The following is a 72089-nucleotide window of genomic DNA, read 5'->3' on the forward strand; positions in this document are numbered from 1 at the left end:
TATAGTAGGAGATTATCAGTGCGGATTTCGGCGCAACAGATCGACGAGCGATCAAATGTTTACCATAAGACAGTTGTTAGAGAAAAAGTGGGAATTTTGCGAAACCATACACCAACTATTTATAGATTTTAAAAAAGCGTACGACTCTATTAAGCAAAGCAAAATGTATCAAATTCTAGTACTTCTCGGTGTACCGAAAAAACTCGTGAGATTAATTCAAATATGTCTGAACGGAAGCACGGGAAAGGTCCGAGTAGGCGGTAATGTATCAGAACCCTTCATGATACGCGATGGTTTAAAACAAGGGGATGGACTCTCTACGGTGCTGTTCAACTTAACGTTAGAATATGCCGTTAGAAAAATGCAGGTTAGCCGGATGGGCGCAACGCTTAATGGAATAACGCAGATACTAGGCTACGCAGATGATTTGGATATACTGGGGGATTGTAGGGAAACGGTAGCAAGAAACGCGGAAATCCTCATAAAAGCGGTGGAGTATACAGGGTTAGAAGTGAGTGAATCAAAAACAAAGTACATGATTGTGGATAAGCTAGGGATCTGCAGAGGGGAGGAAGATCTCAGAGTTGGGAATTTTACTTTTGAAAAGGTTAGCGAATTCAGGTATCTGGGTACGACCATAAATGATAGAAACGAGATTAATGTCGAAATAAATAAGAGACTCCATTCGGGTAATGCTTGCTTCTACGCCGTGAGTAATTTACTTAAGTCGAGGCTGTTGTCTAAAAACGTTAAAATAAGAATATACAGGACAATAATACTGCCGGTGGTTCTGTACGGGTGCGAAACGTGGGCCCTCACTAAGCAGGCGGACAACCGTTTTAGGGTATTTGAAAATAAAGTCTTGCGAAAAATATACGGGCCGAAGAAAGATGAGGAAACCGGGGAATGGAGGAGACTACACAATGATGAGCTACACAATCTGTACGCGTCACCAAATATTAACAGAATAATAAAATCGCGCAGATTGGGATGGGCAGGGCACGTAGCGAGAATGGGAGACGACCGTACGGCAGCGCGTGTCATGAAGGGCAGGCCGATGGTAACGCGACCTCTAGGTAGACCTAGACGTAGATGGGAGGACAACGTAAAAGCGGATCTAGTAGAAATAGGACGGGTGGGTGTCGATCGGAGAGGTGCATCTTGGGTGGGGTTGACACAAGATAGGGCAGCGTGGAAGGCTTGCGTAGATGAGGCGATGAACTTTCGAGTTCCAAATGCCATGTAAAAAAAAAAAAAAAAAACAATTCTGAAGCTAATTTTCGATACAAGCCAATAATAAATTCGGCAGCTATAATTGTGTTCGAAGTTCAATCAGAGCGGGGATTACTGACAGAGAAAAAGCATGAAGAGGGCATAGGGTGGGCAAAAGAACAAGTGAACGGGAGTTTTATCTCTCGGCGAAATCGCGAAATTGCAGTGATTACCGATGAACCTTTTATAATTAGTGCAGAGGTAATCGCGCTCGTAACCGGACCGGGAGAATTCATCGGGAGCTTTTTAGTAATTAAATTCGAAGCTGTACGGACTAAATTCATCGAAACTTTAATTTAAATTGTTGTACTCAAAAAATAATTCTGGCCACCCTGACGGTATTTAAGCAAAAATAGCTCTATCTCACCACTCAAACTTTTTGTCTATTCTGTCTCGGGCTAGCGAAGATAGTAGTGCATTGGCACTTTTTCGTTTTTCAAAAATTATCAAAAATTTGCGCTGCAGGTCTACTCATAGCGCTGTGATGCCTAGTGTGTGTACAATGTATATATATATATATATATTTAAATTTGAAATTTGTGCTAGAAGATACTAACCAACTTAATCTGAAACACAAAAGAATCCGTAATAGCTGAGTAGAATAAAGTTGCTCATCAGTCTCGTACGAGACATACGTACTCGCGAACAGAGACGGAAAGCAGTCAATGGCGATCTAATGCGCGAATGTCCGAGACAAGCATATTCGGATCTTCGATTTCGCATTCGTCGACGGACTCTCTCTCTCTCTCTCTCTCTCTCTCTCTCTCTCTCTCTCCCTCTCTTACTCTTTCGACTCGGAAATGACTACCGAGCCACGCGCCGATCGGTTTCTCTCTCCGCGGCAGGCTGGCAGGAACAAGCCGATCATTATGTGCAGTTTCACGTGCGCGGCCTCGGCATCTTTTTCTTCGACTTGTCCGGGTGCGAGTGTATATAAGTATGTATATACAGTGTGCGTTTGCGCTCGCGCGCTCGGCTGATCGACCGGTGTAACCGGCATCGCCGAGTCGATCGAATTGTTACTGCGATCGTTTTGCACCGGGAAACGATCTCCGATTTCAATGCGGGCTATGAGATGAGCTCTCTCTCTCTCTCTCCCTTTCTCTCTCTCTCTCTCTCTCTATTTCTCTCTTCCTCTCCAGTGGGTGTCTGCACTTTTTAAACTGATATTGTTGACGCGGTTGGTTAACCTTTGCTATTTTGCATATCAGAAAAATTATTTTTCATCTTGCAATTAAAAGTTCAACATTTGAGATCCAAGATACTTTATCACACCCTTGCGATTTAATTTATACCGAAAGCCTCCATCCTTTATTCACCAGAAACCAATTCGCCTGAACGTATACACCGACTCCTCTCTGTCAGCGCACCCTCTTGCACCTTCTTCCTCAATCGATTTAGCGATCGTCATCTTCATACGCGAAGGTGCAGCTCTTATGCATAACTGCGAGCAACACCACGGTGAAACGAGCCAACTCTCTCTTCCTCGCCGATAAGCATTAGCCTATCTGGGCGTGCGATCAATCCGTTTAACCACAGCCGCGCACATAATCGAGTGCGCGGGAAGGACGAGCGACAAGTGCTGGAAGGGGGTAATTGCTTCGAGAGAGCCGAGTGAGCAAGAGAGCCAGTGTGCTGTATATCGAGGTACGCTTGCACGCCTTTTTACGGTCACCTGTTTGTCGACGACGACGCCGACGAGCACAAGAGGCATATAAATTAAGGATTATGGGTTTATATGCGTACGCCGTGCGCTCTCAGCCGGGTTATTGATTATTCGTTGCGCTGAAAATTATGCCGCTGCACCCGATGCAAGCCTGCGATGGCCACCATGCTTTTGGCGCGCAGGGAAAAGGGAGGACATACCTCTAGTGAATGACTTTTCAGTAAACGCGAAAGTGCCTGATGTATATGACTTGGTAAATGTATATAAATTTGAAAAGTAATTTTATTGAAAAAAGTTAAAAGTTTCTTAGACTGTCGGTTTGAACTCCCGCATATAGGTAGTCGAAAATTCTTGCATAATATAAAGACGACGCAAACGAAGTACTCGACGTAAACAATCTGAGTGATTTATCCTCGTTCGCTATACGTTTTTCGGGATTCGTCAGTCTATACGCCGTCGGCGCGACTCGTTCCCCTCCGCCCGCTGTGCCGCAATGAAACGATTTTTTGTAACACAAGCACAATTTTCACCTTTTTCTGACCTATTAAGCAAGATTAGAGTAACTTTTTTCAGACATGCAGGCAACAAAAATTCACCACGCGTTTTTCTTTTTTTTGCCCGCGTATGCGGCATATGCGGGTACAAAAGAAGAAAAATGCCCGCTAAAATATTTTAAAGAAAATGGCCAATAGTTCACATAAGATATACGTGCGTGCGTGTAATCGTAGAAATCAGTAGATGCGTTACAGAAAATATGGTGTGCACCAAGGACTAAGCGGACTTTTTGACCTCGTGTATGTGGACTTACTGACTGCGCGTGGTTTCAGTACTCATCTGTGGCTTGAACTGCAAACTCCACACTCGGCCTAAAAAAGCCCACTTTATGCCCTTGGTACACAATATACTATTTTTGTAACTCATGCAAGAGTTTTGCGTTTTTGACTTGAAAAACAAGCTTAAAGTGTCCTTTTTTGCTCGACCTAGAAAAAAGAGCAAAATACACGAATAACGCCCTCTAAAATATTTAAAAGAAAATTGTCAATAGTTCACATCAAATATACGTATACATGTGTGTGTGTGCGCGCGTGTGTGTGTGTACGCGCCTCTACGTGTGCGTGTTTGTATATGTGTGTGCCTTTTCTTTGACACTGGATCTCCACAGGTTTTATCGTTAAACATTATTTAATATTTTTATCGTACTTTCTGTTGGGCCCGTTAACTAGCCTAGTTGGCTTCTCCTCTGAAGTTTCCATCCATCCTCCATCCACCAAGGTCCCTGGTAGAAAATTTAGGTTTAATAAAATAATGCATAAAAGAAAGTTAGGTAAGGTGCTCTAAGTCCTTCCATTCGATAGGCCATGGCAAATAATGCTTAATACCGCGATTATACGATTACCCTTGTGTTTATTCAATTATAAATCAATTTTGAAAATTGATTTCTGAAGAGGGAATATTTCACCGGGTAACCGAAGATGGCGCATGCGACGCACTTCCGTACTGTTGTGACTCGAGGTTAGTGCGTCGACGCTACGTGCAGGTTATGCGATCTTCTTCGGGAAACCGCGTCGTCAATTGAAAAGTATTCACGAGTGTTTCTCTACAATCAAAAAGTACTCGCGAGTATTTCTCGACGATCGAAAGATGCTCCGAGTATTTCTCGGCGATCGAAAGATGCTCTGAGTTCATTTCAATGACCGAAAGATGCGAGAGTTTTTCGACATTTGAAAGATTCTCCGAGGGTCTCGAGGGGCACAACGAGCTTTTGGGTTGACAATTTGCGACTGAGCGCGAATGTTCGTCGGGGCCTGCACAAGCAACATTTTCTGAACTAACCTCGAATCACAACATAGTACCAACGAATATAGACTTGATGTAGAAGAACGGTCACGGGTTAAATTGAAGGGACGAAAACTTGGGGGACAGGTATAGTGTGTTAGGTCTCTCCTGTGCAGTCTTGGGGGGCAGCTATAGTGTAGTATGGGCTCTACGTGTATTTCAAAATGGGACCCCGGCGCTAATACTAACCGTCCTTCTATACCAAGTCTATATTCGTTGATAGTACGGAAATTCGTAGGAGTGCGGAACAGTAGGGAAAAACCCTAATTGAGTACCACTGCAGCTGGTGAACTACCTTAAAGGGGCGCTGTAAACATTCCTAGTTTTGCTTCTTATATAAGGCTCTGATGGATACGTAGGAACATTTATTTAAATTCAAATATCGCGCGCCCGCGCGCCACCTGTGGGCAGGTTAGAATCAATGTGTCTGCCCGACACAGCTGATATAGTCCTGGGATGTGTTTTGCACTGAGTAAACACAGCTGATGTCTTAATACATAAAAAAAGATAATATTTCTTAAAAATATTTTTAAATTAATCTAAGTAGTGTTTGTAGTGCTTTTGGGGTTAAAGCTTATAGCTTATAACTCTAAAAAGAAAAAAAAAGTAAAGTGTTAGTGTAAAAGCAAAGTAGTGAAGTTATTTAAAAAAGTGTGAAGTGTAGTGATTTTAAAAATATGTGTGATAATCGAGATGCCAAGGGAAGGTTTGCGAGTACCCATCCTGACAAGAAGTACTCTCGAGGAAGAGGCAAGAAGAGGCCAAGAAGATTTCTAGGAGCAACATGCGAGGATGAACCTGCCAACAAGACAAGACCTTTAAGTTCAGCAAGAAAGATACAAACTCCAGCAGCGGAAGGAACCTCTGTGGTCAGGAATAGATTGATTGATATCAACATTTTATTTCCTGCTCTCGAGGAACTTTTGATTTGCAAACAATGCCATGGTCAAGTTAAACTTGGCGAATCTGAAGCTCAACTATTAAGATTCAAGATTGAAGTAGTGTGCATTGAGTGTGGTCAGCTGGCAGCTATTAACTCATGCAGAAAAGTTGGCGTCTAGAACCATGCTTGTGACAACAACAGAAAAGCAGTGGTTACTTTTCGTGCTCTTGGACTTGGACACGCTGGTCTATCAACATTTTGTAGGTTGATGGACTGCTTGAAACCCATGGTTCAGTCTGCATATGATACAATCAACGAACAATTTAGTGAATTATGTGAGAAAGTTGCCAAGGACTCTATGAAGACTGCAGTGATAGAAGAAAAAGCCGCTACAGAGATTGGAGCACCCGGATCAAACATTTGGAGATTAGACTGGTAATTTTTTATCCGTTTGGTATGAATGCAGGGATTTTAATAATTGCTGAGAGTCAAGGTCTATGTGTGTGGAACATAGAAAACTTGGTCCCACAGGATTTGGTAAGCACTAATTTAAGTTACACTTTCAACAATAATCATAAACTTTAAAGTTGATTTTCTCTAAATGTTGTTTTTACTGATTTCAGCTCACTGACCGTAGGATTCCAAGTGAATGAATGGTTCTTTTGAGCTCAAACTCAAGGAGGATACTTTGTACACCTGTATTTTTGGTATGAATGCAGGGATTTTAATTTGAATGTTTAGAAATGATTTGGCGATGAAAAAACTGAATTTTTTTTTTGCTTATTCTGGCACCTTTTTGTGTATAAAACATTTCCTAAACATTGAAATCAAAATTCCTGCATTCATACCAAAACTACAAGTGTACAAAGTATCCTCCTTGAGTTTGAGCCCAAAAGAACCATTCGTTCACTTGGAATCCTACGGTCAGTGAAAAAATTCACAAATTTTTGCACCGAGTGCCACAATGGGCCAGCAGGAATTTTTGGCATGATAAAATTAAAGGTATTTATGCTCAATATATATATATATATATATATATATATATATATATATATATATATATATATATATATATCAAATGATTTACTTAAAATTTATGAATTTTTCTCAGAGTTCTTCTTTTCAGGGTTTGAAGGTGTTGTGTCCGCTAAAATCACACACTGAATAAATTATATACGCCATATATTATACGATCTAAGATTAAACACCTTTACTGCGTTACCGGATGGGTGCGCGGTGGTTATGACACTGGTTATTGGCACCGTTCCCGTTTGCAGATAAAACTTCCTCATGAGACCATTGCACCCTGACCTGACACCGCAGTCGTTGCCAACAAAGCCCCTTGCCGCCACACGCTACATCCCTGCAATAATATGTCATTCTTTATTTTTGATCATTTCCAATATTATCATGTAGGTACTCAATAATATATTTTATTCACGGCTCAACTATAATAGCCATTTTATTCCCTGAAAAGCGGGACTAAAGTAGCCTTTTATTCCATCGTGTATTTTTTGTCCCTTATTTGCGGGAATAAAGTATTTTATTCCTACAAATGAGGGAATAAAGTAACACCGTTAAGTCGTGAATAAAATTCTATATGCAATACGGGAATAATCAACGACTTTAGTCCCTTGTTGCATAATATGCTATTATAACATCAAAAGGCGCAGCAGTGCAGTGCTGGCAAGTAAGATTATACGAAGTATACGATACGATTACGGTGCAGGTCGCATCCCTATTATACTTTGATATTATGATATAGGTAGACAGTATCAATGTCGTTTTCTGGAGTTTGATGGAAATTTGTAACATAATTAGTCTATAGTTTAGATTCATAAGTAAAATTTTTAATTTTAAACCTTTCAAAAAGGTTTTTATCTAAAACCAAAAAAAAATTGACTTTTAAAAAAGTAAAAGGTTAGGCGAGTTTGATGTATTCCGCAACGAAATTACAAATAAAAAAGAACTGAGATCAATCAAACAAAGTCAAGTTAATTATATTTAATTATAATAAAACAAAAAAATTGTTCTATTCAATTAAGCGCTTACTTAACTTAGAGTCAAGTTATATGTTGATCCATTAGAAACAACTCTCAAGATACTTACTACGTAACTTGTAATGCCCTTTTTATTGTACTTCTGGTGTCTGTATCACGTTCTAATACATAAAATAAAATTTTATTTTACCAGTAAACAAAATAAAACGGTTTTTTTTACTTGAAAAAAATTTACTTGAATAATAAAATGGGAATTATATGAAATTAAAACATAATCGTTTTATTCTTTGATATAAAAAGTCTTAGCATTTATTTCTTACAATCAATGATTCTAGAGATTTTTACAATGGCGTATTACAATTAAAATGTATGAATTATAAATTATCATAACCAAATTGTTATAATTTGATAATATTTATTTATATCTATAAAGAAACAAATAAAATGTATATATTACAATGCAGATTTTTAATAAGTAAAATAAATATTTAATAGTTAAATTTAAAATCAAAAGAAGTCTTTTCAAACTATTTTCGGCATAGACTCAATACTGACGTATAAAAGTTTTCGTCATTTGTATTACGAGTACGCGTCAATCATATATAACTAAAATCTGGTTCCGTGATTCAGTATCATTGGATACACAGTGTAACTTCTTTTTCACCTTTTCGATGATATCCTTAACTTCCTTTTTATCAGCCTTGTTAACCACTGGAATAATTAAATGATAAATATATTAGAAAAAAAATCAAAATTTCATAATCTGTTATTGATCAAACGAGCCTCTTCAAAAGTAAACTTACTGCAAAAAGGCGTTGCCCTTCCTGTTATAGTAATGTATGTACCGTTGACGCTATATTTTTCAGCGTTTATTCCCATCTCAATACACTTTTCGCTATGGCATTTAGTCCTCAAAATGGAATCAACTTCGTCATAAGACATGTCCCATTCAAGAGCCCAAAATGTACAACTGCTACTCACTTCAGCCATAATCGAGTCGATAAAGTACAGGTACGATCTTCCATGACTACAAATTGTCTCGCTTATTTCTGCAAAAAAAAAAAAAATTAACATGTATCATTATTATAGTTAATGTACGAGTAGATTGTATTATTTCAAAATATAAATTACAAACTTTTGATTGGTAAAGGTAGATACTGCCACAATGATATTTTAGACAAGTTACAGCCTGGTTGTAGTTTTCCACCGTTAGGATAAAAATCGACGTGACCTGCGTAGGTTATAAATATTTTGATTAATCATATTTCTTAAAAATGTAGCAGGAAATAAATTAGTATTGAATAAAATCTACTTACCTACTGGATACGGAAGCCCAAGTCCAAGTTTCGACAAAACTCTGCCGTTGGTGTGAATGACGTCGACGAAGGGTGCGTCATCGTTGTCGAGTTTTAACGATTTGTCCGAGTTCTTGAAGCACGGCTGAGCAGGATCTAATCCCGTGATTCTCTGCACAAGCCACTTGCTCTCGCGCCTCTTGAGTTCCTTGGAAGCATAGCCGCATATGTGAGAGCCTAGACTGTGACCGATGAAGTGGAGCGGCCCGTACTTGCTGCTGTCGATTTCATTTGATTCACTTGAGGCATTAACAAGCTGACTAAAGAACCTGTAGAAATTATTTATGTATAAAACGAGTAAAGCTATAAAAAAACTTTGTAAACTTGTCTGCGTGTATTACACGTATTTTGTAATAGACTTTTTGATGTATGACTAAGAACTGAATTCTGGACTTTCTGTGTGTAGAAAAAACGATACTATTGAAATAATGATTTCAACGAGTTGTACTTACGTTGCAATTTGATCTCCAACAGTTCTCGTATTAACGGCGGCTTTCAGATAGTTCCATGTATTAGCCCCATCACTCCAATCGACGACAAAGAGATTCACGTCATCCTAAACAAATAATCGTACAATGAAATTTATGTTTAAAAATAATGAAATTCTGAACGTACCCATTTTAATAAAGCTTTTGTCATATCAAAAATCCATTTTTCATCTCCATTTGACAAGAAGCCATGGACAATAAGCATAGTTCTCCGCGTGATATCAAAGTCCACTTCGCTCAAATCGAATTTCTCACCATGTTGAAGAGTGACTCGTTTTGGATTACTTCTTGAGATCGCATGGAACTTAACTTTTAGTGCCTTTGTCCCATTGGAATCCGTTTTCAAAAACCAATCTAAAGCTTCAGAAAACTGATCTCCTAAGCCGAGGCAGTCCAACGCCGATTTGCTCGTTCGAAATTTTCTGTGGCGAGTTATATTCGTCGAATTTGATTCATTGAGAGTGTATTGATCTTCTTCACAAATTTCGTCATCATTCAAGTCCATAAATTCTTTATGTTTGCCCGCTTCAATGACTTCCAACGATAAGAAAATATAATAAAAGGTTGCAAGTAGTATAACGAAGTGCGATTTCATTTTAACGTATTTGTTACTGCGATAGAGGAAGTAGATACTTTACAAAGGTGGTGTGATTTAAGTTTAGGAAGGCGTAGACGACCGCTTATATAGTTTAAAATATGTACACACAATTATCTAATATTTGGGTTAAACAGCGGTATCCAGACACTTTTACTAGAAATAATATGAATTAATTATACGTCACTGATAACAAGGTAGAATACTCGTGCCCGTATACTATATGCGAGAGCGTTGTCAATCAGTATGCTTCATTGTAAATTATGTAAATTTTCCAACGATTCGGAATAAGTCCAAATTCGTGGCTTTTGTATTAAAACTTCAACAATCGTAATTACTGATCATGGAATACGATGTTTCTTACGCGAATCTCAGTTATATACTAACCGGTCAATGCGTATACAAGAACTGTTTTACGTCTGATGATTCTAGATATTTCAAGATCAGTCTACTACGTGGACTATATAAGGATATAATAAGATATAACTGTAACGTTATCGCTATTTGTTGCTAACCAACAAATCCACTCTCGTGATGACTTTATTATGTTGGCATTTATAGAAGTTTTATATCAATCGAACTAATTGATCCGCATTGTTCTACGATTTCTAAGTTGCTTTTTCATTCTTTGACATTGCTCAATCTTTGTTTGTCTATTATATTATAATGATGGATATACAAGGACTAACTATCGTACAATCTTTTGTAAAATTAGTTCTTTATTAAGTCATATGAAAGTATAAAATACGTAAGAAAAAGTATAAAAATTAAAACCTAATTTAATTATTTATAGTAATACTGCATTTATTTGTGCACTATTCGAATCAATTAAAGACGTACAATTTACTTAACTTCAAATAAAAATTTCTTTTTAAGCTTCTCCATAAATTTTTTCAATTCCTCCATTGCATGAGTGTCTACACCTAAAAAGAATTCTAATGGATCACTTCGTTGAAAATATGACAACACCAAAATGTATCAACTTACTGCAATAAGGGGCAGAACTCCCTGTTATAGCAAAAAAGGTGCCATTATAACTATATTTCTCTGCATTGATGCCCATTTCAGTACACCGACGACGATCAGCTCGTTTATCTTCGCATTTCGATGATAGTATTTTTTCAACGCCCATGTATGACATGTCCCATTCATGTGCCCAGAAAGTGCAATTTTTTTCTACTGCTGTGATTATAGACTCTGTGAGATACAAATGCGACCGGCCATGACTACATATTGTTTTCTTAATTTCTAACCAAGAATAGAAGGATTATTAATAAAATCAATATTTTTTTATCAGTTTATCAATTATTACATACTTTCGACAGGTAGCGGCAAATATTTCCATATAGAAGATTTTGCCAAAATACATCCAGGCTGAACATTTCCACCGTTTGGATAGAAATCAACGTGACCTAAGTTAACATAATTTGTATTGTAGTATTATTAGGAAAATAATATATACAAAGCGCTTTGCTAATTCATTGTAGATAATGATTTGTATTGAAATGAAAGGAAATAATTAAACAACTTTGCAGTCCGAATGTCAATGTAATTTCGATTTAGGAATTGATCAAATATCACCTGGATCAATATGAATGTGCCAAAAAATGTATCGAGAGTGAATGAGTGTAAGAAGTTATAGGAAAATAATTTTCTTAATATTCTACAACATCGACGTACAAACAATAAGACCACGCCATTAGTTTATGGTATTACTTTACATTGCGCGTCAAGCTATCTCTATGCTGTTAAGAAAAAAGCAATATTTATTTAATGATTTTATAATCAATTCTAATAGCGCGCGTATGATATGCTTCCAAAGTTAGCCATCCAGTGGCATACTCGTAAAAAAACCTGCATTGCATCATATTGTTCAGTATAAAAGTTTATGATTAATATTTCGGCGCAGGAAACTGATTCTGATAGATCCTATTATTTACTATCATACATTCACGTGGAAGTTACACATTAGAGAACATATTGTCCACAGACTTAATGAACTACAAAAGATAATCAATGTTGTTGAAACAGTCTCTATGAATATACTTGTGACGTAGCACGGCACCGATCGAAGTTTCGTCACACAGCACACTTCTACGCGTTGACACTACGTCAACAATAGAACCAACCGCAACTAGGCCACTCATGTGCTTGATTAAGTATATACGAACCTAATGGATAGGGCAATCCGAGACCCAATTTCTTTAAGATTCTGCCATTCGTATGAATAACGTCCACGAACTCAGCGTCTGACAGATCCAGTCGTAACGCCAAGTCCGAATGTCGGAAGCAGGGTTGAGCTGGATCAAGACCTGTGATACGCTGAATAGGCCACTTGCTCTCCCTACGCTTAAGTTCGTAAGATGCATGACCGCAAATGTGGGCTCCCAAACTATGACCGATAAGGTGGAGTGGGCCCCATTCGCTTGGATCAGGACCGTTCCATTGTTCTATCTGATTGATCAGCTGGCCAATAAATCTAAAAATTTGTTTATTTTTGCAAATAAATATTGGGCAAATTTAAAATAACTGGCGGGAGAATGTAATATATTTTACGTTGCTAATTGATTTCCGACTGTTTTTGTATTTATCGCCGCCTTGAAATAATTCCACGTGTTGGCTCCATCACTCCAATCCACAACAAACACGTTAACGTCGCCCTTTAAAATTCAAGAGATTAAGAAACCTTTAAACATGATAATTGTTCGTATGCTTACCCATTTCAATAAGGCCTTCTCCATGTCAAAGATCCACTGTTCATTGCCGTCGGAGAAAAATCCATGCACGATGAAAATCGTTCGACGCGTGATATCAAAATCGGTTTTGTCCAACAGAAATAAATCGCCATGTCGCATGGGTACTCTTTTCGGCTGTTTTCTCGAAGTCGAATAAAACAAAACCTTCAGAGCTTTAGTTCCATTTGCATCTTTTCTTAAATAAGAATTTAGCATAGTCGAAAATCTGCCGCCGATTCCAAAACAATTCAGCACTACGTCCGAGTTATTTACATCCATCCCTCGAGCCTCGTCCATTGGATCAATTTTTCTGAAAAACATGCTGTCGTCGTAATTTTCATCGAACAATAAATCTTCATCTTCGTATTCTTGGTAGACATTGTCGCTATTCTCGTAAATTTCGGTATTCCATTCCTTCAAACACTTCACACTCAAAATCACACAACACATCAGAATAATCACGATTAGCCGTCTCATCTTCTTATTCTGCGCAGAAAGTTAAACCAGCACGTGGAACCACTGAAGCGTGGCATGCAACGAGTTAGGTGTGTGTGTGTGTGTGAAACAAACGTGACTGCCGACTTTTTAAGACTTTCTGGAACAGACAATTACGGTTTATCGATTCACTAATCGACTGAAATGTTTCTAGACTCCTGATACACTCGATGACTATGACTGTCCTCAATTCACAGGTGCAAGAAACTTTTTGATAAGAAATAAAGAAGGTCTTTGATCTCATTTTTTAACGTGATGCACTTTTGATCGGGTGTTTACATTCGACTAAATTACAGGAAAATTCATTTTACAGAGCTGCTATATATCTATGTTAGCATGATCTCAATTGTAAATTATAATTTTAATTTTAATTAATATTCTTAAGCTTCTGCCTACATAATAAAATAAACGAATACTGAATTTCAAAAATATCAAATGTCAACAAAAATATTCAAACCCAGACGTCTGCTCTTCAAAAGTTCAAAAGACTTTTAATTGCTGATAATCAGTTAATATTATGATATTCTTATTTGATACTTGTTTATTATATATATATATATATATATATATATATATATATATATATATATTCATGAAATATGCCTGCGCGTGTGATGACTCGGCGGTTTCTTGTTTCAGACAACTACACTCGTTGTAAATACTCAAGTATATACTTTGAACAATAAAATAATTTCTCATGTCGTCGTGTAAGTGCTTTTTTCTTGCTTTCTGTCCAGTAGAACCACCTCCTGCCAAATTTAGCGTGGCGCACAATGTTATGACATACGATGCACCTGCGCGTTCGCCAATTGCGAAAACGGTTCTGTACTGCTGGGACCATCCGTAGATAAATCAAAAAGATCTCGTTAAAACCGTATCGATAAAAAAGTTATAAGAATAAGTTTATGATTAAACAAGAATTTAAAATGCAGCGAGCATATTATGCTTCGGTTAATTAAGTAATTTTGTTGTTGTTTTTTTTCCTTTTCAATTCTGATAAATTATGTTCATCATGAAAAGTCACGTCATGCATAAAAGCATGCTTTTTTGCAACGGGCATTACTGCCAGATAAGACAAAACTCAGATTAAAAATATCAATCTGCAATATATCAACATTTAGGGAACGAACGTCAAATTATCGCGATGCATGATTATAAGCTAATATATAACTGGCCATAAAATTTATAAAACACGAGTGAGCACAGAAATATATAAGACACGTTATTATGCAGATGAAAAGAATACATTTGTCGAAAGTGAATCGTCAGCGTTGCCTCGCGCTAAATTAATGCGATGGATAAGGATCTCCGTATCCTCTTATTTTACGGCTGAAAGCGAAGGCGAAGGTCTGACGACGGGCACACGCGGATATAAATATAAAGGCCACTCGGCCGATACCGTTCCAGAAGTGCGTTGCACTTTTCAAGTTGGGGTAGAAGTTCTGCTGCCGCTCTGCTGCTATAAGTATTGCTTGAAGCTCGGAGTAAAGCATACATACGGAGGCATCTGCCAATCAAAAATACATAATTATTGAATTCGATGCTGCACCTGCGCGCTGTTGTGGTGTCGTTTCCAAAGGAAAATAGCTGCGCAGCAGAGTTGGTATACGTGACTGCAAAATAGGAAGACTGACGGGTTGCATATATTTACACTGAGAAAAATTTGATGTAGAAATTACTATTTGAGATAGTAATTTTTACTGCATTCCATAATAAATTCGTAACAGACTTTTAAGATATTATATTTTACTATCCAAAGATAGTAATTTTTGATGAAATCGAATTTTTAAAAATTTAATATCAATTTCGCTTAGTTCTATATTTTACACCTCTTAGGTACTTCGCGCTGTTATTACTTTATTATTTATTATTTTTATTGATTATTATTCTGATGTTTGGAAGAAAGAAAAAGATCAAATTTTTTTGCGGCGACGGGAATTGAACCTGGAGCTCCGGCATGAGAGTCAATTGCGCTGACCATTTACCTAAACAGATCTGTTATTACAAAATTTCAGATCTAGCTGATGTATTAATTGACGTACGAACTAAAGTTAATAAAAATTAACGACGATTAATAAATAATAAAGTTACATCAATAGACACAGCAACTCATTATAATAAAATAAACGTAAAATGTCAACTAAAATACTGATTACCGCAGAAAAAAAAATTAAATTCAAACCCTAACGACTGAGAATATTATAATTTTTCCCACATTTGATAGTAGATTTTACCATTTTTTTTTTACGTGGCATTTGGAACTCGAAAGTTCATCGCCTCATCTACGCAAGCCTTCCACGCTGCCCTATCTTGTGTCAACCCCACCCAAGATGCACCTCTCCGATCGACACCCACCCGTCCTATTTCTACTAGATCCGCTTTTACGTTGTCCTCCCATCTACGTCTAGGTCTACCTAGAGGTCGCGTTACCATCGGTCTGCCCTTCATGACACGCGCAGCCGTACGGTCGTCTCCCATTCTCGCTACGTGCCCTGCCCATCCCAATCTGCGCGATTTTATTATTCTGTTAATATTTGGTGACGCGTACAGATTGTGTAACTCATCATTGTGTAGTCTCCTCCATTCCCCGGTTTCCTCATCTTTCTTCGGCCCGTATATTTTTCGCAAGACTTTATTTTCAAATATCCTAAAACGGTTGTCCGCCTGCTTAGTGATAGCCCACGTTTCGCACCTGTACAGAACCACCGGCAGTATTATTGTCCTGTATATTCTTATTTTAACATTTTTAGACAACAGCCTCGACTTAAGTAAATTACTCACGGCGTAGAAGCAAGCATTACCCGAATGGAGTCTCTTATTTATTTCGACATTAATCTCGTTTCTATCATTTATGGTCGTACCCAGATACCTGAATTCGCCAACCTTTTCAAAAGTAAAATTCCCAACTCTGAGATCTTCCTCCCCTCTGCAGATGCCTAGCTTATCCACAATCATGTACTTTGTTTTTGATTCACTCACTTCTAACCCTGTATACTCCACCGCTTTTATTAGGATTTCCGCGTTTCTTGCTACCGTTTCCCTACAATCACCCAGTATATCCAAATCATCTGCGTAGCCTAGTATCTGCGTTGTTCCATTAAGCGTTGCGCCCAGCTGGCTAACCTGCATTTTTCTAACGGCATACTCTAACGTTAAGTTGAACAGCACCGTAGAGAGCCCATCCCCTTGTTTTAAACCATCGCGTATCATGAAGGGTTCTGATACATTACCGCCTACTCGGACCTTTCCCGTACTTCTGTTCAGAAATATTTGAATTAATCTCACGAGTTTTTTCGGTACACCGAGAAGTACTAGAATTTGATACATTTTGCTTCGCTTAATAGAGTCGTACGCTTTTTTAAAATCTATAAATAGTTGGTGTATGGTTTCGCAAAATTCCCACTTTTTCTCTAACAACTGTCTTATGGTAAACATTTGATCGCTCGTCGATCTGTTGCGCCGAAATCCGCACTGATAATCTCCTACTATATCTTCCGCGAATGGAGTGAGTCTAGCTTGTATTACGTTTGACAGAACTTTATAGCACGTTGCTAAAAGAGAGATACCCCTATAGTTATTGCAGTCTGTCTTATCCCCCTTTTTAAAAATCGGTATAATGATAGATTCCTTCCAATTTTCGGGTATTGTTTCATTTTTCCAGATGGCACATACTAGTTTATAGATTTTGAAAGTGAGCTCGACGCCCCCATATTTGAGTAACTCAGCTGGTATAGAGTCATTTCCCGCGGCTTTGTTGTTTTTTAGTTTTTTAATCGCGGCCTCTACTTCTTGGTAGCTCGGTTCCTCCACGTGGGGTTCAGCAATGTGAATTTCGTCCCCTAATTCTTCGCTATTTTCGTGCACGTTTAATAATTTATCGAAATAATTTTTCCACAGCGACAGTAATTCGTTGTCATTTGTTACGAGGTCCCCGTTTTCGTCCTTCATCAATTGCGCTCTACTCCTAAAACCCTTTCTGATGGCGTTAATCCCTCTGTACATTTTGCGGGGGTTATTTTCCTTACTGTTACTTTCTATTCTCCTAATAAGATTCTTTTGATACTCCCGCTTCTTATTTCTGTAGATCGCGCTCGTCAGTTTCCTTACGTTAGAATACTCTTCAACGGTCCTATCGCTTCTATTTTGTAAGCTATCTAATTTAGCCTTTTTGCGCCTTTCAAACCAGAGTTCGCACTCTTCGTCAAACCATGGATTGCTCTTTGGCTTTTTCTTTTTACCCAGTACTTTGTTCGCGGCCTCTTTTACCATTTTTTCGATGTCCCCCCATAAGCTATTCGGTTCGTCATTCCCCTCCGGCGATGTGTTTTCTTCTTCAAGTGCCTGAAACCTGTTATTAATTTCTATACATTTTACCATTTTTTTTGTTTTTTTTTACATGGCATTTGGAACTCGAAAGTTCATCGCCTCATCTACGCAAGCCTTCCACGCTGCCCTATCTTGTGTCACATTTTACCATTTTAGGTAGTAAAAATTAAAAAATTAAGTTTTATGAAAACCGTCACAATTTTTACTATCTGAGATAGTAAAAATTAATATCTCTTATAGTGAATTTTACTATAAAAGATAGTAAAATTACTAGCTTCCGAGTCTGTTACCAAATTATTATCCGAGATAGTAATTTTTACTGTGACATTTTTCTCAGTGTATAGTATGCAGTTTCTTGTTTAACGGTGGGCTTGCAATCTAAATAGTGAAATTTTGCTGCACACGTTTTCGTGTGCAGCAAAATTTCAAATAATGCTTTGGACAAACGAGAAAAGAATTTATTTATTTGATACGAAAAATTCAAAGGTCAATGCCAGATCAGAGAATGAAGATTAAAGCGATGAAAGTGCGAATAAAAAAATCAAGCGGTTAGCCTCGCGTACGAGAATTATGCGAGGGTTGGGCTTTCTTAAATTGATTAAAAATCGAAACATCTGCCGTGACGATCATATACGCAGGCGCGCGCACGCAAGAGCCTAATGTTCCGCCTTTTTTACAACTCGCTTCGCGTCTCTTATTTTTCTCTTTTACAGCTCCAAAAGTGAATAGTGGCGAAAATGGACTTCGAAAGAGGAGCTGGCTATAATCAAGTCTTGTTTGCTCAACGGTTTTTTTCCTGTGATGGTCCGGCTGGATTATGCAACGTTATGCACCTGATTTCCATGGGTTTTGTCAACCGCAGAGGTGACTCGAAAGCAGGCTTTTTGAGCGAAAGAGCCAGTTATTAGCTTTCTAGATTTGCAATATTCGTAGAAATAATATCTTTTAAAAAAATGTACATGAGCGAATCTCGTCAACATAACGCGCTTCGCAATACAGCTGCAATTAAATAGAAAAGAATGACACACATTTAATCGTACGAGCAGCCGTATAATATAGTTTGAGTCCAAGAAAGGAAAGCGTGCTAACGACTTTTTAATTTAATAGGCTATCTCCGCGATTTTTTCTGTACAGAATGTTCCATGCTTTATTCAACAGTCTCGGATGACTTGCAACTGCAAACAGGCGTAGCTATTTCCCTTGTGAGGCTAAGAAGTTGATAATTATTCGTGAACGCGTTCAGCCAATTTGTAATAGCCGTAGGTTTTTCCATCGGTAAAACAGAAAACTTATATATATGTAGTATATTTTAACGGTATATCATTATCTTTGAAAGTCTCGTCGAATGGTAAAATACGCGAAGAAACCACTGTCTTCGCCAATTCTTATATAAAAATACGATTCTAATTTAGATAATTTCCAACTTTGACGTAGGAAGTAATAAAACTAGCATTTTTCGAAGAAAGAAATAAGCGCTTATAAACGAGTTGTAAAATCATAAATGACAGGCGCTCTCAGAATATAGCATGTTACTTTGAATACTTTCTTTTACCGCGCCAATGTCTACCGACTGTCGCAGTTTATATGTAATTAAATAAGAATCTGGTGTAATTATCCCTCTCTAAGGCTGATTGACACTTAAATTCGTGCGCTTGGTTTAATTGAAGAAGAAGTTTTAATCGATAATTCTAGGCCGCAGAAAAAAATTCGATTAATCAAATGATCTTCTCGATAAATTTCAGAATTATCGTCGCCATCGTCAAAACAAAGCCTGATGCCACACAGCTTACCTCCCCCGAGAATAAATTAATTCCCCGTACGAGCATCAGCGAAAAAACGAGATCGCTCTATAAATTAATAATTTAATCGAGCGCAGCTGAGGCTGGCACCACCCTCCCGCAAAAAAGCTTCTGTCGATAATTACAGAAAAAATAAAAACCTGCCCACATCCATCCAGAGGCGCGCGGCAGACATTCCAGAATGTACGCGAAGAGCTTTCTCCTTATACCGCTTTTTTCGCGCTCACGCGCACGGGTAACCGCGGTGGCAATGTGGACGACCTTATTGGAGACGCGAAGGGTATAATCACGCTGCGCGCACACGTATACGCGTACATATACAACGGCGGAGGAGGCGATAGCGAAAGAGCGCCGATGGATTCCGGCGCGCAATTAAGTCGCGCTAATGCCGGACTTACTGCGCGCTATTTTAATTAACAAGACGTCAAGCGCCACCGTGTGCGCGCGACACCGATCTTGAAGAAAAGGCGCGATTCGTTTGTGTACCGCAATTTCTCGGCTTCATTTCGCCTCCGGTTTGCCCTTATTTACTTACATAGCAATGTGTATAAAGTTTGGCTGGTTATGAATCGCAGTTTTCAATTTTTTTTACACGTGCGTACAAAGCGAGCGTAAACGGACGCGAAACGATCGCTTTTTTACCAATCGATCTGCGTGCATACTTATCCTTTCTTGCACAGCTCGTGTTTTCATTTCAGGATTCCAGCGAAAGGATACAGCGGTAAATCGCGGCCGATACAGGACACGACGACGTATCGACAAGAAATGCCCGCAATTACGCGTCGTCGATCATCGGACCGAGTGCAGAGCTCGGATCGGCGGCGTCGGCAGAGGAATTCGTAAAGATCGCCTACTCGCGATTATCGTTGACATTATTGCTATTGCCCTTGTTTTGCCACGGCGCGCGCGTTGTTATTGATTCTTTATTGACTCGGACGCGAGTTCGCTTTTAGTACAGCGAGTGTATCGATATTATGCGACGATGATTATGGGCTTGTTGCGCGGGATGCTTCTTTCGTCGTGTGCGCTGAATTATATGGTGTAACGGATCGAATGCACATATGCAGTCTTACATTATCAAACGAAATTTCTAAGACCAAAAGTTCCGTACGTATGCTCCATTCTTTCAATATCTATCAAGACGCCCCAGGCGAGCGCGTGCGTAGCAAACTTAAGCGAACAAAAAGGCCTTGATTCATCAGCATCGATCATCGCCGAAGGAGCACGCGTCGTCTGGAATACTCCCCCTCGCGAGTCTCGGCTGAAAAACCTATACTGTACACACACTGAGCAAATCCTCCCTCATAGTACATAATGCGTGCCTTCTTGGCGCAAGCCATATAAGAAAAGAAAGCATAGCGTCGTAACCAGCTGCAGCTCCTCAAAAGGCAGTACGGACGCCCGAGAGCACGGGGGTGCGGGCAGGACAATGCCGGCGTTTTGTTAGCGCAGCACGTAACGACGTCGCCCGTAAATCTCGAGCTGCTCGTGAGCTCGAGACGTGTCGCATCGATGTACTACTGGTCAAGCGCGATTGAACAGCCGTGTCCAAATATTGTAGCGTAAAGAGGGGGTGGGCACACAGTCGCACTGGACATCGGCGCAGTTGGCTTTATTGTCGAGAGCCGGCCGCAGGACACGAGGCGCGAGGTTATGGCGCCGCCGGGCTTGTTTTATATCGATCGTTAATCTTTCGCCAGTTCCGAGAGTCGGGGGCGACTTGACCGAGAGATTTATTGACGATGTGTTTGACTTTTGTACCGAGATTTGTATGGAGCTGATTTGAGAGTTGATAGCGGGGGTGCTAACCAGGGGTCGTGTTTATTTTCAGTATGGCCTGTTTTGATGAATTTGTAAGAGATTATTTTTATTTATTGCGAGGATTAAAATTTACCGTTTTTAATTTTTAAATATTGAAAATTTGTACGCGGTGGAAGCAATCAATTTTTGAAAAAAATTTCATCGATTATTAAGAAATTTAATTTTAATATGATTCTTCGAGTATTCGAAGTCACGAAATATTACATATGGATATTTTTTCAACCATTGAATAATTTAAGTAATTTTCTGTTCCATTTTTTTATATATAATTCCATTATGATAATCCAGTAACGTATTCAAAAGTCTCGAAAAAAAAGATTTCACTAATAAAACTCGATCCCCCGTGCAACAATGCGTACCCAAAAACACGCGTGGCGAAGAAAGAAAGGAGGAGTCAAAAAAAGCGGAGGAAAAAAATATGGAATAAGAAAGCGAGCGGTCGACGCGCGCGTGCCGTAGAGTCAACTTTTCGCGGGGCCCGATCCTCGCCTGTCCCTTTTCGCGGGGGGAGAGACAGGCGGAAGGAAAGAAAAGAAATAAGAGGGTCGCCGACTACTGCTCTATTGCTGTCATTCGTCTCGAGAGGATGACGGCCTGCGAGCCCGCCGTCGATGTGGATGCAGGATGCAAGATGCAAGCGATATTAAAGCTGGAATATTATACGCGCGGCTAGAAAGAAGAACCAAGTGCGCGAGTAGTCGTAAAACAAATCTGCTTTGGACTGGTCTTATCAACATCTCTTGAACTTTCCAGTAACAATAAATGGCGCGAAGAAAATCTTTATAGAGGAAAGAATTTGCAAGCTATGCCAAAACTTTCTTGCTGGGCGTGCTGAGTCTATACTAAAACTATCAATCTTAAAAGTACTATGTCTAAACATCTCAATGGAATTGCAATTTGTGTGTTCGTTCCTTTTTCGAATCCAAGAACTGAATTCGTTACAGATCCAGCATCCTGTTTTCAATCCTGATTCAGCGAAAATCATACGGGTCGTTCTCTCTCCCGCCAAGTGCAAAAGACGCGCGCGCGCGCGGGGGCATCGTACCCTCAAAGAAAGCCCGCACGCGAGCGAGACAGATCAGGTCAAGATCGCTGCGAAGTAGACGAATCGGAGGTCCCGTTCGCAGCTGCCTCTCTCATATGCCTCGATCATCTCTCCTTGTCACTATGGTTATACAGCCGCAACCTGTCTACCTCCCTCCCTCTCCTCTCACTATACATGTACGCCTCCTTCTCCTTCACCTTTGGCCGCCGGTTCTTACTGCTTGGCGCGTGCCGTACGTCGCTTCTCTCTCGCTCGCTCTTCGCCTTTTTTTCGCTCCCCTCGCTGCCGATGCACCGTGTGTGTATAATATGCGTATGAGGGGGATTGCGTAACGTACGTTTTGTGTGCCGAGAATGGATTTATACCTGCGCGAGCTTCTTGACGCTGATGCGGCGAGGGTTTTTCTCTTCCTTTTCTCCTTCCTTTTTTGGGTCTCCGGGTGACGGGGACACGCGCGCTGCGAGCGCGGCTTTATCGCGGAAATTATGACTGATTTCCGTTTTGGTAGATGGCTATATGGGCGAGAGTGTAAAAAGGCGAGCGGACGCGTGCGGACGTAGGGGGAGGAAGTCATTTTCTGACTTTTGGAGAATTTTCTTGGAAAACGACTCGATTCTTCGCGCGCGATCGACCGAATCGGAGTTGGACGACCTTTGTGAATACTTCAAGCGATATATATATATATATATATATATATATATATATATATATATATATATATATATATATATATATATATATATATATATCACCCTCTTGAGAATATACAATGTCTTTAAAATTGTTTTCTTACTTTACGAAAACTTGAATTGTGAAACCACGCACAAATTTTTCACCAACGTCGAATTTTCTATAAACAATTAATCAACAAGCACACGCGGCACGTAAATCGACCTCCACTCGCCCCGCACTTTCCATTGTTCGTCGCCATCAAGCATCATATTCTATAAAATCTCTACCCTGTCCATCTCCGAGCGCGTGCGCGCAGGGCGTTATAGGCCACCGGTAAATAAATCCGTCCGATCAAAGCCCTAATTCATCCTCGGAATTCCATTATCTCGAGGAATATCGCCGTGATGCTGCGCTTCTCCCCTTGCGACGTGTGCAAGGAGGCACGCTTGTACGTGAAAAAAAGAGAAGAGCCATTGGAATGAGACACAAGAAGAAGAGGAGGAAGATTTCACGTGTGCGTACGCGCGTGGAGGGGGCAAACAGCTGAGATACGTTGAATCGCATACGCTTCGCCCCTAAAGGTGAACAGTGTACACAACGGTTCAAGGTTTAAAGTCCCCCGATGCTTATTTTCGACGGGGGAGATCATCGCTCCTGCCTGCCTTCCTTCCTTCCGTCTTCTTCGCGTCTCTTTTCTCTGCAGCACGACTTATTATGATGCGGCACAAGCCGGTCGTAGTCGAGGAAGTTTTCGGTTGGAGCACAGGCTCGGGAGGGGCGCAGGATATAAATCGTCGTTGCCATATATTGAGATTGGAGGTGAGTCGAATTTGATACAGGGTCGCGCTGGACCTCCGCCGTGAGACAGCGAGATAGCATTGATTTTTTAATGTGTCATGTTTCTCTGAAGATGCTTGCAGCTGGACTCAGACGATCGGTCGGACTTTTTGCACGCGAGTACGTTGCGTGTAATTTACGCGCTTTTAGGGATTCTTGCTTATCAACAACTAAATACGTTATGTACTAATGGGCTCTCTCCCAAACCACTTGAACATCGTAGCTCTCTCAAGTTTCTGGCTAACGACCATAGATGACAGATAGGCGCTTTATCATTTCTCTTATCACATGTCGCAGAAGAGAAGGCACATTTAGCGGTGAGCCACCTATGCTAAAATTGCCCTGTTGGGGATGTTTTTGCTAAAAGATTCTAGGTACAGACCGTATCTTCTCTTTTTCTAGCTACTAGCAATAAAATATTCCCCAACTCCTAGTACGCGCAGACCTAATGATAAAACAGCTCGTTTGACATGCTTCTACAGCTGTACGAGACTCCGTTTATCGACGCGTATATTTTTACGCATTTCCGCATACTGTAATGAGCTTCGAAAATGCAGTCTTTATGTACAAGTTACATACGATATTTTATACCACGAGAGCTGAAAATTCACATTGAAGTTGTGATTTTGAGGTTAGAGTGGTGTAAAGCATCTTTTTAAGCTACATACAAAATCATCGAAACTACTTTAAGAATAAGTGTAAATCATCCTCGAAATCATCCTTACTACATACACTTTCTTTATATATTTATTTATTAATTAGAATTTGACCTAACGATAGGCCAACGAATTCGCAATTTTACAGCGAAAAAAGCAGCCAATAGAGTTTAAAAACAAATTATGAAGTACTCGGCAGTGACTTTCGGAGCTCAGCCTACATCCAAAGCACGCACATGTGAGAAAGCGTCCACGGGCGGCGACGAGCGAAGAGTACGGAGACACGCCCGAGAGAAAGAGCGCACAGTAGAGACGAACGACGAGCGGTGGAAAGAAGGTTCCAAGCTCGCGTTAAACTACGCTAATTAATAGGAATGCAGCGCGCACCTCTCTCCGAAACTCTCGGGACGATCAAATTTATTGCGCCTAGCGATCGCTAACGAGTATAAAGCAGAGAGCGAGCGGAAGATCTGGGATAGCATCTCCCCGGACTTTCTTTTTCTCTCCTTTGGATATTTAAAGTGCGCTCTCGGTACGCAGCCGCGCGCGGGGTCGTCGTCGCCCTATATCGAGGTCACTCTGGCACGCTCTCGAATAACCGCGGCTGAGTTATAAGCCAAGCTTCGCGATCACATTCGGTTTAGTTAATTGGAATTGAAAGTTATCGAATGATGCTATATATAATTCCGAAATCACGCTTCCTCCGTACTCCAACAGCTGTGTATCTCAATCTCCGACTTCGTGTATCCAGAGCCTCTTCCTCCTCGACATCCAAACGCTCGAAAATCAAGATAATCGCGTCGTCGTCGGCACTTCTCTTGACTCTGACCTTGGCACGCGCGTGAAGAGACACAGCAATCTCGATTACCCTGGGAGGACGAAAATTGGCCGGCGATCGGGCCTTTGATGTCCCCCCTCTCTCTCTCCCTCTCTCTCTCTCTCTCTCTCTTTCCCTCTGCAGCAACGGAACCGAACGGAATGGCGATCGCTCGACTGCCGATAAGCTTCTATGAAGTTGTTAACACTGCGCGGCGATGTAGGTTTTGTACCGATTGAGACTAGAGACAAGATGCCGCTGGATAAATCGCCGGTGTACGTGCATGAGCGAGCTTCTGACGATCGTTCCCCGTGATTTACAACTGGATAATTTCGAGCTATGTTTTATACAGCGAAATAAATTGTCGTCGACTGATGAGGAATATTAAAGGAAACCAGATCGGGCTCGTACGCACACAATACACCTTCGTTGTGCAACCAATCACCTGATGACTACACCCCGTATCCTCTCTGATGCAAAGGCGAGATTCTTCTGATCTGCATAAGAGAGGCGACAATGGACCGCATCTCACGCGTGACTCGCTCGCTTCCGTTCCGACTACTTCCGTGAATATCGTTACGCATACAGCGGAGGAACCTGCGCAGCCTTTTTATCAACCCCTTCTCTTTAAAAAGCATTCGAAAATTCGGTACTCTACGCAGGTACATCGCAGGGCAGATGCGTCAAGCTAAAGACGTTACGAGAATCGCGTTCCGACATCTGTACATACATAGCGTACGCGAGGTCGACCAAAGAGAGGCAAAGCGGTCTTCTTCCCCCTTGCTGCTATGATTCCTCGGCGTGTGCGGACTTTAAAACTCGTTTCAGGTATCGCAGCGCCGATTGTTTTGCATGAAAATCGATTTTACTCGCGTTTCGTCATACTGTATGCAATGAAACGTATTCAACGGTGAAGTTCGGGGCTTTCCTCCAAATATGACGCGCGTGTGGGCATAACTGCTACGTAGGGGGATGGCAAGAGCAAGTTATTTAGCTGTTAACAATTAGCATAAATTTTCATAATAAAATTTAGCGATTTTTGTGATACTTATAAATTTGCGTATATTTGCACTCGAAGTTAACGAGTGAACTGGTTTTGCAATGAAGAAGGCATACGTTGCGCAATCTAAACTGGCTCACGGCTTGGCTCGTTTTACACTACAATAATTTTCGATAGGTCCAACAAAACTAGATCCCCGACTAGATAAATATAATGCACAGGTTGTATCCAAGCTCTCGTACTGCAGTGAGAGATATCAAGAGGAAAAAAAATGCAAGACACCTATAACGATATCTCGAGATGAGATTGTACGCTATTACTTCACACCATAATCCCCTGCTGCGATGGTTGTTTTCTATATACGAGCTATTGGAGTCCTCTCGAGCATGTGTTATTAACTTTTGAACTGGCCTGTCGAGCAAAAAACGAGCACAATGTCCCTTAATGTTCCGGACGCCTGCAATCAGGCCCATACTCGCCCGCACTAGTTATGCGAATCGAAGTTTTCTCATATGCATATCCGTGCGCTTAATAGCTAATGGGAAAGATCTCGGTTACACCCGTGTATCCGCCCTTGGTTATATTTATCTTTATCGATCAGCTTCGCGATTATCAACGGACCACACACAGATGCAACGATTGTCTGATGTTAAATTTCTGCTCTTTCTTCAAAATTTGCATAGTCTTACGATGCAATAGTAAGAATAATCTCAAATCGATAGATCCAAAAGTATTGCAACTCCCTTAAAAGGGCTTATACACATACCTCTTCTGCTCCATTAATCGTTACGAGCAATTGCACTCGGCTTCGCAGCGGCAGCTGTCGAGTCGAATTGAGCGACGAAAATGACGCGCGACGGAAATCGATTATTTCTTATCTCACGCGCACGTCCGACGCCCAATTAAAAGCAAATTACAGCGGAGTAATTGGCGAACTTTCGGCTTTTGCGTCGATAAATCGGGCAGTCCTTTAATTGCACCGGAAATGGGGGATCATTACTTTTAGGGCGAGATTGAATGAGCATTTATAGCGCGCCGCGATTCAAAAAAAGAGCCAAGTGACGGTAACAATAATTATCGTTTCCTCATATCATACACACGCAAAGACTCATCAGGCAATAAGCAGTGCACTGCTACACGCTCACTTGCACGCTCTGCGTGTGCAGTCTATATTAATTCCGCGCGTCGCTGTCTGAGAATTTCCCCAGGCTTCTCGGCGCAACGTACACGGCAGTAGCAAGTCGAGAGATCTCTCCGCGCACGCGTGAGCGCGTGAGGCCACTGGACTCCGCCTGTCGTAATTTATGCATCCATTATGAAAATCTACGTGCGTTTTCTAAGTTTATATTCCGCCATCGTTATTGTGTCTCGAGGCCTGGATTTATATCCTTATCGCATTTGAATGTAGGAGAGAGAAAGAGAGGGAAAGGGAAAGAAGCTGTATAAAATTCTCTTCCTCGTCGTATTTACGCGGATTTGTGAGGTTTTCGTGAGCAGTAGTGCACATGGGATGGGCTTATGACGACGAGCTATATGATCGCCAGCGCTCTGTGTAATGGATTTTTACTTTTTACCGGTGCGTTATATTTCTCGATTGTTAGGAAACAAACGGTAATGATTTTAGCTGATCTTACGCTTTCAAAATGCTATGAAATCTTTTGAAACTGAAAATCAGGCTTCAAAGCGATGCCAAAAATGTTCGGCTAAATGCACAGGCATCAAGGGTAAAAGTATGAGAAGGAAAGGTACTGCATAGCATTGTGGTTTGCGAATCCCTCATTTTAACGGCGGCTTTAACCCTTTTCCAGGCCGAAGTGATTGAGCCACTGCACAGTTAAGCGATATATGATTTGAGGGGTACCACACAGCGCTGAATCCAAATCTGCCATTAGTTTTGCAACTTTAATTGGTAAAAAATTATTGAAAAATTAAGTTTCTTATACAAATTTAATACTATAATCGGATTCTAAGAAAAAAAATACGTCGGATAAAGTACTTTTAATTGTCAAGTTATATCTTGTGATTAAAAAATTAATTTTGCAATGATAATACCGCTCTTGATGTCCATAAAGAAACGAATAAATTTACGCATACGAAATATCAAATAAGGAGTCTTCGGTGCGCTGATTTCGAATTTGCCATCAGTTTTGTGAAATGAATTTGTTTAAACAAATTGTTGAAACCAATTATTGCAAAATGAGGGTTTTTTGTAAATAAACGCCGGAATCGGATTTTGAAGACAAAAATACGTCTACAACATTAGTTATAGTCATTCAAATATGTTTTGAGATGTATTATCATTGAAAACTTAATTTTTATTTTATTTGTTAACTCAACAATTAAATTTACTCTATTAGACGGATTTTTTCCTGTAGAGTCCGATTCTGGTAGTAAATTAGTATAAAAACTTAATTTTGCAATAATTTATTCAAATAAATCGTTTAAACAAATTAATTTAACAATAATAATGGCAGATTTAGATTCAGCGCTAAGTGGTACTCCTTAAATCATATATTACTTAACTGTACAGTGGCTCAATTCCTCCGGCCTTAACGGGGGGAGATAATAGGGGTGTTAATGATTGCTGTTCTAAGAAAGAAAGTGTGGGGGCTGATGGGTGGAGTGGTATCAGAAAGTGCCATCTTACGTCGATTCAGCATCGACAATCATATCGCAGTTAGCTCTCGAGGCATCAACATCAGACTACTGCCAAAGTTTAGTGTTTCAAGTGCAATTCTTTTTTTTTTTTTTTTTTTGGTAGGAGCCTGTGAATCCTTGTAACAGACTGACTGGTGTTCCCTTGCGGGAACTCCAAGTGTGGGACTCGGCGGCGGCGCCACCCCTACCCACTAAACACATATCTCCCTGTACGCCCCACACCAGCCCGGTACGGTTTATCACATTACTTCGAACTGGGCCGCTGTCCTTTGCGCTCACTTTGCGCATCCATTCCTTACTTCCAGTCATTCATAGCTACGCTAATATTCTTCCACCCTCGCTCTCGTTCAATTATCCAAACAACCATCCTCTTTCTTACCTCGTAAGATACTACCAACGTATGACGCAATGCTTCTCCACGCATCTTCGCTGGTTATCATCAGTTTCGTTAAGTTGACTGGTGTGATCGTCGTATGATTATTATTATTATTATTATTATTATTATTATATTTTTGCATAATGTACTAAGTATAAGCTAAGTCTTTAATTCAATTTTGTATAGTTAACAATCATCAAAACCGGAGAAAAGATAATTAATAAAAACAATATTTTTCTAAATTCTTTGTTTTTTTATTATTCTTTTGTACGACAAAAAACGTGCTGAGTTTTAAAAAAAGAGGTTTTTAAAGATCGTACACACCACCCCAAACACTAAATAGATTGAGCGATTGAATAAAATAATTTAACAAGATCACTTACTTTGTTCACATCAATCCAAACATTACATTGTAAGTTAAAAGTTCCCATATGGCACTAGCGGCCCAAGTAGAGACATGATGAGTGGCATCATAAAAGTACAGTTTCAGTATATAATTGTTCAATATGATTCAGGGCATTAACAAATAAGATGAAAAAAACATTAATTTGCTTTTTTTATATTAAACTTTTATTGTCACTTGTTTCGATTCTGCTTCAAGCCCTTAATATTATACTAGCCAGATTTACCTCGCTCGCTAACGCCCTCTCTGTTAAGTTTACCTATCCGAGGCTAATTGAGGTATACTGTAAGATTATAAGTTAAATTCAATTGTTTATTTAAATTTTATTTTGTTACTTATTTTTTGATACTGAACTGATTAAAAAAAAGTATGATCATAGAAGTTATTACTAAAATCTTTTAAAGCATTTACAAAATGATTCTGAACCTTCATTAATTAAATCCTAGAAAATTTCGGATGAAAAGTAAAAGGTAGGAGATTACTTTGATTACATAATTTTTAAGTTATATTATAAAATATATTTTAAGATAACGAAAATAAATTGGTTAAAATAAAATTTCAATAGAAAAATATAACTTGAATAGTGAAATGAAAGAATTTACTTTATCATTGCTTCATAAAGTGTTGATAGGTATTCTTTAGGTAATACGCTTAAAAATGAAGATTTACACTTTTAACGGTTTGAGTTTTACACTTTCTAAAGTGGAATTTTCGCAATTTACACTTTTGTAATATTTAATTTTCACAATTTACACTTTTCTAAAGTGTAATTTCAATGGTTTACACTTTATTAAAGTGTAATTTTTAGGATTTTACTTTTTAAAAGTGTAATGTTGTAACTTTATATTATTCGAAACTAATTTATCGTTCTACACCTTGTAGCGTCGATTTTTACTTTTTAGTATTTTAGTTAATTAAAATTTCAATTGCGTTTAGCTAAAAATTTTGGATCTTATTAATGTTGGACATAATGGTTTTTATTTGTGCCTTATTCATTTTAGGGCCTTATGAAAATTTGTCTTTTACCAACATAGACCTTACTTCTTATTTTACAGCGCATTTATTTGTAAAGAAAAAGTTAAATTTGTGATTTGAAAACTTTATTAGGTTCAAACGCCAATTCCCTAAAGTTTTAGAACTTATTATCATATGTGCTTAAATGAAACAAGGCCTGACATTAATGAGACACAATATTTTTAAGCAACGGTATTCAAATGACAAAATTTATAATGCCCAAAATTTGTAAGACCTAAAAATTGTAAGGCCCACAATTTTTAAGTCTCAAACGTATACGTCATACTCTTATAAGTCCTACTTTTGAGGACTTAGGTTAATTTATTTAGGTACTAAGCATAAGACACACGGCACACCGTTAGTCGCTTAATATAATTAAGATAAGATAAGATAAGATAAGATAAGATAAGAAGTAAGCAAAAAATTCAAATGTGAAAGCCAACCCGAGGAAAAGACTTAATGCCAAAGCATGAAGAGTTCAAGACAAAATCCCTATAATTAGGAAAGTTGACATGGAAGTTCAGCCTAGAGGGCGTCTTCGTTCTCAGCCGCAAACCCGTGTTGAATGTATATCTATATGTATGCTCACGCATGCGAGGTGCGTGTATGTGTCACGTGACCTAACTCTGCACCATGCAAGAACGTGTCTGTGAGCATATATACAGATAAGATATAAGATAAGATATATATTTAACACGGGTTTGATGCTGGGAAGCAAGACGCCCTCTGGGCAGAGCTTCCATGTCAACATTCCTAATAGTAGATAGATTTGAGCTTTCATACTTTTTCAGGTGCGTTCTTTGAACTCTCGCTAAATAAGCATGTAAGTAGGAATCAAAAGTAAAAGTTTCATAAGCAACGGCACTGTACTCAGTCGCAATTCGCAAATCACGCGTCCCACCGGCGGCTTTAATTCTAGCCACACCCATCTCGTAGAGTCTCTCGCGAAGAAGTCGAAGACTCGTGTCTAAAAAACGAGCCTCATCAATCCGCGCTTCAACATCGAACATGGCCTGAAGCGCGTTTTCGTGGGAAGCTGCATTAGCCCGCGAGCACTGCCGTATAGGTATATATAAATCGACTCTGCTGATCCTACGTTATACGCACGCCGAAAATAAGGCGAGAGCTGCTGAGAGACAATAAAGGAAGAGCGATCGGCTTGACTCCCTTGTACAGGTCCCGCGAACTCCTGCAAGAGAGTGATATAGAGAAATATCGTTACTTGCGACTCGCAGCTAAATTTATCCCGGAGCCGTATGCTAACGATGAACCGAAAATCCGCGAACACAATCGCTACTGCCGAGGCATCGCTCAACGTCGCCGACTACAAGACCCGATGGCTAACGCTTCTTCTTTCCATCTCTCGCCTTTATGTCTGCTTGAGAGACTCTTGGTTAGGTGTACGTATGGTGGAGGAATTGTTTCGTCTATTGATGTGAGAAGTGGTCTGAAAATTAACTCACTCTGATCACTGTACTCCGAAACTGCTTTAATTTTTGTAATTAAACGTTTTAGTTGCAACGGATAAAACGATAAAGACCAACGGGGCAGTCGATCGATCCAAAATTCCCACTCGGTCGAACGCGCGCGCAATTGTATCGCCGCGGCATCTACCCTCTAAATACCTCACGATTTATGCACACGCATCGTCTTAATGATATTCAGTAATTGTAGATCGCAAGATCGGATATATACACGCGCACACAAGACGGTATTCATGCATCGAACGATTCCCGGCGCAAATCTATAAACTCTAAAATTCTCGACTCTCTCTCACACACACATACACACACACACACACACACAACCTCTCAAGCGCGCAGAAAAAAAGAACAAGACTACGTCAGCGCAAAAAGTCACGCAGAAAGCTGTGTACGCGATACACATATTCCGTAATAAAAGGACACGCTCTCTCGCTCGCTGGCGCAAAAAGGCAGCGGCCGCGCGCGCATAATAATGGCCGCGCGGAAACTATTAGGGACTCGGTGTTAACATGGCCAAGCGCGATCACGAAAACATTATCTTCAATCGCGTGTGTACGGCACGAGAGAGTTTATACAAGAAAGAGAGAGAGAGAGAGAGAGAGAGAGAGAGAGAGAGAGAGAGAGAGAACTCTCGGATGTCCTTCTTGCGCCGCGAGCACACGGGATTTTACAGATAGGGGAAAGAGCGATCGAGATGTTGACGGTTTTCCGAGCGGATTTATGAGACGTGCAGATCGATCTGGCTATATACGTTCCGAATCGCAAGGCTGATAAGGCGAGGTGGAGTTGTGTCGTTCTTTTTTTTTAGTTGAGTCGAGTTGAGTGTATAATAGTGAACGCAGGTGCAAAATAGGCACGAGGATACGCATTGCGATTCGATTGGAGTGACATGGATTTTTAGATTTTTCTAACGTGCTTCTGTGCCAACTATGGCGATGCTATCTGTAATATTCGTAGATTTAATCGCACACCTGCTCAGATCATTCGCAGAGTTATGAACAAAGAAAAACGCAGAAACCAATTTTTCCGAAGAAAGTTTCATACAACCTCATCATCACCTTAGCCTTGCTCTATCCAGCAGCAACACCGTATGCAAATAGGAACTTATCAGCCGCATCTTACTCGTCTGAACAAATTTCGCTCTGATTTTTCCCACAAGCACACCTCGCCAGAGAGAGATCACTCGTCCGACTGGCGCGCAGCAGCCCATAAATCAAGTCTCGCTTGCACCCCCTCTCTTTTCATTCTCTCAATCACGACGCCTCAACGCAACATTTTGTTAACAAGCTCAGCACCTGAACCTCACTCTCTCCTACACATAGGTATACAGTTGCATCACGCGAGAGAAAGAGCCCTCCTCCTCCTCAAAATATATTAATGCACCGGTCTGCGCACCATTCATAACGCGAATGTTATTAGGCGCAGATCGCCGGCTCCTGATAAGCCGGTGGAGCTCCGGTTAAAATAAGGATGATGTATGCCCTCGCGCTGCTTCCTCCACTTGCGTGTGCTCCAGCTCTCTCTCTCTCTCTCTCTCTCTCTCTCTCTCTCTCTCTCTCTCTCTCTCTCTCTCTCTCTGTCTCTCGGGATGTATGCATAGATTCGTATCGGGTAGCATCGCTCGTGCCACTGATGTGATGGCGAATATAACCCGGCTGCAGAGGTATCGTAACGCGGGTTTGAATATTTTCATTTTCGTCGCAATTTACGAGCTCAAAGCATTTTAATTGAAACTCGACACGCGCTGAAGTTTGAGTATCCACGAGAAAAACTGCAAAGCTCGGTAAAAACTCCGATAAACACTAAAAATTCATCATCTTATCGCGCATAGACGTCAAGCTTGCATCAGTCAGCGTGACAATGAAGAAAAATTGCATGATCTCAGCTTCCCACATGAATAAATCGCCAGCGATCGTCGCGACACTGAGCAGCTCCGCTCGCATCGACAGACTCTATATTATACACCTATCCAACCGATCACGTCCTCCCTCCACCTCTCGTCTGTTCGTTTAATCAAAAGACGTAGACACACTCGGCCTGCATTTACATTCAATTAGCGTAACCGGTCACCGCTGCGGTCATTCTCGCTCGCGCGCGCGCACAAACATTTCGCGTCAATCAACTTTCCGTCTATCGCCGGCAGCAGCGTGTACGTATACATAGGAATCTGTCTTTTTTGCGCCGGTTTTTGTCCGGCAGCCGATCGCTTCGCGGAATCGGTTTCCCGTTTTCCGTGAAAACGCCATTTTTAGCGATCGCGCCCGCGCGTTATTACAGTGACTGTTCATGTTTCTCCTGCGGATAGGACGTATATAGAAGGCACGGCGTATGGGTATAAACTGCGCACACGGCGCTGTAATCGTTGGCTCGAACTTTTTGTTTACGGTGATAAGTCAGCGACAACGTCTTGGAGCGTATGTCCTAGGCTGATTTATAGCTCGCGTCGATTTCGGTCAAGACTGATTTATGATGAGTCATTAGACGATGCCTGATTTTTCGTATACCGCATCTATTTGAGCCTCTATTAGGGATTGATTTAGCCAAGAAAAAAATCTTAAAACTATAAATCTTTTTCAAAAATGATTATATTTGTATAGATAAAGCCTGAGCAGATTTGTACTCGCGAATAGAAGCAATGTTTGCTTATCCATTTACTGGAATAAGTTGCTTGAAAGTGATGATGAATAATCTTGTTAAGCTAATAATATAATATTATGCATCGAAACGCGACGGTGGCGTCGCACTTTTAATATTTAGGTATGACCTACCTTCTGTATGTATTTTATTATGAATATGAACTTTCAAAGTTATACAGAAGAATCAGCACAGTATTATGTGTTGAATTTCATACAATCGGCTTTCTACGCTTCTAACATTATCTATATGTAGAATCATTTCTTTTATTAATAGGAAAAACTTATTATCACCTTACTATTTCAAATCTCTCACCAAGCTCCTCATACCGGCAGCCCTTTCATTTCAAAGAATAAGCCTCGACATCGAACCTCTCCGTCAAAAACAAGCCCTTCGACTCCAGACTCACGATCGAGCTTGCGATGCGTAGCTGGCGATGTTCTCTCAGCCTAAAGAGAGAGAGAGAGACAGAGAGAGAGAGAGAGAGAGAGAGAGAGAGAGGAGAAAGAGCAGCACCGGCTAAATTAGTCGGCGTGTGCAGAGAAAATCGCGCGATCTATTCTGTCACGCGCGCGCTGCGCTTTTCTTTCCGCGCTTGCTCCGCTCCCGTCGTCCCGAAATAATTGGCAAAAGAAAGCCCTGGAACTACTCGACCCGACGGACAATGTGAATTATTCGAGTCGGCGGCAGTGGCATATAGGGACTACTCTAAGTACTACTGTGCGTACACTATATACACTGTGCAACGCCGAGAGACTCGCTGCTAGAAATCCCATTAAAACGCGTGCCGCACTAGACTGTACGCAGTTTTGCGCGCGCGCGTGCATTACGCCTAAATGATTGATCGGCGCGCGAGAACGGACGATTCTTTTTGTAGTCTGCGTACGGTGGATTTGGAGGAGGCAGTGCAGCGTCGGTGGCGACGTTGTGTTTTATACGTCGTGACTTTTATAGAAGCTGCTCGAGATGGGCGGACTGGATCGCATCGTGAAATATCTGTCGCGCGTGAATTAAACTGAAGCTGGAGGAAGTAGAGAAAGTGGACGGTTTTAAAGCCGAGCGTGTGCATCTGGTGCTTAGCTTCAGCGGAATTATTGAGTTTAGCTGTGTTTCTCTTGTAGCAACAATGAATATACTGTCAATGCTTTTGGATTACGATCTTTCAGTTTCCGATAAGGTTAACGTTTGATGATATGCATAGGCACCAGATCATCGCAGATGGATCAAAAGCAGGCCTCAATTTATAAGTTTACACAAATTTCAGGTAACGAGTCAAGATTCCTCCAAGCAAAGCCGAGAGCGCCGATGAAAAATTCGCCCGTCAATTTGCACTCGAATTTCGCACGATAAGGTGTAAGATCCAACGAGAAGTAGCGCGCGCGCTCCAAAAGCACGCAACACTAAGCTCCATCCGCGAGCTGGCAACAAAGGCGCATGCCTACTTTGCTCTTAGAAGCGAGAACGACAAGATGCATACGTATCGCACTAAAAAGAGACCAAGAGAAGCTTCTAGGCAAACTAGTCGTTTTGCGGAGCTACCATTGTGCGGTACGCTGCCTCCTCCACCACCCCGGCGCTACAAGATAACTTACTTTATCCCCGGCTGCATACTCGTATAAATTATATGGGCGAATAATGGTGTCCTCTCCTATACGCTTTGGTCCGAGAGTAAAGTGCTCGTTCGCATTCTGAAAGATGTTTTGTCTCAGATGCGATATAAAGTTGTCGTTAGGGATATAGTTTTGTTGAAGTAAGTGAAATGTTTCGATGAGAAATGCCGACATTTATTCCGTTACCGAGATTCACAATTTAATTAAGAACTACAGGACTTGTCATTAAATCGAGTTATACGTTTAAAGGGACCAGCCTGAGTTGATTTGAAAAAAAGTAAAAAGAACTATTAGCCGATTATAGCTACATAGATAGCCTCCGTAATATAATCATCATTTTACAGATTTTGAAATTCATACCGATGTCAATATCTCAGAATAATGTTTGAATTATGTCTTAAAATCACGTAATACAAACTTTACTCTGTAACATATATATATATATATATATATATATATATATATATATATATATATATATATATATATATATATATATATATATATATATGACTCTAAAAGTAGTTTTAGTCAAAATTTGAGGAAAATTTACAAAAGTAAATATCTATAAGTGCAAATCCACGAACGACAGTCAACAACTCGAGCGCTGGAATTTGAAAAGTTAGATTTCAGAGAACACTTAAAAAAACATCGACCGAGCTTTTGAAAATTTTAAAAATTTCGAAAATTTTGAAAGTTTAAACAATTTTGAAAATTATACACACACACACATACACACTCGCATACCGGATAGGATGCAAAATGAAGAAACAATTACTCCCTTAGGAGGAAAAAGTTTTCTTTGTAACACATGCACGATCTTCGCGTTTTTTGGCCCAAGATTAGGGACAAAAGTAGTCGTTTTCCGACCAGCGGGCGCAAAAAGTATTTTTGTGCCTGCTACACAATTCATTGGGAAATCTTCTAAACTCGCAAGAAATTCAATAAGTGCAGTTTGAAACACGAAAATCAATACATGCGTTACAAAAAATATGGTGTGCACCAAGGGCTTTTTGGCCTCGTGTGGTTGCATTACTCGTTTGCGGCACGAACTGCAAACTCCACACTCGGCCTAAAAAAGCCCACTTTACGCTCTTGGTACACAATATACTATTTCACAACTCAGGCATGAAATGAACCTCTTTTCACGCCAGAAAGTAGCGTAGAAAATCGTTTATTCCAAGCGTATGTGAAAAAGTTCAAACTCGAGCGGGGAAAAACAGGTCAGTTTTCCCCGCTGTAAATGAGGAAAAATAATCATTTTTCCCCTAGGGAAAGAAGGCCATTTTCCCCGTGTTTTCTAAGGTTTTTGAAATTTTATAAATGGTTTAAAATATACGCTTACTAACAACTGTATTGTGCACGACTTAAAATGCACGATTTCCTACGTTCCTTTCTGGCGTTGAAAGAGGTCCTTTCATACCCTCTTGGTAAAAGATACGGTGAGTACCATGGACAGAATAGTAACATTGTACAACAAGGGGCGAAAATGGGATGATGTTTGAGCACTCGTGTCCGTCTCGAGCGCCTACGGCGCCCTTGACTACCACTCGTGCTCAAACATCATCCTCGCTTTAAAAAGCACATTCGCCCCTCGTTGTTCACCGTGCTTTTTATAATAAGTGTATAAGGAAGACCATTTTTGTCGCCTATGAAGTGGATCGAGAATGGAGTTTTTCGAGTCTTCCACTACGGTGTGCATGTATAGTGCGGTATGCATATATATTTTTTTATTTAATTATTTTATTTATTTAAATATATTTTTAGTAAAGCTTTTAAAATTTAGTAAATCAAAATTTTAATAAACTGCAAATTTTGAAAAATTTTGAGTATTTCGAAAATTTGAAAATTTTGGCAAATTTGAACAGTTTGAGAAATTTTGATATTTTGGAAATTGTTTCAACAGTTTTTAACGATTTAAAGCTTTCGTAAGGAGATGAACAAAAAAAATGAATCGATTTCGGTCCGCTCGATTTCCGATTCTCCGATTATTGTAGGGTCGTTCTACCTATATAGGGGGCGAAAAAGGATTAATTGATACATGTATTGTGATCAGGGACTCTCGCTCTACTTTTTGTGACGCTCGGAAAACCCCATTTTCGGCACAGTTTATAGGCGCCGAAAATGGTCTTTTTTATGCACGTGTTATGAAAAAATATTTTCATGATACGTACACGAAAAAGGCCATTTTCAATGAATGCAAAATGAATGGAAAATCGAGTTTTTCTTAGCAGCGGGAAAAAACTACTCCCAAGGGAATAGTTTTTTCCTCACTCTGCAGCCTATCCGATGGATGTGTGTGTCTATATAAGTATTTTCAAAATTTTCAATATTTTATTGTTTTACTTTGAAAAGTCCTCGAATTTCCCATTCCTTTCATATGCATGATAAGTGGCCTATTCGTGCACTTATCATAAAAAGTACAGTGTGCAACAAGGGGGGAGTGTCTTTTTCAGACTCGGGTGATGTTTTAAACACTCGTGTCCGTCTCGGGCGCCTACGGTGCCCTCGACTCCCACTCGTGCTCCACACATCACTCTCGCTAGAAAAAGCCAATTTTCTCCCCTAGTTGCACAATATACTATTATATTTTGAATTTTGTTAAGTTCTAATATTCGCGCCCCTGTACATCTCGATTCTTAATCAAAACGGGAGAAAATAAACAGCGGGGAGAACATTTTTTTCTCCCCGCTCCAACTCGAACTTTTCCAACCACGCTCAAAATGCACGATTTTCTACGCTACATTCTGGCCGGTTCTGTTGTATTTGTTATTCACCGTTCGGCTGCTCGTCCGACAGCCTCTTAAGAGAAGTTCTGTATGCAACACGGGACTAAATTCGATTATTCGTTTAGGCAGTGAGCCCACCCGCACGAATCATCAACGTATATAGTCCCTTATTGCATGATGTACTATTTTTAAAAACTCTGAGCGATATTTTTGTTGAGGTATAAGAAAAATGTTAAAGCGACAAAGAATTAAAAAAAAATATTATTGTTATTTATTATTATTTTCACAAAATTAAGACTTATAAGACTTTACAATTAAAACTATAACTTAGACTTATAACTTATATTTATAACTAATATACTTCAATTGGCACCCGGGATAGGAGCTTCTTTTAACAGTCCGTATTTTTCAGCCATAATTTCGTATTCTTATTCAATACGGAAACCAGTAGCGAATCGGACTTTTTCATCTCAACTTTACATTTCGAGCGTTTTTTCACCCTACAATTTGCGCCTACTTGCTTCATGGCGAACTTTGCCAGCAGCTTCCACAACGCCTTGTTGCGATTTTTTTGTGCTAATTTTAACGCTGTATACGTTGCAGTCGTTGCTTTCTTGACCAAAGCTCCATTATTTAATAAGAGACGAGCTATTTCAATAGAGTTTTGCTCCACAGCCAAATATAGTGGTGCCTTCGATTCGGGTGACTCTCTGCTCGGGTTAACCAAGGCTCCGTTTTGTAGCAACAGCTCTACCATTTCGTGAGATTTGTTTATTACAGCTACATGAAGAGGCATCAATTTTCGTTCATTCCGCTTATTCACGTCGGCTTTCTTCTTCAGCAGCTTCTCCGTAATCTTCACGTTGTTGTTCTTTACAGCTTCGTGCAAGGACATCGAGAATACTTCTTTGGGTACTTTGACGTCCAGGTTCAGATGTTCAACCGAAGTCGTAATGCTGTCTACGGCCTCGTTCCAAAAAGGATATCCTAAGATATCGAAATTTTCCAATCGTCTCATGGACTTTGTGCGAATCATGGCAGACATAGTTGAGTTGTACTTGGTACGTTACACTGTGGCAGGAATCTGATGTTGCGGCTTCGAGGGCTAACTGCAAAATGATTGTCGATCGTAGGTGAGGGTGGATAGTTGGTGAAATCAGGCATAAGATGGCACTTTACAACACCTCTCCCCCACCAGCCCCCACTTTTCTTTCTTGGAACAAAAGTCATTAATACCCGTATTCCCTCCCCCCTATAGGCTCACTTACAGTAACGGTAATAAATATTACGGGCGATTTTAATCAAGGTCTTAAGGGAATGAGCCGCAATAAATTTAAGGGAAAAGAAATAAAACCACTATTGTTTATACAAATGTTAACATTTCTTGTAACTGAATAAAATATTGTAAACTTATAAATATTAACAAGTATATAAACGAAAGTGCATACAACGAGCATAGCATTAAATTGGACTTACTTCTAGAATAAGGAAAATTTATAAGTACTAATATAATATGCTGTTATAAGCAAATTATATATTTTTTTAATGTCAAAAATGTATCAACTTGTAAACAAAATATTAACAATTATGTAAAAAAAAGTGATACTACGGGTGTAGCATTCGTTCAGACTTATAGAAAATACTTTTTGGTGTGTTAGAAGTTCAAATCAAGTGTTTTTAGAAAATGTCCGTAAGGATGTGTGTGTGTGTATGCGTGTGTGTGCGGATGTGTGTGTGTATGTATACCGTAATATTTCTGCAACTACTCCGACAATATCAATAAAATTTTACATGCATATATATTTTTGGATTCTGAATTCGGGAAAAAAAGTTATTTTTTATTATCTCAACTATATTTTTTATGGTGATTTTTTGATTTGCGAAAAACACTATTTTGGGTTTTTTTCAATCATCTTATTGTTACAAACAATTCAGCTATAATGCATTTAAAAGAGAATAAAATTATCATAACCTCACGGAAAAAATTATGTCGATGGGTCACATGTCAAACTATATCCCATTGAAATTTCAAATAATTTGACTACTTATTTTTTCAGTAATAAATAGAAAACTGAAAAAATGAGTTTTTTTGTGCCTCGATTACAGACGCAAAAAGGCCTTATTGCACTTGAAAATTCGGAGAAAAGTAGATATTTTTATGTGTTTTGGCTAAATTCATTGCACAGCTTTCAAACCCCTATGGTTCCTAAGATATCGAGGTTTCAATTTTTTTTTAATTTTTCGATTTTTCATATCTCTAAAACAATGTAGTCAAATGCTTCAAAATTGTATTTTGTGATTTACCATAAAAAGCTATCTGCTGCTAAAATTTTAAACGATTTCGTCGAGCAGTTTTCAACTAAAGAGCTAAAATGTAAAAATCGTTTTCTCGAAAATTACGCAAGCGACCTATCTAATGAATAGTCTGTTCTTCTGATGGTTAGGTTGGTTAGGAACACATGTAAAGATGCGTGAATTTCTGTGAAAAAAAATTTACCATCCAAAACTTATATTAAATTATGTATCAAAAACCGCCTCATACATTAGCAAGCAGATATATAGATATATTAAAACAATATTTTATTTATTGGACCTATACATTTAGTTGAAGGAAGCTACGTGCCAATGAATTGGCAGCGGCTTTTATTGTCTGCTATTTTTAGCGCGAAATCTGGATTTGAATTAACTATGGGATCCCTTCAAAGTCTAATTGCGCGGCACTATCGGCCAAAACGGGAAGTACAGAAAATGGCGTTATTTAATACATTTTTGTTGTGCTATCAAACTTTGATCATTACTTTTATCTATCGTGTTTCATAGGAGCCTTTTATCTATCACAGTGCTTTTGCGTCTGTCATCTTTCTTGGACTTCGAGCATATAATTTATTCATAAAATTTTTGTTATTTGAAACATTTCCGATTAAATGCAACCATGGCACACATCCGTACGGACATTTTCTAATAACACTATTTTTCGACTAAAAATACATCAAAACACAATTCCTACATGTTTTTACATAAACACCAAAAATTTCTATTACAAGGCTTCTTTAGGAAGGAAGCAAATTTTCTATCAATATTTATTGACATAAAATTTGCTTTCTACATACTTGTCACATACCTAGCCTAACTTGCACGCAAAAGACTATAGCTTTCTGTTTTCTATAGCTACTATAGCTTTCTGTTCTGAGGTACCTCTATGGATATTACTCGGTAGATGAGCCACTCAGACAATTGCTGAAGCTCTCGGCTCTAGTCAGTGAAAACTTGTCTAGACACATCAAGCTTACATGCACCGGATAATGTATACAGATGCAGTACAGAGAAGCTAAGCCGAAATGTTCTGTTCCTACGGTTTATTGCACCCCTGCCTCTTAAGGTTCAGTTAAAGCAAAAGCGTCATAGTCCGAACGGACCAGCGGTCGAGCGCATATCCAGGGAAGAATACCAAGAATTACCTACGCAGACTCTATATAGTTTACTAGTTTTCATTCAGTTATTCTAGTCTGCAATTTTATACATATAAATGTATCGTTATCTTTTTTTTTCTCATTAAAATCATGTATGCAATCTACATGCCAAAACTGCTTGTTGAGTCAGTCCTTAGTCATTCCTGCTTTAAGTGCTTGAGCCTATTGTTAGTTTGTTTGCAAATAAATGCGTCATAGTTGTGCCGTATACATTGATACATTCGTTAGGTATATTATACCGTGCAGGTATAAGAACACACACACGCAGGTATAAAAATCGACGCACGGCTAAGGCCTGGCAACGGTAGAAAGCCATAAACCTAACCTATACATTTATCCGGCCTAGCAACGAGAGACAGCCATAAACCTAAACTATACGCTTATCTGACCTAGCTTTTCCCGAGAGACTGGAGATTTCCCAGGAGCAAGAGTAAAAATTCCGAAATTGAAATTTTACAATTTCTAAATAGAAAATATCTAGTTATAATATTACGAAATAGAAAATATCACGAGTTCAAAGTATTATATTTTTAAATCTCAAATTCAAAATTAATTATTTTTAACATTCTTACTTTTCTAATATTTTCAGTTTTTAAATTTCACCTTTACTATAAATCAATGCGTACTTTTCTTGCTCCGTATTACTACTCAATAGCCCTGGTAGAAAATAGGCCAACCAGGATGGCCTAATCACCAACGGTTGGCCCACGGCATTGGCCAACCGCTGCCCAATTAAATTTATTTATTAAAAGCCTGCTCTGTGTGTATTAGCAAACATGCGCTCAGGAGCCTTTCTACAATAGGTTACATTTCTGCTGTCCCGCTCGTTTAGTTCAGCTGTTCAGTCGTGTCTTGTTCAAAACGTAGCAAAGAAGAGGTCCACTATCTATATGATTATATTCATAAGTGTTAATTTGTAGTAATAATAGAGTCATATTAATAAATTATTTGAGCAGGCATTGATGATTTATTATCTTTTTGTACGAATTTTGAAATTGGACCACCGTTGCCCAATAGATAGTGTAAAAGCGTGACGAAATAAACGCGTCTGTTGGCCAATGGCTGCCGGAACTGTTAGCCAAACTTCATAAAATTAGCCAGCCGATGGCGAATTGTTCGCAAACGTTTCTACAAGAGAAATTTTTTTTGGTTTTACTTGGGTTTCGAAAAGAATAAGGAAAGAACTAGGAGAGAAAGAATTTATGAAAATGTTGATTTTTTCAAACAATTATTATTTTATATAATATTTAAGATTTAATATGCAACTTAAACTTGCATACAAATACAGCATAGCGCAATGAGGGCAGTTTATTTAATCTTAATTTACTAATCAATATACTAATCTACAATACTTACATATATATTATAAGGCACTGTACAAATTCATCTTAATTATTACAGAAAATCTTTACACTTAAAAATTACATCGCATTCGGAATCGGGGCATATTTACTCAGTCTGTAAATGTCCGCCATAAGTAGCGTGTTCTTTTTGAGCACATAGATGAGTAGTAAATCATTCATTTGTTTTTTCTTTTTCTTGGTATTCTCGTTCTTGGTTTCCTCTGTCTTGGTTTCCGCCATGCCTTTCCTGATTTTATAATCTTCTAGGCTCACTTCCTTCTTTGCGAATACTTGTAACAGTCCCAATAACGGTGCGTTTCCTTTTTTTTCGCTAAGTCAAATACCGTACAAGACTGAGTCCTAGCTTTGTTGACGAAAGCTCCGTTACTCAGAAGCAGAAGCGTTATTTCAATGGAGTTTACTTCTACGGCTAAAAACAACGGAGTCTTCGATTCTGGTGTCTTCCTGCTTGGGTTAACCATGGATCCATGTTTGAGCAATAGCTGAACCATCTTATAAGATTTGTTTTTTATTGCCGCATGAAGAAGGGTCATATCGTCTTCAAAAAGCTTGTTTAATTCACACTTTTCTGGAAGTAGGACCTCTGCAGTCTCGTAGTCGTCGTCTTTCACGGCCTTGTGCAACAATACGCCGACATTCGTCACGTGTATGGCGGGAGAATTGGCAGTGCTCTTGCTGGCGTCATTACTGCTGGTTTTAAGCCAAGGCGCTGTCAGCAAATACGACTTCTCGAATTTTCTCATACACAGGTAACGAAGCATGATGCGACAGAAGTATACTTGGTACTTAAACCGAGAACGGAGTCAGATGTTTACAGGTCGAGAGCTAACTGTAATATGGTCTACAGTAGATCTGACTGAGCTATTCGTTCAGAGTTTGATTAGATTGGGGGTAGCCGAACGACTAGAGCGACATCTTTCCCCCTCCCCACACTCCTACTTCCGATTTTTACTTGTCTTAGCTTCACCCACTTTCAAGCACAGAAAAATAAGTTAGTTGTTGATAACTCTATGCATGTAGATTTTAACGAATTTTATAAATAATACATGTATGAAGAAAGGTGTATACGGGTACACACGCCGTTAATTGGAACTCTGAATTGGAACTCTGGTTAACTGGGGTTGACACGCATGCGCTCTGTATGAGAGCGGCTTTACACGCGTACAGCGCATGCGCGTTGTTTGAGAGTGGCTCCACGCGCGTACAGCGCATGCACGTCGGCTTCGGATATTCCAAATTAACCTGTGGCGACCGTTGACGGGAATTTCCAGAATTCAAAGCTTCAATGAACGGTGTATATACAATAAAGCATCTGATAGAACAATATCAAAGTATTTAATTTACATTAAAAATTAAATACAATTTCAACTACATTGTGCACGACTCGAAATGAACGCGTTTAATTATCTGATTGTTATGCATGAAATAAATTTTTTATTTACTTTTAAAAATTATAAATAACTTCCAAAATAATACAAAAAATTGTAAGTAGTGCATGTACTCTTTCCTAAAACAACACTGACCCTTCGCAAGAATGACTTTATGCAGCATCGACATCTTATTAACTGTATATTATAAATATAATAAACCCAGTCGCGATTTATAACAATAAGTAAGCTAAGTACTCGAGATAACAGTAGTTTATATAACATAAGATTGTTTAAAATTCGTAAAACCAAGATATTCTGGCCACTCAGCATAAAATTCGCCAGATTCTGCGCAGATATGGGGCAAATTTTCTACCAGGGTGGGATTATGCATTCTGGTTTTTATTTTATTCCACGTTCTTCTGATATGCTGTATTTTTTAATTAAATTTTTGCTTTTAAAAAATTGCTATGTATAGGGTACGTGGGTTTACACATTTTGGTTTTTACTTATTTCCGTCTCCCGCCGATATGTCGGTGTTTTTTTAAAGCAAATATTTTCTTATCAAAACTCGCTGCTATGTAGTTGGTGTAAGCATGAATTTAAGATAAAAAACAACTGCTAATTATTTGGCACGTAACTTCCTTCAAGATTATGTATTGCTTTAATATCAGAATTGTTTTTACTTTATATATAATTTTGTAAAGTTTGTGTACTTTGTGACATTCGTCACGATAACGCGCGCCATTTGCCAAATAGAAACAAACAGAAAGACACCGAATTTGCTTTATAAAAGGACTTGGAATTAAAGTAGACTGTATAGTTATAATAACCTTAAATAATCATGATTTTTTAAGAAAAGTTCAACATTTACTTTCCGAGTTATAATGGTTAGGATATTTTACGGAACGCGTCTAAAATCGAATCTAGTAATCGAAAAATCGCCATGAAAATCACACATGCGTAACCGAAAATATTGTTTTTCGCGAATGTTTAAAAAAAAAACAGAAAAAACCAGCCTAGGTATAGATTAAAATCCATTAAATAGAAGCTTAGATTTAAGCGATGCAGTTTTCAGTTATATAGAGTATATAGGGTGAAAAAACAAAATTTTGAAGCCTTATATCTTTAAAACTAACTGGTTTAACTAACAGAAATATTACGGTATACATACATACATACATACACACACACACACATCCATACGGACATTTTCTAAAAACACTTGAATTGAACTTCTAACACACCAAAAAGTATTGTAATTTTACTATTATAAATCTTTCTCTAGGAGGGAGCAAAAATATTTAATGGTAGCGGTTTTGTTAATGTAAATCAACAATTTGGCGAATTCAAACAATGATTCTATAAAAATCTAAAGAATTTTTATTGAATATATTTTCTTATTCTAATAAATGATTTAACTAATCAAAAAAATTGCTCACTTCGGCACATTTTTGAAATTCATGAAATTAAAAAGTAATTTTTAATTTCTCAAAATTACTCAAAATATAATAAATGTTGAGGAATGTTATTCAAAATAATATTGCTAAAATGGGATGATGTTTGATAACAACTATTTATCTATTTCAAAATAAGGAATGGTATAGTTATATTAAGTCATTAGGAAAAATGTATTTAAATAATTGGTTTTATATAAAGGCTATATTGATTATAAATGTAGAAACTTGAATTAAGTAAATGATTTAGTGAATATTTAAAATTGTATTTTAATAAATTAGAATTTTGAACTCAAATAAGCAATTTAATTTAATTTAAAAAAGCAATATATAATTCAAGTAAACGTTTACTTAAATGGTGGATAACACCTTGATATATTGGATTTAAAAAAATATTTATTAAAACGTGTCTTATGATGCGCAATAAAAATAAATGTTTGCTAGTATAAACAAAATAAATTTTGTGCAAATATATTTATTTGAATCTAAGGAATTTTATTTCGGTGACATATTTATTCGCATGCGAAATCGCAGACGTAGAATCTTAAGCCAGTTCTAAATATTCTAAGTACCTTTGTATCTCGAAATTTATGACAAAGTTATGTCCAAACTATTGTACAAGTAGACTTTCAGCGCGTCTAGACTAATGTCGGAAAAAAACCCTAAATTGTGTCTGTCGCCACTTTATTGTAGTTCTTTCTTAGAAGCGTCGCCCTTAGGTCAGCTCTATGAGGAAACCCTTTGTTATATATACGATCATAACCGGATGCTGCAGGTCGAACGACTCCTCCCACAGCCATTAGCATCCCTTATGCAGGTATGCTGATCCTAGGTGTACTCTCCAAAAACCCCTACCCTTATTTCCAGATCAGTCTACTGTACGCATGCGCAGGCTGTGAAATACATCTCTCTTCCACCAGAGGGCTAATATTATGAAGCTGGCATGATATCTCGCACAGCAGTTATATTCTAACGATCAAACAGTCGTCACTTCGTCAGAAGAGAATCAATAGACAATCAACCACGCAAAGATGCAGTCTAGTCGTAATTACATTGTATTGCCTAGTGCTATACGCAAGGTTGGTTGCGCTCGTTATCACCTAAATCGGACGAGGCGTGATTCGTACAACAACAAGCGGGTAAAGTACTACGATCAGAAACTGTGCCAAACTCTCATCAAGATCTTCCACGAACATCGTCTCAGCAGCGTCGAGATCAAGAAACTTATCAATACCCCTGAGAAGCTCAGCGATAAGAACTCCATATTCAAGATGATTTGGAGTCGAGAACGTGTCCTCGGCATGCTGCTTCTAAAGAGAACCAAGCTCTCGCTCCTGTGGATCGCAGTCGTAAGCAACTACCAGGATTCAGCCGAGCTGCTCGTTAGCTCTGGCGCCGACGTCAATGAGTTCTACGGACTGCCGAGCTCGTCCTACGAGCTCACCAAGAAATCGACAATTCTGCACGCACTCCTCAAGATGTACCCCTCTGCGTGGAACGAGCAATTCATCGATATGGTGATGAACCATGGCGCTGATGTAAACGCTCGAGAATTCGATCGCCAGTCTTCTCTGCATCGGGCCGTACAAAATGGCCGAGTCAAGGCGGTTAAAAAGCTCCTCGAAAGAGGAGCCGAGGTCAACACTACTCGCATCGTCGGCATAACACCACTACTCGACGCAGCCCGCACTAACGAAGCTGACGAATTGCTGCCCTTGCTGATGAGTTACGGAGCTAATATCAACGTCACAGATACTAACGGTTTCAACGTCTTACGTTGCTTGACATTGTGCCCAGATAAGGAACACGTCGATCTGGCCAGATTATTAATTCAGAAGGGCGTCTCACCTCGTGAGGTACTCGTGGACGCGTACGAGTCGATACATTGCGCCGCCAAGAGAGGAAGGATAGATCTGGTCAATCTCTTGTTGGACCATGGCGCTAACGTCAATGCGCTAGGATTGAACAACCAATCTCCGCTGTACTTTGTCGCTCAATAATGTGAGAACCCGACGATGCTGTCAACTTTGCTTAAACGGGGCGCGAATATTGACTTGAAAACGAATTTTGGTGAAATCGCGCTACACGCTCTCGTCAAACATCGCGGCTTTAGTCGGGACGAGAAAAGCACGCTGGAGAAATTACAAACACTTGAAATTCGGCGTGGATGTTTTTGCCGAAGATAACGAGGGCTCGACGATACTCGATGTCATCGTCGCCAAAATCTACACAATCTAGGCTTAGTACTGATAATCAAGACACTAGCTCTGAAAGCGGATTCTTCAACAGCATCCAAGCTCACCAAGGAAAGGTATCCGAAGCTGTTCAATTTTTATCAAGATTGCGTCGAAGAGATCGAAATGTCGAGATCTACCAGATTCACCGAGAACTGCACGATATTCGAACTCTTAGCAAAATGTCAGTGCGAGGTAGCAGTGCTCATGCGGCACCGCGAATTCGAGAGAAGCTTCGTGAAGTTTAATCTCAGCTACTTTGCAATCTACTTCACAGATATAATCGAAGCTTTCGAACGCGCGAAGAACTATTGCCAATCTACGATGGACAGGGATAACCTCGCCGAGGATGTTACCGACAATATTTTTCCTTACATGATTGTAAGAAAGCTAGTTGGGTACGCTTTAAACTGCGATGATTGTGCATGTTAAGGTACGAGCACAGATGAATGTCTGTAATGGTTTTAATGTATATTTGTAAATATATATATATATATATATATATTTTATACTTAGACTTACACATTGGATTCTAATAAAAATTATTAATTTAAAAACCAAATATTTATAATGATACAACCCTTATTTTTTCTTCCTAAATATAAGTTATCGGCTCCAAGCAAATTTATACTTTCTTCTATTCCTAAAGCTGGAAGTTCTACAATAGTCCTCAACAAGTTTTACAATTGAACGATACCCTTATACTTCTCTCTCAAAAAAGACTGCGAGCTCGCACAATTTTTTCGCGGACCGGTCACACGAACGTCAGCCGTACACCGACGTCGGATCGATTTGCGGCTTGCAAATCTCGAAATAGATCCGCGCGCTGGATATAGGTGGGACACCCTTTGCTCGGCCAGTTAATCAGCTCGTCTTCGACGCAATTATCCCAAGTGGGCGAAAGCTGACTCGAGATCGCGGACGAAGATCGCAACGTTAGGAGGGATTCACGTGCGCTGCACCTGCTTCGGCTCGGCGGGTGCTTTTGCCTAGGCTTTCGGATAAACGAGTGCTAATCGTGGAGATTCAAAGATGGACGGCGAGGAAATTTATCTGCTACCGCAAGGCGAATATTCTCCGTTGATGCTATTTTTGTATAATACAGGGATTTACTGTGCCGCATATACAAAAAGTCGATTATATGGAACGCGATTGCGATTGGTTTCGATTAATTCAATTCTGCAATTAATTCTGCAATTTTTTCTGAACTCTCCGTAGATAAGGAACGATTTTTTCTCAGCTCTCATTAAAACGTAGTAAATCAGCAGCAGGATATGGGTTCATGATCAATTTGTATACTCTACAAAGACTATCCGTCTACGCTGTTTCCTTTTTTTTTTGTCAGGGAAATGAAGCAAGAAGATTTGCAAAGAAATTGCCTGAATAAACATGGAGCTGTTGGCTTCGCACGCGTTGAGCAAGTGCGAAATATCCCTCCTCGGTCGGGTTAAAAAATGAATCTCGTATTTAAATTTTCTGTCAATAACTTAACGGGACGATATATTTTCCGTTATTTATGGCTGGTAGTAGAAATCTCGACCGCTGGCGAATTCCTCCCGCGGCTCCGAGATAATATACAGTACGGAGCGAAGAAAAAACGGTACCTACGGAAAAATACCTAGATCGAAAAATAAAGTATACCTGCACCTCTCTCTTTCTCTCTCTCTCTCTCTCTCTCTCTCTCTCTCTCTCTCTCTCTCCCTCTCTCTCTCTCTCTCTTTCTAACGACACTTTTTATCGCTAACAACGGCGCACAATCGTAAAGTTAATTACCAGCGCCAAATGTTTAAATTATTGAAATTCGCAGCGATACATTAACGATCCAATAAATCACGCAGATAAGTGCTGAGATCGAATATAAATTGTAAATATTGTTCGGCGGGCCTGATCGACGCGGCGCGGGTTGACACATTCACGCGGGTATTATGCGGAGAGAAATATAAGGAAAAGCGCTTGCGCTGAGCAACGTGGGTCGGCGCGAAACAAAGTGGGAGTGCAGCGCTTGTGCAGTGCGGCGGAGTGAAAGTGAGCCATTGTTTAGTCTAAACTGTCTTTCTGTCTCTTTTCTTCTTTCTCCGTCTCTCCAGACACTCTCGTTCTTTTCTCCAGCTATAGCAACAGCAGCAAAGTCTCTTGCTGCGATATACTTCTTCCCTTTTCGCGCGTTTGTATGCAGGATTTTTATTTTATAGTCTGGTTACCGGGATTTAACAGCTGCTTGTGCGCTAGAGGATATAGAGGGCAATAAAACCGAGCTAAATCGTCTCGTCAATTACGGATATACTTACGCAGAATAACAATAGTCTCGCCGGTTTACAGCGTCTCTCGCAGATGCAAATTGTCATCCAAAGCTTGCTTAGAACTATACGTTTCGAGTTGAAAATAAATTTATATGAATAAAATAACAAGAATAATTTGTTTAATTATTGATTAAACTTTAAATATGTATTTTAATAGGATTGTTATAAAATAGCATACGTTATTACTATCTCGAAATTTAGTCCCTGATGAGAAGTAAAAATATGTACTCATTTAAAAAAATCGCTTGCTGTTGATCGCCATAATATATTATAATGTGAAGCAAAGCAGTTTTAGTCTGGCCTCTTCCCTCGTATATAGCATTAACTTTCCGGATTTCCGATCAGTGAAGGTAGATGGCGTATATACCTTTCTAATTCTCAATTTTAACGCAATTTAATAAGTAAGAATTCAGGAAACGCGAAAGTTTGAAAGCTAGATATATTTGTTTAATTAATACGGTGGACGCCGAACTTTTAAAATCAACACAGAATATTGTTCATTCACAAATAAATAAATGACCTAGTTTTATGGCACTTTCAAGAAACCGATATTCATTCCACTGAATAAGCATCCGGCTAGTCTTCTATACACTAATTAAACTACGCATTGTTTTTCAATTCGAATGATCAATCCATACCAAACTCCAATCTAAGAATATCCAGTCGATCGAGAGAAAAAATAGCTGCCAATTCATTGGCACGTAGCTTCCTCCAACTAAATTTATAGGTCTAATAAATGAAATATTGTTTTAATATATCTATCTGCTTGCTAATGTATGAGGCGGTTTTTGATACATAATTTAATATAAGTTTTAGATAGTTCATTGTCCAAAAGTTTGCATACCCCTCTGTTTTTTTATTATAGAATATGAACACTGTCGTCAATTATTTTTACAGAAATTCACGCATGTTTACATGTGTTCCTAACCAACCTAACCATCAAAACAACAGGCTATTCATTCAGATAGGTCGCTTGCGCAATTTTGAGAAAACGATTTTTACATTGTAGCTCTTTAGTTGAAAATTGCTCGACGAAATCGTTTAAAATTTTAGCAGCAGATAGCTTTTTTATGGTAAATCACCAAATAAAATTTTGAAGCATTTGACTACATTTTTTTAGAGATATGAGGAATTGAAAAATTTCCTCTTAAAAAATTGAAACCTTGATTGATATTTTACTAACCATAGGGGTTTAAAAGCTGTGTAATGAACTTAGCCAAAACACATAAAATATCTACTTTTTTCCGAAATTTCAAGTGCAATAAGGCCTTTTTGCGTCTGTAATCGAGGCACAAAAAAAACTCATTTTTTCAGTTTTCGATTCAATGGGATATAGTTTGACACGTGACCCATCGACATAATTTATTTCGCGAGGTTATGACGTTTAGTTTCAGAGATATGAATTTAAAAAAAAATCACCTTTTTCATTTTATCTACCGAACAAAGCGGTCGATCCCGAGCACCAAACAAGGAAAAGTAAGTAATTTTATTCTCTTTTAAATGCATTATAGCTGAATTGTTTGTAACAATGAGATGATTGAAAAAAACGCAAAATAGTGTTTTTCGCAAATCAAAAAATCACCATAAAAAATATAGTTGAGATAATAAAAAATAACTGTTTTTGCGAATTCAGAATCCAAAAATATATATGCATGTCAAATTTTATTGATATTGACGGAATATTTCCAGAAATATTACGGTATACACACACACACACACACACACATCCACACATACGCGCATACACACACACACACATCCATACAGACATTTTCTAAAAACACTTAATTTGAACTTCTAACACACCAAAAAGTATTTTCTAGAAGTTTTGAAGAAACTCAAAATTTTACTATTACAAAGCTTCCTCTAGGAGGAAGCAAAACGAACGATCCGCCATTTACACTTGTCAGCCTGCTAGCAACTGCGTCTTTTCGCACCAACTCCTCCACAGGCCCTAACAATATACTTCCAGCAACAGCTGTGTACTCGCGTTCGCATGCATCAGCCGGTGTACGACAAAATAGCGCGTAAAAATCGAACAACACGAAGCGCACAGTGAAAGAGAGAGAGAGAGAGAGAGAGAGAGAGAGAGAGAGAGAGAGAGAGATACGCGCAGTGCGCGTGACATAACTCCTACGTCCATGAGCTCTCAAAGCAATTTCGCGTTCTCCGCGGTCCATTAGTTAATTCGGCGGACAATGCGCGCCCCGCCGCCGCCGATATAGGAGCATCGCGACCCGCTCGAGACACGGGGGAGACGATAGGTTATTATGACTACATGCTTAATTAATGCCCCGGATTATATGCCGGCGAGCCGAGGCGACGAATAATTATAATCGCCGCAACTCCCTTCGCGCTGTGCATGTCCACAACGCGCTATTCCTTTGTGGGAGGCTCGAGAGATCGTTTGCTTCTTCGTTTTGGGCTATAAATTGCGCATATTAGAGGCGAGAGTAGTGTCTTTGTGATGCCGAGGATGAGACGCGGCCGGCCGGAGAATACGCTGTCGTGTACGCTGTGCGGGTGATTCAGTGTGATAGTTATGTTTTCGAGTTGACGTTTTCTTCTTATCTAGGATTCTTCGAGGGATGACTTACGAGGCATATCAAATCTCGGCATCAGACCATAAAGCTCGGAGTTATCGATAACTCAATTAAAGGTACGTCAATTCATATACGTTGTCCAATGAATATGAAACAAACGCGCGCCGAAAAAAAGGTACCGGATTACATAATGACCTAAGCATTATCTTGTCACTGCGAGAGCCAGTGCAAATATTTCGGAACTGTTGTACAAGCTCCATTTGCTTGTACGTGCACACTTGTAGCCACACGGTGCGAAATTCCGATGTCATCTAGTATGTGTATATATCGACGAGGAAAAAAAGGCGCAGCGACGTAACGGACAGTGTATTATAGCTCGTGCGTTTTTTTGCGAACACGTGAGTGTGCAAGATATCGCACCTGCGGCGCTCGCGAGTTTGATCAATAATTCCTCATCGCGCTCCGGCGCCGATTCGATTTTTATTCCACCGGTTTTCTCCTCAAAAGAAAAACAAAGAATATCGATTCGCGAGCATGATAATAACAGGCGCACAAAAGCACGCACCGGTATGGCGGCTAATTTCATTATTTAAATAAATCTAAATTATGTTTGCTTTTCACGCCTATCGAGCACTGTCGACTTTTTTTTAATTCGACTCTATCATACAATCAGGCGATCTGTAAACGGACAAAGTTTCAATTAAACGTTGTACACCACCGATCGATTTTTTTCGGTTCGAATATACCTTAACGCGTGCGCGGTATCACCTCGGCCAATTTGCCGACTCCTCATCTCTAAATCCCGACGTCGTTGAGACGTGCGGCCGAGTGTCAATGCGCGCACTCACATACACGCCCAATGCGTCGTTGCCGAAGCGTGCATAATGTGCCTTGGCTGCTAAATTTACGGCGCTCGCGCGTGGGTGGAGCAGCTGAAGTGAGCTGGATTCTGGCTAGTCTTGTTGTCGCGTCGCTCGAGATTCATTCATATAACACGCGGCGAACGCTTTTTGGACCGAGAGCCGTGGGCATGAATCGACTCGCGCTCGCGAACATCATCGGAAATTTTATAATAGCCTTTACGAAACGTCGTTCGTCAACGGCGGCGCATACATTTTCGATTTTCATTAATCCATATTTTCCGTATCGGATTACATCTTTCGAACAATAGCACAGCCCCGATTTCTCTGACTCACTCGCATCAGGTGCACCAAAAATATCCCGCTCTACCCCGTCGGCGTCACCTACAAGACGTGTCTCTCCTCCGCACCTCTGTCCCCTTCATTCCAGCCTCAGCGGCGCGCAAAAGCGACGAGGCGCGTTGCGCGCACCGCGTGTGTGCATAGTTACGCAACGGGAATACCAGGCGGCCGTATACTCTCTCCTATATCCTCCGCACACGCGTACGAACGAAGCTGCGCTGCGACACGTCGTGTGTTGCCACTTGACTGGCAATTTGTTACGCGCTCCGGCTCGCGGTATATGCGATGAGTAATTGCGCCTCCTCGCGGCGCGGGTGTTACGGATATAATATGTAACGCGCGGCGCGCTGGAATCACCGGGCGCATCTTCATCTGCGGACGTCTCCCACGCTGTTGTGGCAGGTATTCCGCGATGGAGTTAGCCCGGAGGCGTGATAATTCATATATGAAACGCGATATTCTTGCGTGAGCGTCGTGCCCCTGCGAAGGAGGACAGCCGGGATTAGTGGGTGACGCGCGAGCTGGAGGCTCGTTGCACAGTAGTTGGATGCGGTGCACGAGGGCTTATTAATTCGGGGAATTTCGCGATATCATTTACGAGCAGACTCGGTTTGATTGGACTACTTCCGAGGCGAAATAAAAATACATACGTTCGGCGTTAGAATGACGGTAATTCGAGATTCGCAGGAACTCGTCAAAATACGAGCGTCGCCGCAACATCCCGAAAAACCAGCTCCTCTCGTAATTAGAGCCGTCAAACTGTCGCCCTCATTAGTCAGCCTCTGACTTTCTCCAGATTTTCAGGAAAAGATGTCTCTCCCGCTACCACCAACGACGTTTTCGCGCACAGTCCCTCCCTTCAGCGCGCTCGCACTCGAGTTCGTCATCATCGAAGATGATCACGGCGATGGTCGCGCTAGACGGCTTCGCTCGCGCCTGCAAATAGCAATAAGGGAGGGCGAATTTAAGTGTCCGCGAGTCATTAGCCGGGCAAATGGTGTTCCGCCGCCGGGCGCCCCAGACGCGAGCAACATGTCATAATCAGCTGACTGTGAAAGCAGACGCGCGCCGCCGGAGAGAAGGGGAATGCGCAGACCATTAGCAGAACAACGTCGACTACTGTACGCGATACTCTATATATTGTGTCCGAGAGAAAGCGAGGCAGAGGTGGGGGTGGGCTTCTTGAAACTAGTGGGATTCAAGATGGTGGAGACTCTTTCCGTGGATGAGTAACCTTTTTAAGATGCGAAATTGATTTTGGGATCGGGACGTTGAATTCGAATACAGATGGATATTGCACTGGAAGGATGAAGATAGCGAGCTTTTAGGAAGACGAGCCTACTTTTGTGGGGACATGTAATCCGTGAATTTGCCGACAATAAATATAACTCAACCAAGGAGGACTTATGCTGTTAATGCTCTTAAGCGCTCATTTGTATAAGCAGATAATCTAAAGTCGTCTCAAATCTCAAAAATATAAAAGTTTCCTCTTATATAGTATCTCAATTACAGCGTATCATGTAAACGACACCACCAAGTACCTTAACTATTCTCCGCGAATCTCGGGTCATCATCATAACCATCAGCAAATAAATTTCCGCGACCCTGATCACCGAGCGAAATAGCTTCGCAGTAAAGCGTCTCATCCCGTTACACATCTGACTCCAGTGCTGTCATATCTTCACGTAAGAGCCGAATTTCGCGGTCGACACCCTCTCGGTATTATCCGTGAGATACCCGCAGCGGTGTACACGGCCTCCAGGCTCTTTTTCCTCGATTTCGTCTCGTTGCTCGCGTCCACGTCCCCGATCACGACGTGGATTTACAAGACACACGGGCGACCGTTGATAGGTTTGCGGTTGTCTTATAATAGTCCGCCCATCGTCGTCGTATAGAGTCCGAAGAGCACCGACTGTATATGTATGTGTATATATATATATATATATATGCGCATTCGCACCGATACCTCTCTGCGCGATGAGAGTCTCGCTCTCTCACTGCGGAATTCTATTAATACGAGGCCGCGGACGAAAACTATGGCGCGCGACTAACCACTAACATATGCGCTTTTACTCTGGTCATGTTTTTTTTCTCGTTGCCTTTTCATCTGGTCTGCGACGTCGATTGTCGCTTGATGCCAACGGACCAATGCGAGTAGATAATATATTCGCGAAATAATTCGAGACCGACGTAAAAATATGAACAGCTGTATAATTCATTAACCCAATTCAACCGGAATCCCCAACGGGCCGGTGTATCCGTCATCCGAGATCTTCTGCCCACGATCGCAGTACAAACTCGTCGGAAAAAACAGTTTCCCACGCGCCGAATGGAAAATGGGCAACGCTTCAGAATCGCCGCGCTTGCCAAATAAACGAAATCTAAATCTAATCGTACATGCAGCTATCCCTCTCCCTCTCGCTTCTATTTCTCTCGTTCTTCGCGGGCATACACTCGACCGGCGGCTACTTAAACTCGTGCAAGTGAGAAAGAGGACAATTGCGCCCAAAAGTGCGGTGTGCTTTATCGCCGTGACGGCGCGACGGCAAATGACAGCATTATTGCCGAGGAGGGGATCTATCCCCACAAGCAGACTACTCAAGTTTGGGGGATCAGGGATCATTATGATGAGTTCGGTAATCCCTCTGTTTGGGAGAGCTTGGATCTGCTAGAAATACCTCGAGAGTCTACCAGTTTAATGGGAGAGGTCTTAATTTCTGCGCTGCGCTCGGGTCGTTATCCCCAGCTTTTATTGCAGGGAAATTTAATATTTGAGATGGCGATCTCAAAATTTTGAATAATTAAAGCTATAAATAAATTTTAATAAAGTGAAACTAGGTCTTATTTTCAAATCCGGACAGATCGAACCAACACAGTAGCAGTAGTCAGCACAGAAATCATCGAATATTACCAATTTCCGACGCTCCCAATCAGCCGTATCCTCTTACACCAGATAGCCGCCTGAGCAACAAAAAGGGCAACACCTACGTCCACTTGGAGCACCTGTAATCACGGTACATCCGGTGCAGGAAGGCGACAGACCGAAACCGTAATCCTCTACATACTATACCTACGCATACCTCGTCCGCTCAACCGCCCGTACTGCGCACTTAAAGGACACGAGATCATTGCGCGACTGTAGAGCATCGAATGTAGGTGATGCGCGCTTGAGGCTCGCGCTCATTAGCTTGATGACCAGGTACGACAATGCTGCCGCTACGGGTGCTCTCTACGCCCATTTCCGCGAATGGCTCGATTATAGAGTGAGAGAGAGGAACTCGTCTTTGGATGTCACGGGGGATTTCTCCCGCCGCCGCCTCCCATACTGCTCGCTTTCTCTGTATAGCCGTGCGATGCGGCTCGAAGAGAGGTAATTATACTCGGCTACTGTTGGAATGCTACTGCGAGCAGTGGATGGGTGGGGTCGAATATTTTTGCAAAAAGTATTTCCGATTTTAGATCGCGATCCTCGGTGTTGATCCAAAAATTATCAAAGGAGCTTCTGAGCGATCATTCAAAAATTCGAAAAAAAATGGTGTTCTCACCGAAGCGAGTAAAATACGATCGATTAAAATTTACCCACGATCACATCAAAATACCAGAGCCAGGAGATTCCTCATCCGGCTCCTCCTTCGCTCGCCCACTACTCTCGGTCTTTTCACATTTCTCGTGTCTCCTCCTCCCTCGTTCCATATTTTTTTCCATCGACGACCGCAGCTCTCTTTCTCTATCTATCTCTCGACTCGGCTTGCGCGCTTGTATTTGTATAATTAATTCACGGATTATACAGGCCGACAGCTAATAACTACCGTTATAGAACCGACGCGTGTGCTCGGAGGCCAAAGAAACCTGATTTATCGACGAGAGAGAGAGAGAGAGAGAGAGAGAGAGAGAGAGTCGCGTGGCAAATCGACGGACGTGAGCATCAGCGCCGCCGCGTCGCTTCTTTATAATCGATATCTGTCCATGCCGATTTTCAGCTAAGCATAATGAGGGAGAGACAGAGAGGTAATTCGTTTACGTATATCGGGTGAGTTAACGACGCGTGATTTTCGCGCTGTGGAGAGACTCGCTATTAGCTCGATCGGTATGCGTACATCGATTGATTACCTTTTTTTCGATTGTTTTTCATTCTTCAGTGCGTGACTCGACGTGCTCGTTTTGCTCTGATGATATGGGACGGGTATGACGATGTGTAATACGTGAGTACCTCCTTGTCCGGTGTCACGTTTATCGTTCGCTTCTGTAGCCGTTCCTCGTTGCAGATTCGTAAATTAATAACTCACAGTTTTTATTCTACTAAATATTTTCAAACATCTCGCTCGTAAACCGATGCGAAACCAAACCCATCATCATTTTTCTCTCCTCGTAACCGCGTTCCAAATATTTAGTCTACGAAATAATTGTCCGCAGGTCTCGGTCTCACGAAAAAAGCGAACTTATTAATCAGACCGTTCTAAATTAACGAGCATAAGTGTCTCGTCGCTTCGTGATTCGAGAGAGAGCCTCGTGCACGCATCAGAAAATTTCGCTCTCGGCCTTGTAAGCCGTTGATAAATAGATTGCCTCGTGAACGAAAAAGAGAGCGTGGACACGTTTAATTCGGCGGCGAGTCGTACGAGACGGCGACGAAGAAAGCGAAGATCATCCTTGCCATACGCGAATTGAGGCAAAGAGGAGAACGAGAGCGTCGTGTGTGCAAGAAAATTGCGTTGAGCTACTCGTTATTTTTGCATTACTTGTTTGAAGGGACGTCGCCCAAACAAATCTAAGTATAGCATTTTACTCAGTTCCTCATTGCTACGTAAAACGAATCATCGCAATATCCGTCACGTTTGTTGCGCATCGGTAGCAGATTGTTATCAACGCGTCAACGTTCCCGAGTCAATCAATATTTACGCAACCGCGCGATGTATTTACACAGAAAACCAAAGGATCATCATCCAGCCAACTTTCTACACACAACGAGTCCCCGAGATTCCCTCGTCTCTCCAAACATGAACGAGCGCTCCGACTCATCTCCGTATCTCTCCGGCCGTACAAAAACCGAGACACCGTGCCCCGCCACCCACACCTCCCACGTGTCCTCATCTTCTCGCATATAATTGCCACGATGATGGATCACTGCAGCGGTCGCTTTTGTCCTCTCGCACGATTTCTTTCTCGCGCTCCGGAGGACTCGATTAGAAGTGTCGGGGGATAAGGGCAAGACTGCTTTTTCGGAGTCTTCTGCCCTTTTTTCGACTGCATTCTCTCACCGGACAGGTTTCTCTCCATCTTCTGCTCGAGAATTTCTCGAGATTCTTATCCCTCGACGTTTCGCCGGAGAAGGAGGATGAGAGAGATCATTTTTTTTATTCTCCTTGTTTTCTCGAGACGACGTACATCATGCCGATTTCGATAAGGATAACGGTTTCTCTCGAGGCTTCTTCAATAGTCGAGTGAATTTTGATTTCGGATCGGTTGCGTTTTTCTTTCTTTTTCGACGTCGGATTTTGCACGGGTCGAAAAGATCGAATGGTTACAGATCTAGGGTAAAATGTACCGTCGCGGCGGGAAAAAATTTAATTATGATAATTGGATCTTAAACGCAGAGGTGTAACCGACGTAAGGCATGTATAAGCTTCGAGTTATTTATTCAAATTGCTTCGGACAGTATCAAGGGAAGAGATTCGTTAAGCGACTGATTGGCGCGGAATGAGCAGCCGCGAACAGCGATTGAAGTCGAGATATTGTCATCGTCGGTAATTACGGGATGTGCATATTTTTAATCCACTTGCTCAACCCGCGCCCGGGAATATGTGTACCATCGTAATTTCTTTTAATGGCATTTTAATTTACCTTACCTATATAACGAGATGTCTCTTAAATCATCATCGGCATAAGTTATTCAACTTCTACGTGTAGAAAATAAAAAAAGAAATAAATAACGCCCACGCTAACAACTTAGCCCGAAAGTCGCATTCCTTCGCGGAATCTCCAGCATTAGGAGCGATACCCGAAATATCCCATCGCTCAAAACACACACGTGTATACGTACACCAAGACAATAATCTAATCTTCTCGAGCTCCTCCAACACACGGCGAATCCGTCAAAAATATCAGTGTCCCAACATCTCGCGGACACGTGTTAGCTCGAGAGCCGTTTCCACGGCACAGCGTGCAGCGCGCACCGCGCATAAACCTTGAATCTTGTCAGCCGAATAACGCTCTCTCGCCTCTCGGGGCTATAAATTCATCCTCCTCTCCGTCGCGGAGACAATGGAGATATCATTTCGCGCGAGCCAAGAGAAACACTGCACTGCGTGCAGAGAGTCGAGAGAGAGTGAGAGATACCGAAAAATCGAGAAAAGCGACGGAAACAACGAGTAGCAGCAGCAGCGGCAGCCAGTTAGTGTTGTGTATATAATAATACACAGGCGAGAAGCGACAGCGAGAGAAACATGCGTAGCAAAGGGTGGCGCGCGATGATATAATTTATTAACGTCCCACGCGCGGCTTGACTCAGTCAAGCGACTATCTACCGAGTGTGTGGCACAACCGCCCACGCGATCGGCTACTCCGCTCGCGCTCGCGCGTGTGTGTGCGTTGCTACCCGGTAGCCAATGGCTCCTCGCGCAATTGTCATTTATCGCGGCGAGGATTTACGGTGCTGCGGCGGCGCCTCCGACGCGAGATACGCACTGTATACACCGCAGCCGTATTATGCTAGGCTGAGGCGGTTATTGAGAGAGAGAAGAGCGATTCATCAAAGCCTATCGCTCGTATATATTCTCGGACGACGGGGCTGGAGTGCGCGGAGACAAGGGTGAACTTGCTAACGCGGATGCGGACTTCGCCTTTTCTCTCTGATGCCGCGTGACTCGCTGTTTTGCATTATATCCGTCGAGAATATTTGCTTCATTTTCGTTGAAATTATGCAGCCGCGCTTATTTTTTCGCGAAAAAAGGAAGTCACTCGTATGTGACACACAACAGGTTGGGTTGGAGTCGCTCCGTCCGGCTCTGACACGACAATAATTAAAGCAAGCACACGTACGCGTGGACCTTGCAATTAAGTCGTAATTAGCCGTAAAAATGATTCAGACCTCCCTCCTGCTCGAGACTACCTTTTCGGCTCTACAGCGACGAATTCATAATCCGAGAGAGTCCTTTCGGCCGCGTCTCTTTTTCGTGCGTGAAATTTTAATCCGAGTATACGAAAGCTATACAGTACGCGCCTAAAATCAAGAATGGCTATACGGTTGTGGATGGCTGACTTAAGGATAGAGAGAAAGACGGAACGGATCGGCTTTACGGAATCGTTGAAAGGGAATTGAAAGTTTGATTGCTCGCACGCTTGGTCTTGGCGGTTTTTTGTCTGAGGGTTTTGATATCGCAATGTTGAATTTCGTTTGAAGAATGTGCGTGTGGCCCGGGCGATGCTTAATTTAATATCTTTATTGGTGTATATTCGCATGTGCAAACTTTATTTTTTATGGGGAGATGCGCGTATATACGTAATGAGGACTTATGCGTGTAAGATTCTGGGTTGTAACTTGTGATGCAAGCGTATAATTAGCTCAACTCTGGTAATTTACTTCTTGTCAAGGAGAACTTTAAAGTCCTAAAATTAGTTTTCTTTATGTTTATTGATTTAGCTTGATAATATGCGAAACGATTTATTTGCTGTTAAACATTGATTGAAAAACTAAATCCTTTCCTTCCTCTTATTTTGGTTATACATAGAACTGCAGTATGATGCTTTTGATTTTACCTTTAAATCTAGTATAAATCTTCGCCTACGCTGGCAAAATGATGAATCGTTCTTGTGACGCAAACTGAAAAGTCAAGATATGCACTCAAAAATTTCTTTGGGATTTCAACACAATAACAAGCATCTGCGAAAACTGAAATGATCCTCGAATGCCCACCGGATACGGCAACGTCATATTATTTCGATTCTGCATAGTGGAGAAACACGTACCAAAGGCACATCTATTGTCGCGCTGATGAGCCTCTATGGAAAAAAAACTGCACGTCGTTTTGCGAGATTTCGAATCGAACACCTTTTTCAAAAATCAATCAAATTTTATTGAAGCTGTCGCTAAATAATTCCAATATTATCAATAACTTCATCAAAGATAGCGCGCTCAATCAGTCATTTTTCGAAAGACTCGCTGAATGAATCGTCAATGCAATACTGATTTCCGTGAGAATTTTCTCCACTGACACGTATAGCCTTAAAATATTTTGTAAAAAAGCCAAAAAGATTAAAACAAAGCTTACCAATCATCGAATTAAAATATATTTCCAATTATATCCAATTATAGAATCCATCGTGCCGCAGATGAGTTATTACCGGTCTGTGCATAAATTGGCACTTATTCAATAAAAATGTAAAGTAGTGCCGATAAAATTCAGGACGAGAGTTAGCGCGCGCGGCTTGGAATTCGCGATCGATCGCCTCGGCGAAAAAATATGTAAATATATATCGTCAGAGGTCGAGGTGTGAGGATACCATATCCTAGAAACTTTGCACCTGCGAATTTAATCGCGATATGGATGCGAAGAAGACATGTCCTGCTCGTTTTCACCTGCTGGCATACGTGTGTCAAGATTTTTTCGCTCTGATGAATACGAGGATAAATTTCGACTTTGGTTAGGCGTATTTTAATTAGAAAATCTGCCAGTATTTTCTTCGCTGATTTCTGCATACGGTCAAATTATACCCAGTAACCGAAACGAAAGATGAACGCTCCTGAGTCAGCGGAACGGAAAGACGCAACCCGAGGTACAGGTCGCCAAGACGCTTAATCAGGAAATTCTCGCAAAAACGCTGTTCTCTAAAAAGTTGCAACGTTTGTTTATATTATGTTCGCGTAACAGCTCTTGAGCAGAAGCACCTTCTCGCCTCTTTGTATTCCTAAACAGGGCAAAACTCGAGAGCTGCCCAAGCCCAAATCCAATATCTCAAGGAGAAGAATGCGCACTCGTTTCTCCCCCGACAACGACGAGCTGCCGGTGCTAATCTCCTCTGATCTCCAGCGCAAGCGGAGAGCTAACGCAACACCCTGACGGGCGGTACGTGAATTAAACAATTACTCGAATGCAGCGAGACTTGCCGTATAACGATCTGACGAAACTGCACTTCCGAGAAACTCGGACTCTGTGCACGCTGTGTGTTTGTATGTGTGCATTATACGTCGCAGTCGCACCACAAGGCACGGCCGAGGTGAGCTTTGCCCTTTGTCTTTATTGCGTGAGAAAATGAGATTCTTTTTCGTGCGTACCCAGAAAAAGTAGAGCTTTTGTGGAAAGTATGTGTAAGGATCTGAGCTCGGATTACAGGAAACGTCTCGAAAATGATTTTTCAAGAATGAAAAAGGTTACTTGGGGTTGTTTGCGCAATACGTAAATGAGTTGTTTGACGTCTTGTTCTGTTTTTGAACTATGAATTTGATATTCGCACCATGAAAAAATATGTACACACACATTGGTCTATGCAGAGATTTTTAAACAATAATTCAATGTGATTTCAAACGCCTCAAATTTTTTTCAATCTTTCAATACCCAAAAGTTAAAAGCACCCTCCAATAGGAAACAAAAGTAGCTATTTTCATTAAACGATGAAGCAATCTTAATACATCTACATGCCACAGACGGCTTGGTTAATTCGAGCATAATCACTCAGCATTAACTCAACTGTTTGACTTCTCAACGTAAAAGATGTAAAAACTAATTGAATCAGTACTCCCAGATATTGGCCCTGATAACCCGTCACAGATACACACACACACACACGCACACACCTTCAAATTTCTCCCGAATATTTTCCCCGCCGCCACGTCACGTGCAACGCATTAAAAACTCTTTCTCTCACACACGAAGACGGAATATGAGCCCACGTGCGTTCCCTGAACGAGATCTCATCTCGGAGGTCGTTCCCGTCACCCTTGCAGTGTGCGACATAACAGTTCCGATGCGAATCGCACGCACGAGATCGTCCTACGATTTCCTCGCTCGCACTCTCTCCTTTCCCTCGTGGGATCCGTCGCGCTTTTATATCTTCTTGCGTGTATACCTATACATATATACGTTTCCTCTCGCAGCCGAAAAACGCCATTCCCGTGAGAGCAACAGGTTGGCGCCGTATGCGTTTACACAATTGCGCAAGCTTCTCGGGTTATAGGAGTTTATTTCTCCTGAAGGGATTGGGTGGAGCTGCGATCCTTATTTATGGGCTTTTAAAGTGGCGAAATAGCCGATTAGTTGATGAGCCGTAAAGTTTCACGGATCGAGAGCTGGACGCGAGTGATTCGTTATTAGGTTTATGGTGATGAGGTTGATTCCTTTGTATGTCGCTCGGCGGCCCTTTTGGATATTTGATAAGCGTTGAGGAATTTCGAGAATTCGTTAAAGGCTGATGATGGCTTAGTTCTTTAGATCAAGAGAATGGATGCCTTATGATAAATCTGTAGTGTTCTTCGAATAGGAAGAATCTTGTGGAAATATAAATCGATTCGCACTGCGACATTGTCTCAAACGAATTACAGATCAAAGCAAGAATATCTTTCTAGGCCATCGATTTTCCCTTGCCGAACTTAGAAATACCACCGACTGACAAACTTGATTTGGACCCTTTTCCATCAGCTTACTTTAACCAAAAAACCGAAAACGTTTTTGCATAAAAATACGCAAACCTTTGGGGTCAAGAAGAGATAAAAAAAATAATTGCAGAATATTTAGAAATTACCTTGGACTCTCGTGCCAAACGTTATTAACGCAAATGACTGTTATTACGCAAAGAAATTACAACCTCTCGCGGATCCCGATTTTATCCTTCGCTCATGCATATAGCAACACACGAGTACGTACATGCACAGGTGCGAAGGAGAGAGAGAGAGAGAGAGAGAGAGAGAGAGAGAGAGAGAGAGAGAGAGAGAGAGAGAGAGAGAGAGAGAGAGAGAGAGAGAGTTCAGGGTTCAAGCGCGCGCAGAGCAAATTGACGTTGAAGTGAATCATCCGAAACTTCTCGCAGGCGCGCGCGCGCGACTGACAGGGGAAATATTAATCGACGCGAATGACCGGCGCGCGATCGAGTTTAAGATATGTAAAAGCGATGATTGATTTCTTTTGCACTTCGGCGCCTCTCTCGTTAAGCGATGCTTTTTTCGACGGAGTTGCACAACCGAGAGAGTATTATAGTTTCTCACGCTATTGAAGCGCCGAAACGTCAAGGTCCTTCGTAATGTGTTTGTGAGATGTCTGATACTATTATACGTCGGGTGCAGACATGACGTGTGATTACGATCCGTTTAATTGGCCGAAAGAAAAAATCGAACGGTTTTCCTCCTAACTCCTCTGCCCCGTATGCAACGATATTCGTGTTCGAGCATGCGATATACACAAACAAATAAATCACCTGCGCTGTCGCGAGAGACGTCTATATTGTGTTGCGGGTACCATAGTAGCCATAAAAACTTACCTTAAGTCATGAATTATGCGGTCAAGCTTGATTACGATATTAATTCGGACGAGCTTATAAATCACCCAGTATAGTTGTCTCGACTTTCGAGGAATCTTTCAGTCGCGTACACGGGTCACCATTCACAACGAATAAGAATTGTACGCGCGGTATATCAACGACCAGAGCTAATCACATGCAACAGTTCTGGAAAACGAAATCGCTTGTCGTCAATCACTCCGTTTCCATATTCCGTCGACCCGCGCGAAATTCCACGCGCCTATATAAACGGACACTCAATCGCAGCAGGTGCCTTATCAAGTAGCAAATTACAACTGGCTCGCGCGTGCAAAGTGGCGCCATATCCGCGAAGGAAAATCTCACGCGCAGATATGGGGGCTACGAGATGAGCAGCCGCACCGGTCAGACGAGTCGACTATCGGCGCAGGTATTAAAGAGCCGCCGCCGCGAGAGTTTATCGGCCGCGATAGAGATGCGTACCCGCATTGTCGCGGGCGCCGCGCGGAATTCATTAATTGAATAATCGCAGGGCACGGACTGATAAGGCCGCGATGTTGAGTTACAAGCCGGAGGGGCTGAAGTGTGCGGGAAACTTTTGAAGATGCGATCGGGTTCTCGATCTATATTTACACGGAATTACTTATGATAATATTTTATTTCGACTCCGATTATTTTTGACAATAATGTCGAGGAAGGCTTTAAACGGTACACGAATAACCGATCGATGTTCAATAAAGCGAGGCGTATAAGGTACCCACGGAAACATTTCGCTACTCAGGCCGAAATCCGACACTCATCCGAATTCACAACCGCGCTAAGCATTACGCCTGAAAACATTTCGACATCCCACACCTCCTTCACTCAGGACTACATAACACATCATCGGTGCTTCCCTTTCTCTCCGATCGCTCTTGTCCGAAATCGAACACTCGTATGCGCGCTTGTAACGTACGTGCCCGTAACACGCGGGCGCAGGTGAGGGAGAGCGCGTCGGAGTAACAGTTAGTCCTCGCGGGAATTATGTACGCTTGGATACACCCCGATACATTATAAAGTGTGCCGTGAGACATGATTGCGAGACGAACTGCTTATATCGAGGCTGCTGTCTCCGATGGAATTTGAGACGATTTTTCGAAATATCGCTACCGTATGTGAATCTGTTTTTGGTTTATTTTATAAGAAATAAGGAAAAGTTGTATGTGAGCGGTAGCACCCCGATAGCAAGTGTAAATATATGGAACCTACTAATAAACTTTGGATTTGATTTTCAACAATTATATATAGATATACAACAACAACAACAATATTTAGCTTTTATGTCGCGTTGCAGTGGAGACCGCGACGCAGTAGCAGCCCTCTAGGTTTAAGTGTTTACAACTTGCTAAAGTTTCTCTCTATGCTTCTACATAATACATATCTATATTAATAAATGCAGATAATTCAGTTAGAATTTAAAAAATCTTAACCATTAAAGTTCGGCAGGTAAAGGTAGAATCGGCTGACTAGTAATATGTAAGAGTCCAACTTGCTAAAATGTATACTCTCACTTATATAAGAGGTTTGGAACAGCTTAACGTTCTATACCGTTACAAGTACTGATTTTCAGACAATTCTTCTGTAGCTGTCAAACTATAGGGCTTTGGAATAAGTGATTAAAATAATGATTTTGAACAGTTCAATCGATCTTATTATTTTATAGCAAATTAGTCTGCCCATTCTACCTTACCGACTGTCCCAAATAGCAGAAAATGGGATCTCTAAAAAAAAATTAACTCTTAAAAAAGTAAAAGGTTAGGCGAGTTTGATATATTCCGCAACAAAATTACAGATAGAAAAGAACTGAGATCAATCAAACAAAGTCAAGTTTATTATATTTAATCGTAATGAAGCAAAGAACAACTCTCAAGATAATTACTAGGTCACTTGTCATGCCCGTTTCATTGTAATTATAGTGTTTGTATGACGTTCTAATATATATAAAAAGAAAATTTAGTTGTTCACCAATAAACAAAATGAAATTTTTACACCTAGACACAAAAAACCACGGAGCGCGCCACCTAGACCTTGTCATCGGCTACCCTGGCAAGCTAGTTACTGATACAGCTCCGGAACGCAGAGTATGCACTGGCAACCTCTTAATTCAAAATATCGTAATATATTATTATATTTTCTTGAGAAAGCAATTCTCATCTGTATATAGCTTTGCGGCCAACTTCACGGTCCTAACACTTCTTGCGGATAACTTAACGGTCCTTTCACATTTCGGGCTGAAGAAGAAAAACGTAATTTTAGCATTTGTGGATTATACACTAACATATTATAAAAATAAGCAGCCTTTTCACTAATATTTTTGTTGGAAATCATAGTTTAGCTCAGAAAACATACTAATAAGTCAAAAAATCTTACGAACAGTAACAATAAGCATTTTTTCTGTATCATAAAAAATTGGAACACCAATATAGAAGTAAATAGTGTCACGGGTGCCGCGGCTTCGTTTGCTTCTCAAACTCGCCTTCGTGGCGCTACCGTGCGACTTGATATAGGAGCGCTATTGTAAACAAGTAATTGTGATGATGAAGACTTTGATGAAGTATTTTGGTTTTAATTGTTTAAAATATTTTTACTATATTATCCACGATCACGCGCGCCCGATATAAGATAAACAAAAAAGTGTAAACTTTCAATGCTCGAAGAAATTAGATCATTTCGATTTGATAATACAGTGATTTAATAACATCGTAGCGCAGAGGAACGGGTTCCGCTAATACATTCCGCGTTATATTTTAACATACACAAACACGAATGTGCTTAGTTATAATTCAAATTAAGACGTTTGCATAAAATATTCTGAATATTTCAGAATGGAAGACTTTTCCTTTTATTTTGGCCTCTGCATTGAACAGACACCGTATCTTTGTACGCTATATATGCTGGACTTTATCATATATGTTCGTAGAGCAGTATAGATTATCAACTCGATCATTAATAAGTGATTTAGTAAAATCATAATGTATAATTAGTCGCAATTACATCAATGAAAATAAAAGTTTAATATAATTATTTGATAATAACTAATAATTGTAATAATAATAAAATCACTGGACTTTTTGCTGTCCAAATGACTTCCAGCTCTTTACTATAGTAGTCTACGCCTATAGAAAAGAATGATGGCCTGTAGGCCATATTTTTATATTTCTGAGCAGTTTCTACGCTCACCAGCTCACATATAAAGGTGTGCCTATAAATCTAATTTTTTACATTATAGATATTTCTCTATATTGCAGTAATAATGCTGCTAATTATAAAGTCGCTATCAGTATACAACAGTGTTTCCCAACAGTGTTTCCCAAACGCCCCAAAGAGTAAACGACGTGCCAGTCATACGGATCATGACCATTATCACGCACGGGAAAAGCTCGTTGATCTTTGACAGAAATACGAGCCAATATTGGCTGGATTGAGATTTTTCCCAAAGCTTCTCTCGCCAGTATCCAAGAAATTATTCAACTGCATCGACCAATCCAGAAAAGAAACCGCTAAGTTCCCCATTCATTACAGCCATAGTCGCACGTTGCGAAAAATCCTTACGCATACAAATCCCTCTCCCCGGTCCTCTAACTAAACAAGTCCAATGAACATTCATCTCCGACCTTACACACGTTCGGCCGATAAACATCGGACTTTATCGCGCGCATAATTCCGCGCTCGCGCGCGATTATCGACTCCATTAACCGGCGGACAAATTTCCGCCTAGCGGTTAAATCGCGAGTACTTAATTGCGAACAAACCCGAGATTCGACCCCGACAAAGTATCAAACCAGCATTAAGCAAATTTACAGACATATGTATTACGTATACGCGCATAACGTATACACGCGGCCGTAGCTGCAGCGCCGGCTTTATAAGATCCGCGAGCGCGCGAGGACTGCATGAGCGCGATAATAATTCACGGGCGCAGGTGCGGAGCGAGAGAAAACGCTGTTATAGGGTCGCCGCGGCGCGATCTAGTTATAATTTGTAAGAGTCGCTCTGATGCTTGTTGTTGTACGGCTGCGCTGGCGTTGCTTCGGAGATCCAAGTACGAATATCTTGGATTTGTACAGGTACTTCTCTATTTTCATCCGGGCGAGTGTAGACAGGTGTACATCGCGAATAAATCGCAGCTCATTTTTGAGTTTCGAGGCTTTACCCGATTTATCGATATCACCGACGATCCATGCGCGCGATCCTTCGTATGAGCGAAACCAAAAGGGTGTACGTGACGTTCGAGATCAGCGGCATCCTTAGCGCGAAAATTATACTACACGTCACGGCCTCTGCTCGTCCACTTTCACGCGCAGATACCTCCGCGCTGATGAATCCTGCATGTATCGAGCCGCACTGGAGGACGACGCGTGATTAGCTTTTCACGATTTTTATCCCGCGAGAGCCGCCGCACCGACGGCAGCTTCCTTTTAATAGACTATTAATTTGCGCCGGCTTTTTCGCCTATTTTTCACCTCAGCCTTTTTGGATTTTTCCCAAACAGCGATTGGCGTCTGTATGGACTCTAGCATTAAGGCGGGTGATTGAAAAGGGACACGCGTCGCCGTGCCGCGGTGCGGTAGACTGTGTATGCATGCGGGGCAGAAATTATTATTCGAGAGAGGGATTGACGTCCCGCGCTGCGGTGTGCTTATTTTATCCGGAGTTTGATGGATGAATCTTTTAGGTATTAATTTGTAGATCGCGAAATTGTTTTCGACCTTGATTTTCCTCGCGCGCCGTTAGTTTGGACCTGTCGCTCCGGAGAAACGTTGTATAATATAACTGTTCTATATGTTGAAGAAATTTTCGTGACGATTATTAACAAGAGGCGAACGAAATTTATATATTGTATTAAAAAACACAGCTTATTGGCTCTTGCGCCTCGAAGAAAGAAAGTTCTTCAATATACACTTGTCGCTCATTGCGGTAATTAAAATTTAGTGCGCACCATCATTACGGCTTAAAATTGAATTTCCCACATAACCTCGTGCTCCCTCTCTCTCACTAGAGCTTCAAACGTGTCCTTTACCTTTCAGTAGAAAGTATACATAAGCGCACTAAACTATCGGACCATTCGCTCGCGTGTAATCACGCTGTCGTTGGCATAACACCGCGCACTATGGACTCTCGCGCGGACAGGCGCCGCCACAGCCCGAGAGAGTATGCATCATTCGGTGCGCGTGAGCGCATGTTCGACAACGTGACGCGCGCGACGCAGATATAGCAGCAATGTACCTAAATGTTGCATTAGTAATTTATGGCGTCTATTGTAAAATTTTCCGAGACATCAAGGGGGCAGCCTTTCGTTCTCGGCGTCGTCGTCGTCGGTGTGATTATTTTTCGAACGATACGCACGCGAATATTTAACACCTGTGCCACGGCGGGGGATGCATGAGAGCTGATGCGATTATTATCTGCGTTCGCCTCGTAATTTATGCGCTATCGTCCTAGAG

General features: G+C 40.7%; 5 protein-coding genes and 1 long non-coding RNA gene across 8 annotated transcripts; 2 read left to right on the forward strand and 4 right to left on the reverse strand.

Annotated features, from left to right (window-relative positions):
- Positions 1–8123: 8123 nt before the first annotated feature.
- On the reverse strand, positions 8124–10770 carry LOC103317275 (pancreatic triacylglycerol lipase-like). Its single transcript, XM_008214752.3, has 6 exons — positions 9628–10770; positions 9465–9568; positions 8974–9281; positions 8793–8888; positions 8461–8706; positions 8124–8368 (listed from the first exon to the last, which is right to left on the reverse strand). The coding sequence occupies exons 1-6, from the start codon at positions 10093–10095 to the stop codon at positions 8250–8252; spliced, it is 1341 nt and encodes a 446-aa protein (XP_008212974.2). The 5' UTR covers positions 10096–10770; the 3' UTR covers positions 8124–8249.
- A 103-nt stretch (positions 10771–10873) lies between these two features.
- LOC103317276 (phospholipase A1) lies at positions 10874–33411 on the reverse strand. 3 transcript variants are annotated; one of them, XM_031926963.1, is made up of 7 exons: positions 33281–33411; positions 12813–13425; positions 12652–12755; positions 12267–12574; positions 11412–11507; positions 11083–11343; positions 10874–11018 (listed from the first exon to the last, which is right to left on the reverse strand). In XM_031926963.1, the coding sequence occupies exons 2-7, from the start codon at positions 13305–13307 to the stop codon at positions 10939–10941; spliced, it is 1344 nt and encodes a 447-aa protein (XP_031782823.1). In that variant the 5' UTR covers positions 13308–13425; positions 33281–33411; the 3' UTR covers positions 10874–10938. The 3 variants fall into 3 exon arrangements, with proteins under 3 accessions (XP_031782823.1, XP_031782818.1, XP_016844424.1); XM_031926958.1 differs by having other exon boundaries at positions 10874–11030; XM_016988935.3 differs by lacking the exon at positions 33281–33411 and having other exon boundaries at positions 10874–11030; positions 12813–13595.
- A 6186-nt stretch (positions 33412–39597) lies between these two features.
- LOC107981958 (ankyrin repeat domain-containing protein 7-like) lies at positions 39598–40251 on the reverse strand. The gene has a single exon (XM_016988903.1). The coding sequence runs from the start codon at positions 40249–40251 to the stop codon at positions 39598–39600; it is 654 nt and encodes a 217-aa protein (XP_016844392.1).
- Positions 40252–44097: 3846 nt separating this feature from the next.
- LOC116416366 (ankyrin-3-like) lies at positions 44098–44801 on the reverse strand. Its single transcript, XM_031924458.1, has 2 exons — positions 44369–44801; positions 44098–44309 (listed from the first exon to the last, which is right to left on the reverse strand). The coding sequence occupies exons 1-2, from the start codon at positions 44799–44801 to the stop codon at positions 44098–44100; spliced, it is 645 nt and encodes a 214-aa protein (XP_031780318.1).
- A 3094-nt stretch (positions 44802–47895) lies between these two features.
- On the forward strand, positions 47896–48864 carry LOC103317277 (putative ankyrin repeat protein RF_0381). Its single transcript, XM_008214754.1, has one exon. The coding sequence runs from the start codon at positions 47896–47898 to the stop codon at positions 48862–48864; it is 969 nt and encodes a 322-aa protein (XP_008212976.1).
- A 2123-nt stretch (positions 48865–50987) lies between these two features.
- On the forward strand, positions 50988–51509 carry LOC116738485. Its single transcript, XR_004344506.1, has 2 exons — positions 50988–51123; positions 51291–51509. It is a non-coding gene; the product is annotated as an uncharacterized LOC116738485 (long non-coding RNA).
- Positions 51510–72089: the final 20580 nt, after the last annotated feature.

This window comes from Nasonia vitripennis, chromosome 1, assembly GCF_009193385.2.
Source record: "Nasonia vitripennis strain AsymCx chromosome 1, Nvit_psr_1.1, whole genome shotgun sequence".
Taxonomy (NCBI): Eukaryota; Metazoa; Arthropoda; class Insecta; order Hymenoptera; family Pteromalidae; genus Nasonia; species Nasonia vitripennis.

Coding starts and splice junctions, on each gene's coding strand:
- LOC103317275 (XM_008214752.3), bottom strand. CDS start 10,095: ATGAAATCGCACTTCGTTATACTACTTGCAACCTTTTATTATATTTTC. Junction 9,569..9,627: donor CAAAAGCTTTATTAAAATGG/GTACGTTCAGAA, acceptor TTATTTGTTTAG/GATGACGTGAATCTCTTTGT. Junction 8,707..8,792: donor TCTACCTTTACCAATCAAAA/GTTTGTAATTTA, acceptor TTTTTTTTGCAG/AAATAAGCGAGACAATTTGT.
- LOC103317276 (XM_031926958.1), bottom strand. CDS start 13,307: ATGAGACGGCTAATCGTGATTATTCTGATGTGTTGTGTGATTTTGAGT. Junction 12,756..12,812: donor AGAAGGCCTTATTGAAATGG/GTAAGCATACGA, acceptor TGAATTTTAAAG/GGCGACGTTAACGTGTTTGT. Junction 11,344..11,411: donor TTTGCCGCTACCTGTCGAAA/GTATGTAATAAT, acceptor ATTCTTGGTTAG/AAATTAAGAAAACAATATGT.
- LOC107981958 (XM_016988903.1), bottom strand. CDS start 40,251: ATGTCTGCCATGATTCGCACAAAGTCCATGAGACGATTGGAAAATTTC.
- LOC116416366 (XM_031924458.1), bottom strand. CDS start 44,801: ATGCTTCGTTACCTGTGTATGAGAAAATTCGAGAAGTCGTATTTGCTG. Junction 44,310..44,368: donor CAAAGCTAGGACTCAGTCTT/GTACGGTATTTG, acceptor GACTGTTACAAG/TATTCGCAAAGAAGGAAGTG.
- LOC103317277 (XM_008214754.1), top strand. CDS start 47,896: ATGCAGTCTAGTCGTAATTACATTGTATTGCCTAGTGCTATACGCAAG.